Raw genomic sequence first — 69,096 nt, 5'->3', positions numbered from 1 at the left:
GAAGACCCAACGCAGCCAAACATAAATAAATAAATAAATTTATTTATTAAAAAAAAAATGAGGAGAGAGCAAGTTAGCTCTTGGCCAAAGGAGAAGCCCAGCTCCAAGCTGGTGAGGGGAGAAAGCACAACTCCAGGTGGCATCACTGGGCCAATACCACTGTCTTCAAACTTCAAAACCTCCCAGTCATTGTGCTGACTTCCGTGTACCCATTTTGTGCTCAGTTCCAGTCCGGGACAGACTAGAGGGATGGTGACGGGGCCTATCTCTTGTAAAGTTTATAGTCTGGGGTGGGGGTGCGGGGAGAACTAACTTCCCAAGGACAGTGCAAAGCCTCAGGAGCCTACCCTACCCTGCAGCTTGATCAGTGCCCCCAGGGGTTTAGAATCAGGCCATCAAACCAGTAAAAGCCAAAGATGGTAAGCAGCCATCTGCAGAAGGGACCTGGAAGTGGACTGAGGGGCCTGAGGGCTGGCATGTGTGAGTCAAGGAAAGCTTTATTAATTTCTTTGCCCGCTTTGGAAGACAGCCTGCCCAACACCTTGTTGGAAATGAATGCTTCTCAGAGTAAATTCACCATTTGCATTTGGGTTTTCTCAAGCCACGGAGAGACAGGTTACCTCTGGGTACCTGGATCAGGGTCATGCTGCTTCTGCAACTGCAAGACTGAGGATCTCACCTCTGTGATGCTCTGGAGGGCTGCCCTGGGTTAGCGCTGTGCAATCCCCTCCTTCCTTACTTTGCCATGCTCCCTGAGGTATGCACATGAAATTTCTTTTTTTTTGTGCCCAAGTTCAGGCCCTCCTGCTCCACCTTGACACACAATGACCTGGCTACTCCTTCATTCAACAGATAAGCACTGAGATCCACTCTGTGCCAGGCCCTGCTTGCTGGGCTGGGGGAACACAAAGAGGAATAATTTGTTTATCATGCCTTGGAGAAAACCTAATTCCACATAAGGGCAACCTTCCCAAAATCCGTCCCTAGTTTTTGAGTTTATGCTGAGAAGGCTGGTAGCATTTCCTTGTTTCTGGAGAAGATTCAGCTCCTGAAAACCACCTTACAAAGCTCAACTTCTCTTCCTGCTCCTTTTCTAAGGCCTAGTGGGAGCAGGGTGTGGGAGGACGGACTCCTGCGGACTTCCAGGAACACAGACTACCCTCCCTCCCTGCCCCGCGGCCGCATTTCGGTCCTCCCAGCGCAGGGGGCGCTGTGCGACGGTGAGAGCCGAGCCCGGCCTGCCTCCTCCTCCTGCGCCAGGGTCACCGCCCATGGCCGCGCAGGCGAAACCGGGAACGGCGGCCAGCAGGGGCGGGGCAGTGTAGCGGCCGGCTGGTCAGGCTCCGTACCGTGCTGGGGCGCGGGGCCTATCCCCGTTAGGAGTCATGCTCGGCAGGTCTGGGTACCGGGCGCTGCCCCTGGGGGACTTTGACCGTTTCCAGCAGTCGAGCTTCGGCTTCCTGGGCTCGCAGAAGGGTTGCTTGTCCCCGGAGCCGGGCGGCGTGGGGCCGGGGGCCGGTGAGTGGCCGCCCAGCACAGCGGACCCGGGAGAGATCGGCTGGCTCCCCTGGGCCCGAACTCTCTGCCTGTCGGGAGTCAGCCGGTCTTGCGCGCTCACATCCTAAGAGGAGGGACCGAGAGGGTGTCTCCACAATGTGGAGAAGGGCTTGGATCAGGCGCTGGGATGCTACTGCTGATCCAGCCCTCCCGGGGCTACGGGGCTGCAGCACCAGAGCTCTCTCATCTTCCAAGAAGCCTCGCCCCACCTCGTTTCTCCTCGGCTTTTATCAGCCCAGAGGTTTCAGGGTTCCATTTTGCCTAGAAAGAAACTAAGGTCTAGGCATAGGAGGTCACCAGCACGCCAAGGGCACTTGGCTGCAGAGAAATGGCAGAATCTTCACCTCAGGGGCCACCTCTAGACCCCATGAGCTTGAGCATCTCCCTGTTTGCTGGTGGAGATGCGCAGGCCCTCAAGTACCTGTCATGTCTTCCAGGCCCTGTCTTGCTCCAAATCCTTGAGTAATTCCCTTGGCCCCTAGGCCAGATCCCACATGCCACAGCCTAACAACCAAAACCCCAGAGGATGTGGCCCCTCTGTGATCCTCCTCTAATGACAGCTGCCCCTATCCAAGGGTTCCTTTCCTGCAGGGGCCATGTGGGTCAGAACGAGGCAGGAAAGGAGATTTAGCATTCTGGGGCTCAGAGAGCCCACAAGTATAGGGTTCCTGGAAGTGTGGAGCCGAGGCTCCTGCCTGCTTTCTGTTCAGGGTTGGGAGAGGAAAGAGAGCAGAAAATAATCTCTCCCAGATTCTGGGGCTTTCTCAGCTTTCACTCCCATTCTGGGCTTCTGGTTCACGGGGGCAGGGACCTGTGGTTCAGATGAATCTCATTTTCCTAGTTCTCCATCCCCCACCTCTCACCTGAAGCTGCTTCAAGCGAGGCATGGCCCAAAGGGCATTAAAGGGTGGTGAAGAATTGTGAGCTAGGAAAGAACATCTTTGCCCTCATCTCTGGCATCTGTTGAAGAGCAACTGATGCTTTATCCCTTTAAACTAAGGTCCAGTGATGCCACCTGGAGTTGTGCTTACTCCCCTCACCAGATAGCCTTAGGCTGTCTCCAAAAGGACTCCTTGAAAGCACACTTCTGGGGCTGATAGTAGAGGAGGTGTTATGCCAGCATCATTCAGTTCAACCCAGCGTGTGTTTACAGATGCCCAGGTACTCCTGGCTTTGCCAGCTATCGGAGGCAATATAAATCAGACAAAAGGATTGACTCGTGCTCAGCCCAGTGAGGAGAGAATCGAGTGATTGGCTTCTCAACTCCATTGACTGCTGTCTAGCAGAGAATAGGCCTTGTGAGGGTGGGACTTGGGACAGATTAGTTTTGGTGTATGGGAGGAAGGAACAGTCCTTAACTAGCACCTGCCCAAAGATGGGGGAGTAGTATTAGGCAAGGTGAGTATTTGATGGTACTTAGGGCACAGCACTAAAGTGGAGTGAAGAGCTGTGAGCTAGGAAAGAACATCTTAGCCCTGAAAAGGAAGGAGCCACTGAAAGGGGAGGTGGGCAAAAGGTACACTTGACTGAGTTCACTCAGCCAGCAGTTGTCCTGCCAGACCCAGTCGGCATTCCTTGACTACCTTTGCTCTCTTGTCCCCAGATGCACCTCAGAGCTGGCCTTCCTGGCTCTGCCATGGCCTCATCAGTTTCCTGGGGTTCTTGCTGCTTCTGATCACCTTCCCCATTTCTGGTTGGTTTGCCCTGAAGGTAAGGCTGGCTGGGTCAGCCCCCAGAATGGTTGAGCCATGTTGAGAGCTTTGGCATTGGTGGGTGAATTCTCCATCCTCTCCCCCCTTCCCCTAAATATTATCACAGCTCTGTGAAATGGGCTGGATAAGAATTGTTCATTCTCACCTTTCAGATGAGGAAACTGAAGCTCAGACTTGTCCAAAGTCATACTGGGAGCCAATAAGTGGCAGAAACAAGTCTTCCCAAACTCCCAAGTTTGGGGGTCTGAACGCTGGCTTTAAGGTGCACACAAATATCTTCCTCCCTTTGGGTTAGGCTAAATTAGAAATGAAAAATGCTCAAGCTGGCCCAGCAGGTGATGAGTAATAGGAATTCAGGCCTCCTTTTCAACAAGGGATGGTGCAGATGGGAAAGGGTGAGCTAGAGTTGAGGACTGCACCTGAGAGCTGCAGTGAAGGTGGAAGCCTACCCTCGTGCGGCCCCAGGCAACAGCCAGTGTCTCTAGAAAGCTTGGGGTTTGGTGTGGTCTCGAAGGGAGTCCTTAGAAGGTCCTAAATCCTAGTCCCCAAACTGCCACTGAAACAAATATCATGTGACCTTGGGCAAGTCACTGCCTCTCTGAGCCTTCATTTCTCAATTTGGACATATTTCCTTGTTTGAGGGCTCCAGGAACCTGAAGTTGGCAAAGCCCTTTGCTCGGGGCTGCTATTAGAGCAGCCCAGTTTTTCCCTTAACTAAGACAAGGGCAGACAGTTTCCTGGTTTGAGTCATGTCTAGCTTCAGATCACACAGGTGAAAGGTTTCACTGAGGATCAAGTCAATACAGAATGGCAGTTGAGAGCATGGCTTTTGGAGTCATTCAGAACTGCGTTCAGATCTTGCGTGTTTCACTTGGGGGCTTTGTGATTTTTGAGCACGTCAGTTAACCTCTCAGAGCTTTGGTTTTTTCATCGAAAGACAGAGCTCAGGATACCTGACACTGAACAAGGCCAGAGGGAGAGAGGGGAGGGAGGGACCTGGGGAGACATCATTGTCAGCAGCAGCTCAGTGCTTTCAATCCTTTCCCTTGCTGCTGTGGACAGATCGTGCCCACCTATGAGCGCATGATCGTGTTTCGACTGGGCCGGATCCGCACCCCTCAAGGACCCGGTATGGTTCTGCTCCTGCCCTTCATTGACTCCTTTCAGAGGGTGGATCTGAGGACACGAGCCTTCAGTGTCCCTCCTTGCAAGGTGAGGGGCTTCTTGGCTTCCGTGGACAGAGGGAGTGGGGGCTTATGCTGGGTGTATTGGCCTGTGAGTAGCCATTAGGGGTGAGGAATGAGGAAGAGACCAGAAAAAGGGGGAGGGGGCTGGGAGGACATCCTTGATCCATATACCTAAGCCCACGCACTTGGGGATACCATTTTGCTCTTGAGGAGCTAGTGACCAGGCGAGTGGGTCAAGTTGGGTGGTCTCAGTGGGCCTGGCCTCCCTGCGCCCCCAGCCCCTCTTTCATGGCCTCCCCCAACAGTTGGCCTCTAAGGATGGGGCTGTGCTGTCTGTGGGGGCTGACGTCCAGTTCCGCATCTGGGACCCGGTACTGTCGGTGATGACAGTGAAGGACCTGAACACAGCCACACGCATGACGGCCCAGAATGCCATGACCAAGGCTCTGCTCAAGAGGCCTCTGCGGGAGATCCAGATGGAGAAGCTCAAGATCAGCGACCAGCTCCTGGTAGGCAGCTCCACACAGGGCAGAGTTCGGTGGCTGGCACCTCGGCCCATCTCTGCCTGCCAGGGCACTTTAGCAGAGTGCCAGATCACTCTGGGCCTCAGTTTGCCTTATGTCCCAAGAGTGTAACAACTTTTTGAAGAGTCAGGGGTCTGGGTGGGACTGTGAGTTGAGGAACAGAAGACGGCACAGACCATAGCGATCTTGGGCAAATCTATCCCTGAGAGGTGAAGGGGCTGGGACAGGGGAGGAAGGGGCTGTGACAGGGGAGGGAGTGGCCTGACAGAAATTCTTGTCCCAGGCAGAAAACCTGCCCCGACTGCCTGAGGTTTTACTCTTCACTGCTCTGCAGGCATTGCCATGACAACACTGGGCCTCAGGGGCACTTAGCAGCCTCGTGGGGCAGGCAGGTAGGTGAAAGGAGCAGGGGCCTTGCTGGCCCAGTCACCTTCAGGGGAATTCCATGCTCCCCAAGGCAGCATGTGCATTTTTGTGGGTTTGTGTTCTTTGTTCTGAAGAGAACAAAGGGACATGAGGACATTTGGACCTTTTTCCTGCCTCTTCTCTGAGTGTGAGCAATTACACTGGAATTCACCTCAAATCCCTCCTGTGACAAGATGGGGTTGAAATACATATGTGAAGGCATGTCCCCTGCTCCTCACGTTCACCTTGTGCTTTCTCCCACGTCTTGGAAGGGGACCGTGGGTGAAGTTTCCCCTCGTTTCCCCAAGATCTGCTTTCCCCTGGGTTAGAGGACAGGAAGGGGAGTGGGGTAATGCCAGTCCTGGAGGTCACAATCCCTTCAGGAAATAAATCAACTGGGTGAAATTCCCAAGAGAAGCTCTCATATGCATAGCATTTTGCCTGCCTCAGTGTATCTCTGCTTTACATTTTACTGCAAAGGCTGGTATTATTGTTTTATTTTGGAGGAAGGAAACTAAGGCTCAGAAATTATTTGACTTGCCCCTAAGAGCTGTGGTCAAGGCAGAGCTGGCCCAGAGCCAGATCACCTGCCCCCCACCCCCCAATCCGGTGCCCAGTCTTATACAACTCAGATCACAATTTGATAATTTTTTTTCATGAAACCACATTCCGTTTTGATCTACCTTTAGGAAGAGAAAATTGCTCTCGGCCTTGTTGCACATGGCTTTGGTGCAGCAAAGCCAAGAGAGGCCATCTGAGGGAGTGAGTCCCATACCAGGACATTAGAGTCATGTAGGGCCATTGCCCAGATTGAGTTGGCTCCTGGTAAAGTGGGGTCAGTGCCTGGTTAAAATGAAATCTCAGGAAATCCAGCACACCTCCCTAAGGCCTGTTTCAGGCATACGTCTCTCATTCTCACCGCACCCCCACTTCTGCGTACTTTTCCTCTAGAGGGATTGCACGCTCCCCACCTCTCATTTGCTGGGCCCTCCTTAGCTGCTCCAGGCCAGCCGCTTCATCCCTCACTGCCCCAGCCCAGCCTCCCCCATTGCCACCCCACCCATCCCTCTGCCACAGGCCTTGCCTCTTAATCCTCAAGAGAAAACACTCTAGGGTGAGAACTCTTTCAGCTTCCTCCAGCATCACCCCTTCAAACTCATCTACATCTGTGCTGTTTTCCTGTCTCACTGGAAGCATCTGCTTCCTCTGCACAGGGCAGTGCTCTAGGCCCAGGACTCGGCTCCCTCCCTCAATTCAGCCTCTTCTTGCCTTTTTGCAAGGACACATGTTCTCCTTTTGTCCCAGACCCCCTCTAGCTCTTAACCCCTCTCTCCCCTTTCCTTCCTGCCCTCCTGTCCTTAATCTAGGCTCCCCCACACGCTCCTAAGACTGACGTCACTGCTGACCTCATGGTGACCTCCCTCTTGCTAGCACAGGGACAATTCTCAGTCCTTCCCTTACTTCACCTGGAGGCAGACTTTGACTCCATGGACCCATCCTTCTCTTATTCTTGGATCCTCTGCTTCCTCGGGCTTCCATTATTCCACACTCCTGGTTACTCCCTGTTCTCCTGCCCTTCTGTTTCCAGGTTTCCCTCCATGGTCTCTTCTCACCTGTGACCTCCCAGGAGAGCTTACCCACCTGGGGCTTTCTGCTAACTCTAGACACAAATTATTCTCAACACTCAGAACCAGTCCCACTCTGCCCAGCTTCCTGGCCCCACTTATCCAATTGCGGTTGGCCGTCCCGTAGACACCTCAAGCTTAACGTGTTTAAAAAGTCACCATTCCTTCCCTACCCACCCCCAAATCTGTGTCTTCCTCTGTGTATGCTCTCTGGATAAATGCCCGCATTCATGATCCGTGCAGGAAGCCATACTAGAAATGTGACTCCTCCAACTCCTCACCGCCCTCCTTGTTTTCGCACATCCAGGCAGCCGACAAGTCCAGCAGTTCTCTTTCTCTAGTGTCCTTCTGTAGCTTAATAGAGTTTACAGAGTTGTGCCCCTCTCCTGGTGTGTCTCGGCTCACAGCCGCCTCTCTGCCTGACACCGCATCTGCATCACTTCTGCCTGTAGTTTGAAACAACGTCCTACCTGGTCTCCAGGCCTCTACCCTCAGCCCCTCCAATCCAGTGTCCACATAGCAGCCAAGAGAATCTTTGCAACAAGCAAGACTGCTCTGTCACTTGCCTGCTAAACTCATCTCCGGGACTCCTTGTGCCTCAGAATAAATCCAAGTGAGCAGGAGCAGCCTCTCTGAGCCCTCGGCTGTCTCTGGTGTCCCAGGCCACAATTGAGGGTCCAGCTAAGTGGAACTGTGGTTCCTCACAGTTCCCCGAACATTCGAGGTGCTCCTTTCTGCATTTTTGCACCTGCTGTTCCCATTGCCTGGAAAGGTCCTCCTTTGATGCCCCTTCACCTGGATGATTCCTCCTCCTCCTGGCATCACCCCCTCCTCCCTGCCCCACCCCCTCTCCTGATTGCTCACTACCAGCTGCCCACAGCTGGGTTGTAATTGCCCTCTGCCTCCGTCCCAGGCTGGGAACTTCTCAAGGGCAGGCCTGGTGCCTCATGTGCCACCATGGCCATACCAGCCTGCCTAAAGAACGTGCTCTGGAAAGGTTTGTTGAACGAGTGCCATTTCTCCCCACACCATCCTCCAGCTGGAGATCAATGATGTGACCAGGGCCTGGGGGCTGGAGGTGGACCGCGTGGAGCTGGCAGTGGAGGCCGTGCTCCAGCTGCCCCAGGACAGTCCAGCTGGGCCCAGCCTGGACAGCACCCTGCAGCAGCTGGCCCTCTACTTCCTGGGAGGAGGCATGTCTTCAGTGGCAGGAGGTGCCCCACTCCCCGAGCCAGGTAAGGAGCCTCGGGGAAAGAGTGAGGGTGCCCCCCAGGGCGCTCAGCTTGGTGTCCAGCACAGACTGAACTTTGCTACTTGTTCCCTTAACCAAGCAGCTTGTGCAGTGCACACCCCGCCCAGCTGTTGGGGCCACCCTGATTCTAGAGCTGACCAGAGCTAAGGCAGTGAGGAGAGTCCAGGTGTCTGAGTGTGTGGAGGCCTTTGGGAGCCTCCATGGGAGGAAGCAACAGCATCCAGAAAAGAGTTTTGGATTCAAGGCTGGAGTAGCTTAGAAATGGGATTTGGGGTTATGGCTAAAAACTCAAGGGCAGCTTCTTAGGAAACTGAGGAGGAAACTGAACGTGGGCCTGAAGAGGGTGTAAGAGGGAACTGCCGCGAAGGTACGGAGGCCACACGTTGACCTTGGCAGCACACTGACCTCCTTCTCTCTGCCTCGCTCCCAATCCCCTTGGCCGCCCCCAGCAGATACCTTGGATATGGTGAACGAGGTTGAGCCGTCTGCCCCTCATGGTGGTGCCAGGTCCAGCCCCAAGCAGCCAGTGGCCGAGGGGCTGCTGACGGCTCTGAAGCCCTTCCTGTCTGAGGCCCTGGTCAGCCAGGTCGGGGCCTGCTACCAGTTCAATGTCGTCCTGCCCAGTGGCACCCAGAGCATCTACTTCTTGGACCTCACTACAGGTGCAGCTGCCCTCCCTGCTTTCTTCCTTCCCACCTGGGTTGCTCATAGCCCCTACCACCCATGGTCCTTTTTCAGACTGGGCCCTGCTCCTGCCAGCAGTTTAGGGCAAACCCATAGCAGTCAGGGGCTCAGATGCCATTTGCAGACAGTGACTATCCAGGCCTCGGTCTCCCTGCCCTGTCCTCGTCAGCAGGACAACTCAGATGGCCGAGCTTCCTGTACCAAGAGCCCCACACACGTTGCAGTCCTGTTCATGGCAGGCTCAGCACTGAGCATGTTTTGTGCGTTATCTCACCTACTTCTCATCATCAGCGTATGATTTAGGGATTATCATCATCCCCATTTCACCAATTTGGAAACTGAGGCTCTGAGTGGTCACACAGCCAATGAGACTTGAACCCAGGGTATTAGAACTTGAACGCTTAACCACTATTTCCACCCCTCCCAGTGGGACATGCTAATAACCTCTTCTACCCCTTGCAGCATAGTCGTCCCCCTACTAATGCTCAGTTTTCTTTCTCCCCACAGGGCAAGGGAGGGTGGGACACGGGGTGCCTGATGCCATCCCTGATGTGGTGGTGGAGATGGCTGAGGAGGACCTGCAGGCCCTGTTGTGCAGGGAGCTGCGGCCCCTGGGGGCCTACATGAGCGGGCGGCTGAAGGTGAAGGGCGACCTGGCCGTGGCCATGAAGCTGGAGGCTGTCCTCAGGGCCTTGAAGTAGCAGGTTTGGCTGACTGTCCATAGCCCAGCTCCGAACCTGGCACCAAGCCAGGGGGGCATCTTGGAGGAGGAGTCATTGACACTGCACCTTGGATTGTTGAGGCCCTGAGAAGTTTCAGGCCCAGCAAGAGCCAATGAGCAGAGGCTGGGAGACCCTGGAGACTGGGAAAGGCTGAGTCAGGCGGCCCTGCCCTTCTCACCCACAGTGGTTCTCCGGACAAGCCTTTGCTGATCCTGGTCCCCTGCCGAGTACCCGGTCTGAGCTGGGTACACAGCGCAGTGACAGGAGAGCCAGGCCTGCTGTGCTCTGCTGGCTACCTGACTGGAGAGCCAGGGCTGACAGAAACAGCCTGACAGCAGCTGGTTTGGTCCCAGTGTGAGGGAGCAATGCATGCAGCTCAGGCTCCAAGCTCCAGAAGCAGGGTCAGAGAGGCTGGAGGAGGGAGAGGGAAGGCGGCCACCGAGAAGAGGTCCCTGCAGTGGGAGGGATCTGGGGATCGGCTGGGTCCTCCCTGCTGATTGCAGTCCAGGCCCAGGCTGTGGGGATGGGGACAGGAAAGAGTGGGGCTGGCTCCTCCCCGGCCCTGCTCTTGAAGATGTCTTGACTCATCTCGCAGCTCGGTTGCATGCCTGACAGACTGGAGCCCAGGGCAGCATGAAGGAGAGCCCTGCTGTTCCTGTGCTTTTCGGAGGTTTGAAAACCTCAAATAAATGTGATGTTTACAATGTATTTGGAGAGAAATAGGGGTAATGGAGGTGGGTCGGAGGGTCTCTGAGGTGATGCCCCTGCTGCCGGACCAGGGCCCAGGCCCTAAAGGGTGACACAAGCCCTGACAGTGCTCTTCAATCACCCACAGTTCCCCTTCCTGCCCAGGGTCTCAAAGCAGACAGGAGCAGGGCACTCTGTTCCTGTTTATAGTCAGGGTAGAGGTTTGGCAGGAAAGAGGGGGTGTGTGTGTGACAGAGCTGGTCTGGCAAACAGTAACCTAATGAAGGCAGGGCTGGGGGCTCATACCACATTCAAGAGAAGGGTAGGAGCTGCTATCAGCTGCCCCTCCTGTTATACCCCTGGTCACTGTTTCCCTACTGTTCTGGCCCAAACCTCAGGGACCCCAGAGAAGGGGGGCCTTAGACATCTCGGGTTCTAAGAAATGATGAATCTCTCACATCCTGGAGAGACTTGTTAAAAAAAAAAAAAAAAAAAAAAACCACAGAAATTTGACGCTCCTCTTTGAGGAGCAGCCTCTGGCTGTGATCTGGCACCAGGCCTTCCCCCTCAGGGCCCTGTCCAGCTGCCTTGGCACCAGGCTCCATCCAGTTTGCCCTTTTGTTCCTGCCAGTGCCCGCCTTGGCCTCTTGTAGGTCCTCCCAGCGTAGACCAAACCACCATTGGGTTCAGGTTGCAGCCCCAGGGCCCCTTCCTGGAGGGCCAGAGCCCCAGGTTGCTGCCCCTGCTCTGTCCCTCTCTTCACTCCTGGAGGCCGCCCAGCCAGGGCTGCCTGTTCAAAAGCCTTCCCTCCAATCCCCACCGGCCACACTCCCGCTGCCCGTGAGCCCTGGTGGGGCAGGATCTTCTCTGCTTGGCCTGGGCTCCCCCTCTACTTTGGCGCTGTCGTTGTGCCTGTTGCCCACTGTGTCTGTCACTGTTCTTGTGTAAGTGCCTGCCCTCCCTGCTGGACCGTGAGCTTCGTGCCTGAGCCATCCATCGCTACTGCACACAGTGCCCCGGGGGGAAGAGGGGAAAACCCAGGCATCTTCCGCATGAAAGCTTCAGGGAAACCAAAACTCTAATTTTCTTGGTGGCTGTTGGAGGATCAGCATCACAGGGGAAACAAACTTTTCTAGATGTCTGTGTGGTTGGAGAACAAAGCCTGCTGCCAGTAGTTAATACCTTCCTGTCAAGGGGAACTCAGTCCTTGGTGAGGCCAGCACTCCAGGAAAGGGAGCCCACAGGTTCAAGGCCTCTGAGTTTCTGAGGACCCAGCAGACTTTGTAGTCCCCAGTGGGGGACGAGGGGCACCTAATGGGGCCAGGGTGTGGGGAGGGAGGGAGAGGGTGTCCATCAAAGAAGGCTTCCTGAGGAGCTGATGCCTGAGACTCACAGCTACATGGAGATGAGAGAAGAAAGAAAATGGGGGAAAGACACTCCGCAGAGGGGAAAGTCCCTGTGAGAGCACAGGACGAGGCAGTGGGCATCTCCAATTTGGGAAACTGGAACCTAAAGTCTGAAGGGGGATGTATGCAGGGGTTTTTGGGGAAGCGGGTAACAGTAGTAACTGATGCTGTGCCAAGGATGCCCCTGTACTGCACTAGGCACTTCCTATATTTGTTTTCCTCAAGCTAACCTGATGAATAGTGATAGTTATATTATTATGCTATATTGATATATAATGTATTATTCTGATGTTATTTTTAAATAAGTATTTAATTTTGAATAGAGAATTTTAAAAAGGCGTGCTATGAAAATTGTCCCTTGCACTCCTGATTCCATCCACATATTTTCAAACAGGTATCCCATGGTATTTGTTTCTTGGTTTTTCTTCCAGAAGTTGAGGTTTAAAAAAAATACGTTTACAAGAAAATCCAAATATATTATTCTCTGGACGGGGGTTGGTTGTTTTTTGGGTTTTCACAGAAATGGCAGCATAGCAAATACAATGTTGATTTGTTCACTTAACCTTACAGTTGAGGATCTTTCCATATTAGCACACCTAGACTTTCCCTATTCAGTTTTGTAGTTACATAGGATTCCATTGAATGGGTTATCATAGTTTATTTAACCTGGTTTGCATTGATGGGCATTCAGATTTTTTGTGTGTGTTTTGCTATTTCAAACAATCTTGCAGTAATAATCTTTCACATATGCTATTTCACCTGTGGTTGAAGTTCATCTGTGAGATAAAGTCCTAGAAAGGAAATTGCTAGGTCAAAGCGTTTCTAATTTAATATTGCCCAAATGCCTTCTCTGGGGGTTATTCTAATTTACACTCCCATTATCAGTGAGTGAGAGTCTGTTTTTCCTCATAGCCATGGCAACACAATGTGTTTTTAAACTTTTGGATTTTTTTTTTTTTTTTTTTTTTTTTTTTTTTTTTTTTGCGGTACAAGGGCCTCTCTCTGTTGTGGCGTCTCCCGTTGCGGAGTACAGGCTCCGGACGCGCAGGCTCAGCGGCCATGGCTCACGGGCCCAGCCACTCCGCGGCATGTGGGATCTTCCCGGACTGGGGCACGAACCCGTGTCCCCTGCATCGGCAGGCGGACTCTCAACCACCGCGCCACCAGGGAAGCCCCAAAACTTGGATTTTTTGACAGTCTAGTAAGTGAAAAATTGCATCTCAGTGTAATTTTTTAAAGTTGTTCAATTGTTTATTGCTTTTTAAGACTTGGATTTTCAGTCGCAGCAAAAGCACAGGATTTTTGCTGTCTTTCTCCAACATTTACTTTTTAAAGTATGATATGATAAAATGCACCCATTTTAAATGTGCTTGATGTGTTTTGACAAATGTGAACACCGTGTAACCACCAGCCACCGCAATCAAGATATAGAACATTTCCATCAACTCCCGTAGTTCCCTTGTGTCCTTTCCCATTCAAGCCTCACTGTCCCCGCCCCCGCCCCCCCAGGTCCGGGTCACCACTGATCTGCTTTCTGTAACTGTTGATTAAATTACACTTTTCTAGAGTTTCATACAAGTGAAACTATACCGTGTGTACCCTTCTCTAACTTCTTTTCCTTTAGTGTTTTTGAATCATCTGTGTTATTATGTGTATGTGTAGTTTGTTCTTTTTTATTGTTAGTGATATTCTGTTGTATGGATAGATGTACAATGTACATATTCATCTGTTCATGGACATTTGAGTAGTTTTCAGTTTTGATTATCAGAGCTCCTCTGAACATCTGTCTGTGTACAAGTCTTTGTATGGGTATATGTTTTCATTTGGGTAAATACTCAGGAGTAGAATTTCTGGGTCAAGAAACTAACAAACCAATTCCAAGATAGTCATGCCAACACTTGGTGCTGTCAGTCTTTTTCACTGGGTGTGACTGATGACTTGAGCCTCCTTTTGGGTGCTTATTGGGCATATGTCTTCTTTTGTGAAGTGTCTGTCCGATATTTTTTCTCACTTTAAAAAATGGCTTATTTATCTTATCGGTATAGATTCGTATTAGCTTTAAGACTTCTTAGTTAAATCCTGGATACATGTTTTTTAGCACCTATTTGGAATATTTTCTCTCAGTCTGTAGCTTGCCTTTCTAACTTTATCTTGAAAAGCAGTAGATTTTAATTTTGATAAAGTCCAGTCTACAACTTTTTTTTAATCCAGGTTTTTTTTTTCCTAAATTTATTTATTTTTGGCTGCGTTGGGTCTTCATTGGTGCGCGCAGGCTTTCTCTAGTTGCAGTGAGTGGGGGCTTCTCTTGTTGCAGTGCGCGGGCTCTAGAGTGCAGGCTCAGTAGTTGTGGCACATGGGCTTAGTTGCCCTGCAGCATGTGCGATCGTCCCAGACCAGGGCTCGAACCTGTGTCCCCTGCATTGGCAGGCGGATTCTTAACCACTGCACCACCAGGGAAGCCCTGTAACTTTTCAGTGGTTAGAGGTTTTGTGTCATTTCCTGGAAGTCTTTGATCATCTTTGCTCACGGTCTTGAAGATTTTCCCCTATGTTTTCTTCTAAAATCTAAAAGTTTATAGATTCTGCTATTACTTTTAGGCTTGTGATCCATTTTGAGTTACTTTTTGTGTATGGTATGAGATAAAAGGCTGAGGTGTTCCCCCCTGCCCTCCCCTGCATGGGTATCCAATTATTCTAGCACTTCTTGTTGAAAAGATATATTTTCCCCATTGAATTACCTCAAAACTTAATTTTTTTCATTTCTCTTATTTTGTGTGATGTTGAATATTTTGTAATAAGTTTAAGAGCCATTGTGTTTCTTTTTCTGTGAACTGTTATTTCATCTACTTTGTCCATTTTTTTAGTGTTGGTTGTTTCTAGTTTTGTTTTGACACCTGGGAGCTCTTTAAATGCTAGGGAGAGTAGCTGTTTTTTATGAGTTGTAAAATTTTTTTAACCCAATTTGTTGTTTGTATTTTGACTTTGCTTATGATACTTTTCCATGAAATTTGACAAATGTATTTTAAATGATATATATTTTATTTTATGGCTTTTAGGTTTTAAGTCATAAGAAAAACTTCCATTCTGAGATCATAAAGGAATTCCATGTACTCCAATTATTTTATTTTTTACATGTAGCTGTTTGACCCACTCGGGATTTAAATGAGCATAAAATATAAAATATAGAACCACATTTTTTTTTCAATGCCATGTATTTCTGTTTGTCTTGGGGTCCATATCTGGGTTTTCTGTTGTGTTCCACTGGACTAATGTTTGTCCATGCACTGGGGCCACATGGTTTTAATGATTGAGGCTTCATAAAATGTTTAATATCTGTAAGATTAATTCTTTTTAATGCTTCTTAAGAAATTCTTCCTGGGAATTCCCTGGTGGTCCAGTGGTTAGGACTCCGCGCTTTCACTGCAGAGTGTGTGGGTTCAATCCCTGGTAGGGGAAATAAGATCCTGCAAGCCGTGCAGCCCGGCCAAATTAAAAAAGAAAAGAGAAGAAAAAGAAAAAAAAAATTCTTCCTGCCTATTCTTCTTCTTTTGTTTTTTTAAAAATAAACTTTAGAATTACCCAGTCTAGTTAAAACAAATTATTTATATCTTTATTGAGATCATGTTAAATGTGTGAAGTAACTCAGAAAATTGCAATCTTTATGATACTGACTCTTCCTGTCTGTGAACTTGGCATGTTTTTATGTCTTTTTTTAAATGTTCTTCAGAAGTTTTACAGTGTTCATATTGGTCTTGAACATTTCTTATCAAGCTTATTCCCAGGTACTTTACCTTTTCTGATACTATAAATAAGGTCTTTCCTTTTATTATATTATCTGAGCAGAATGCAATTTACTGCTCTGTAGGAATTCTGTACGGTACTAACTTAATTCTTACTATTTTTATTCATAGTACTTCATCTTCAATATACAATCACCTGCAAACATCACCTCATTTCATTGCTTTAAAATACTTTCTCTTGTGTAATTGCATTGGTTAGCATAGAGGTGGGTATTTTTAAGGCGGAAGTGAGAGGGTATTATGCTGAGGGGAAAGATCCAGTAGGGAGAGAGAAAGGGAGACTAGAGGAAGAGAAGGGAATGGTATCCTGAGCCCTGATGGAGGGATTAGCTGTGGATGAAGACTGACACCTCCCTGAACCCTGGAGAAAGAAGGGAGGAAATAAGGATGGGTGCAAACTGCACCCCTCCCCCACGCACAGCCTAGCACATGGGGACGGGGTGGGGTAGGGGTGCGGCTCTGGGATGTTTATTAACTAACAATTTCAAGGGAAAGAAGTGCTAGTGGTAAAATTTTAGTCATTGGGTCATTCACACAGGCCTCACAGGGTTAGCCTTTCGGTGGGGCCTTCAAGCCAAAAACCATGAAATGAGTGTTGAGGGGGTGGGGACTTGGGGAGATTTGTGTGTTGGAGGGGTAGCTGGAAGGAGAAGTTTTCTGGCTCATCCTGGTGAGTGGTTCTTGATTCCCATCCTAGGCCAAGTGGAGTCCAGCTCCCCAGCCAGGACAGCAAGTCGTTTAGTGATGGCCACAGGCCAATGTCTTCAAGACTGACCAAGAGAAGCTGGGAGTGCAAGGTGAGCCTAGAAGGTGGCCAGGTAGGGACAGTCCTGGAGAACTAGGGTGCAGAGCTGGGAGGGAGCAGGAGATGATTGGTCCACAGATGGGAAGACCAAGGCCCAGAGAAAGCCTTCCCAGAGGGATTGTGGCATGGCTGGGCCCAGAACCTATGTCTCATAGCTCCTAGCCCATGACTCTCCCTCTGCATCAGTGGGGGCCATGGGGTGGTGGGAATGGCTTAGCATAAAGGGGGTCTCAAGATCCTGGGGCTTTGTGTTGCTCTGCTAAGCCCGACTCCACTGTATTGGGATGGGTGTGGACTGTGTAGGGGTAGACAGAGAGGGGCACATTCCCCATCTGCTGCCCCAGATTCTCTGCCACTCATCCAGGAGAGAGGCTGGAAAGAGAGAGAGGAAAGGAGAGAAGACGGGAAAAGAACAGAGAGGAAAGGGAGGAGGCTGAGGATAAAAGGGACTTGCCCAGTACAGTCCTCTGCTGGGAGCCTCTTCCCCTGGACTGTGAGTCCAGTGTGCTGTCACTGACTTTCCAGAGCCTGGCACAGTGTCCACCATATAATGGCCACCAGCAACTGGTTTTTATTTTTACTTTTTTATAGTTCTCTCTTTTTCCTTTATTTATTTTTTTGGCTGCATCGGGTCTTAGTTGAGGCACGTGGGATCTTTCGTTGTGGCGCGGGCTCTTCGTTGTGGCACATGGGCTACTCTCTAGTTGTGGCGCGTGGGTTTTCTCTCTCCAGTTGTGGCACGCAGGCTCCAGGGCGCTGTAGATTGCAGCCTGCGGGCTCAGTAGTTGCGGCGCACGGGCTTAGTTGCCCCGCAGCATGTGAGATCTTAGTTCCCCGACCAGGGATTGAACCCACGTCTCCTGCATTGGAAGGCGGGTTCTTAACCACTAGATGACCAGGGAAGTCCTGGCAGCTGGTTTTTAAAATGGACTTGTTGAATAAGATGAAGCAGCATTAGATTTACCGAGGAAGATGGAGGTAGAGAGAGACAGAGGACAGAGGGAGACAGGTGGGGATAGGGAGAGACGAGAGACGGAGGGAGTGACTGAGAGGGAAAGATAGGGAGGCTGGAAGATGAACAAGGAGAGACAAAACAACAGGGAGACAGGGACAGCAAGAGGAAGTAGGAGCCAAACCACTGTGCCTGTCACAGGGCCCAGAACAGGGCCCTGAGAGTCACCCTGGAGGGGCCAGAGTCACCCCTGATGAGCAGAAGATGCTTGTGAGGAGGGCACTCAAGTGGTCCCCCCGGGCAGCTTGTCCTCCTGGTCTGTTTCCTCTCCTTGAAGGGAGCCCACAGAAGCCGAGTTATGAGCTTGTGGCACCATCTTGTGGCAGTTTGGGAGATGGCTGGTTTTCTCTTTCCAGATGTGCTTTCAAGGACTGGGAAGGATCTTGGGGACAGAGGAGTTGCCACTGTGGAGAAAAAGTGCAGAGCAGAACCAGAGCCTGAGGTGCAGGCCTAGGAGATGCTCACCTTGCCTGACTGTTCCCATACACGTTCACACATACACACATCCCTGTGTGCACCCAGGCCCAGGGCAGGCTGAGCGGTGATGGGGTTAGGGAGGGAAGTGAGGGACAGGAAAGTGTGAGAATTTGGCCAGGAGAATTGGGGGAGGTTGACCAGCGTAACCAGGAAACTGCAGATCATGGAGCTAAATCTGCAAAATGGGGCTAATTATATCAAAGGCCATTTTAAGACCTTCCTAGGATAAGGTGCTATTAGTTTTGGAGGTTCCTCCCCCAAATCAATTATTAAAATGCACAGAACTGCTACATTAAATATAATATATTACTGTAAAATAATATGAAGTGATTTTTGTAAGTTTGCCTTGGAAATTATTTGGCTAAGAGTAATTCATTCACAGTATAATTATCTGCAAGTTCTCAGCACTCTGTGGGCATTCGTTTGCATTCTGGAAGTACTTGCAGAGTTTAAAAAAATCTAATCTACAAATTATTTTCAAATAGAATGAAATTCTTATGAACGCTACATTTAATAATTAAAGAAATTGACACAGAATTAATGACATAAATTAACAATTGATGACAGTTTGTAGACATTTGATTAAACATTTATTAATTAATGTGGGTTATTCTGTAGTTTTTGCATTTTGGAGTCAGACTTTTCTCAGGTTTTAATCATTTATGTAGGTTCCTGAGAAGCTCTGGAACTCTGGGCATTGTGTCCCTTGGGACTACCTTACCTGAACAATTAAGTGGCCCTGATAATACCTACCCTATAGGAGAGCTATAAAGAATAAAAATGGGATAATATATGAACGCATTAAGCACAATGCCCAGTAAACTCCAAGAACCCAATGAGAATTAGTTGATGTCATTAAATATATCTGCACATATCTGCATATATCTGCATAATCCCCTATTCTTTTAATCATTCATTCTAAAAAATTGTATTGGGCACTCACTCTGTGCTAGACAAGGCAATGTCATAGGTGTTGGCATAGTAGTGAACGAATAAACCAAGATGCCTATCCTTGTGGAATTTACATTCTAGTTTGGAGAGCCAGACATAAACAACAAGCATTAAGAATAAGAAAGGACATGGGTACCTCATGAGGGCCTGCTCATCCGGAACTGATTTTTACACCCATGCTGATCGGGATACTGGGCTGGGAAGAACTGCAAACAGCCTCGATTATCCAAACTCAGCTTCGGCACCTTAAAAGCCCAGTCTGCGACTCAGGCACAAAGGATGAAGGTTCCAGAGGGCAGCTTATATTGATACCAGCTCCCCTGATCACTGCCCCTTTGCCTAAATATACATTATTTTTTTTAAAAAAAGTCATACAGTATGTTAGAAGGCCACCGGTGCCTTGGGAGAGGGCCTGGCATGTTTTGGAACAGCACGGAGGCCAGTGTGCCTGGAGTGGAGAGCGGGGGAGAGTGGGAGATGAGGCTACAGGTGAAAATGGGGCCAGTTCATGTGGAGCCTTGTAGCCATTGTAAGGACTCTGTGCAGTGGGGTGCTGCTGGAGAATTCTAGGAGAGGAAGGTGGGGGACTGACTGTACAAACAGACAAGGGCCAGACCACATATAAAAACAACTCTGATCCTCAACCTGCAGCAACCTGCCAGGAAACCAACCCCTTATATGCAACAGTCAGCCCAGAAAGCCAGCCTGCCAGAAGTCAGACTTGCAGGAAGCCAGGCTGCTATCTCGAGTGACAATCCAGGAAGCAAAACATAACTTCGGTAGCAATCAGCCTCCAATGGTCAGGACTCGATTAATAACTCACAGCTTCACTAATTTTTGTCCCTGCTTCCAAATTGGGACCAACCAGAGAAAGCCAAATATGCATCCCTAACCAATCACATAGGCTGTCCCCTTCTGGTCAGCCCGCCTCCAGCTCCTGGGGCTCGAAGTCTCCGGTCAGGGCACACCTGAAGCCTTCCCTGTTTTCCACTATAGAGCTTTCCACTCCTCTTCCTGTCTTTGAGTCTCTGCCAAAACAGAGCGATAGTGGCTGACTCCCTTGCAAGCTCCGGAAAAATAGCCTTTGCTTTTCTCATTTGGCTGGTCTTCATTTATTTCCACAAATGACGGAAACTGCCTTACATTATAAAAGCTGCTCTGTTGAGAACAGACTGTATGTAAAATAGGGAGACCCATTAAGAGGCCGTTGTAATAATCCAGGCAAGAGATGATAGTGGCTTGGACCAGGCTGGTAGTAGGGCAGGCGATTAGAAGGGGTTGGATTATAGTTATTATTTTTATTTTGAAATTATAGATTCACTAGCAGTTGCAAAGAAATGCACAGAGAAGTCCCATGTGCCCCTCTCCCAGCCATCCTAGCATCTCATATAACCACAGAACCTCATCAAAACCAAGGAACTGACATTGGCATAATCAATCGCGTTTACTCAGATTTCCCTGGTTATACGTGCGCTTATTTGTGTGTGTGTGTGTGTGTGTGTGTGTGTGTGTGTGTGTAGCTCTACACAATTTTGTCACGTGTGTGTAGCCTGGAATAACCACCACAGCAATCAAGATGCTCGATGGTACCATCACCATGAGATCCCTGGTGTCACCCCTTTATAGCCACACCCCTCCTTCCTGTTCCTAACCCTGACAGCCACTAATCTGCACTTTATCTCTGTGATTATGTTACTCAGGATTGTTGCATAAATGGAATCATGCAGTATGTATTCTTTTGAGGTTGGTTTTTTCACTCAGCATAATTCCCTGGAGATGCTTCCTGGGTGTTGCCTGTGTCAGCAGTTCACCCCTTTATTGCCGAGTGCTATTCTGCAGTGTGGATGCACCACAGTTGGTTTCACCTTTGCCCCTCTGAAGGACATCTGGGTAATTTCCAGGTTTGGGCTATTACAAGTAAAGCTGCTGTGAACAATTGTGTACAAGTTCCTCCATGAAAATAAGTCTTCATTTCTCTGGCATATGGCTGGGCCCTTGTTAAGTCTGTTTTTAGTTTTGAACTGGGTATATTTTAAGGATAGAGCCAAAGGATCACCTGATAGTTTGGATGTGGGCGTGAGAGAAAAAGAGAGGGGTGGTTTGAAATGGGCTAATGCACTTAGTGCTGGAACATAGTAAGGGCTCAGTAAATGTCAGTCAGCTACACAAGTGACAGCAAATGCAACCCAAACCGTGGGGAAATACAAAAACTCGTGAGATATACGCCACAAATGTCGCCTGAGAAAGCGTTAGGAATCACTCAGAGGGCACTTAGTGTACAGAAACCCCTTTGATTATTTGCATCTAGAAGTGAAAGAGAGGAGTTTTGCTTCCTCTTAGGATGTAGAATGCCACAAGAAAATGTTACTCCCATTCTGACAAGAAGAAGAAGCCAGGTAATTTGCAAAACTAATTTTTAAAGCCCATCAGAGAACTGAGGTCATCATAGACAACCAAGAGAACTGAATTCCAAAGAGCCCCAGGGTTTCGCCTTGGGGAGAGCATGTATGGGGGTGGGGAGTTTTCCCCACCTCCCAGCTCTTTCCCAGGAGGAGGATTGGAGGCAGAGAAGTAGTGGGAGAGGGAAGAGACCCCCTTGGTGGCACAGAGGTGACTGGCTGCTGCTGGAGGGCAGCCTCACAACCTCACCTTCTTCCTGAAGGAAGTTCCCTCAAAGCCACTGTGTGAGAGGGGGGCGAGGGCAGGCCACAGCCGACTTGGTCCCAGGGCTGCTGAAAGAGAGGCAGTAACTAAGATCCACTGCTTCCGGGGTAAGGGTAAGTCAACGCACCCACTTGTCCCTGTGGGAGGGGCAGGAAAGGTTCTCCTGTCCAAGACCCACAGACGACGGTCAGGAACACTGCCAAGGCCCACCCTCAGAGCCCCAGGTGCGCAGGCTCAGTGAGGCTGGGCCAGGAGGACCGAGAGAGAGAGAGAGCAACAGCGGTCTACCACCAGGGGGGCGAGCAAGAGCATGTAGCGGGACCCGCTCCGAGGTGGAGGCAGGCAGGGACCTGTGAAGGCAGACAGCGGGGGAAAAACCCTCCAGAACCCAAGGCTGTCTACAAGAAACCCATCTTAAATATAAAGAGCTAGTTAAAAGTAAAAGAATGAAACAAAGACGTGCACTGATCCAAAGCTCAAGTGTCCATATTAACACGAGACAAAGTAGACTACGGAACAGAGAATATTTCCAGGAATAAAGAGGGGCAATACATAATAATAAAGAGGTCAAGTTCATCAAGAAAAACAACTTCAAAGTATATGCACTGGAGAACAGACTATCAGGATACATACAAGTACGACTGACAGAACTGAAAGGAGAAATAGGCAAATCCACTTGTCTCTCAATATTTGATAGAACGAGTGACTAAACAGAAAATCAGCCTGGCTATGGATAACTTGAATAACACTATTAACGAACTGAATCCGAATGACGTTTATAGGATTGACTCCACCCAACAACAGCAGGATACACATTCTTTTCAAGGCATATGGAACTGCACCAAGTTAGACCATATGCTGAGCCATAAAACAAGTCTCAATAAATTAAAAATAATTAAAATCACGCAAGTTCTCTCATCGTAATAAAATTAAACTATAAATCAATAAGCAAAAAATATCTGGAAAACCCCCAAATAGTTGCAAATTAAACAACACATTTTTAAATAACTCATGATTCAAAGAAGAAAAAACCATGAGAGTAATTAGAAACATTTTAATTAAATGAAAGTGAAAACACAACATATCAAAATTTAAAGCAGCACTTAGAGGGAAATTATAGCGTTACATGCTTTATATTAGACAATAGAAGAAAATATGACTGTTTAGATAGAGAGTTCTTAGATAAGATAAACAGTACAATCCATAAAAGAAATAAAAAACATGATTATATTGGCTTTCACCAAAATCAAAAACTTCTGCTCTTCCAAAGGTACTGGTAAGAAAATGAAAATACAAACCACAGATTGGGAAAAAATATTTGCAAAACATATAACTGATAAAGGATTTGTATCCGGAATAGATAAAGAACTCTTCCAACTCTATAATGACAGACAAGTCAATTAAAAATGGGCAAAGGATTTGAACAGAAACTACATCAAGCGTGAGATATGATGGAAAATATGTATGTGAACAGATGCTTAACATGATTAGTTATTAGGGAAATGAAAATTAAAACCACAATGAAATACCACTACATACTTACTAGAATGGTTTAAAAAACACACACACGATAGGAAGTGCTGGCAATAGCCACTTCATGGAGCAATAGCCACTTTGGAAAACAGTTTGGCAGTTTCTTGTACAGTTAAACGTAACACTTACATGACTAAGAACCTAATTCCTAGGTATTTACCCAAGAAAAATGAAAATGTATGTCCACTCAAAGACCTGTAGGTGAATATTGACAGCAGTTTTTTTTTCATAATGGCCCCAAACCGGAAACAACCCAAAGACATATCTTCTGATAAATGGAAAAACAAATTGTGGTCCACACAGTGGAATACTACTTAGCAATAAAAAGGAACAAACTATTGATACATACAACAACATGGAGGAGTTTCAAAAGCATTATGTTAAGAGAAAGAAGACAGATACAAAAGGCCACATACTGAATGATTCCATTTATATGAGATTCTGGAAAAGACAAAACTGTAGGGACAGAGAGCAGATTAATGGTTGCCAGGGGATGGTGGGTGAGGGTAGAAAACTGACTACAAAGAGGCATAAGAAAACTTAAGATGATGGAATATTTTACATCTTGATTGTGGGGGGTTTTCTACGACTGCACATACTTGTCAAAACTCGTCAAAATGTATGCCTAAAATGGGTGAATTTTACTGGATGCGGATTATTCCTTAAAATGCCTGAATTATATTTCAAAAGTGAAAGAGACAATAGCTGTGAATCAGAAATAAGATGGCCTGGGGCTTCCCTGGTGGCACAGTGCTTAAGAATCTGCCTGCCAAAGCAGGGGACGCGGGTTCGATCCCTGGTCCGAGAAGATCCCACATGCTGCGGAGCAACTAAGCCCCTGTGCCACAACTACCGAGACTGTGCTCTAGGGCCCACGAGCCACAACTGCTGAAGCCCGTGCACCTAGAGCCTGTGCTCCACGACAAGAGAAGCCACCGCAATGAGAAGCCCGCACAGCGCAACGAAGAGTAGCCCCCGCTCGTTGCAACTAGAGAAAGCCCGCGTGTAGCAACAAAGACCCAACACAGCCAAAAATAAATGAATAAATAAAGTAATTTAAAAAAATTATCCTAAAGAAATCATATTTCTAAAAAAAAAGAAATAAGATGGCCTTTGATGTCACATATTCTGGAAATAGAGTCCTGCCCTATCTGATGGCCTCCAGGGGCAGTGACAGTCCTATTTGCTGGCTGAGAAACTCCCAGGCTACTGGGACCCCAGACAGAGGCCAAGGACCCACCTCTCTTGTCTGCCAGGGGTGCGCTGCCAGCTGGATCAAGACCCTTGGGCCCAGGGTTCTGTTGCCCAGGTCCCCACAGTCACTGTCCCCAAGTTTTTTGGGGGTATGCATATTGATACAGCAAAGAGGGAATTCCGCCAGGACTTAACTATTTAATCAGACGTTGCCAAGCCCAGCAGGGAGAAAGCAGAGAATGTAACATTTAAAAACAAACAAACACTTAAGAACTTCTCAAAAAGGAAAAGAAATGACAAATTATCAACCTAACGGAGTATTCTAGCTGACAGCAAGTTTCCAACAAGTGGCAATTATTCAAGCTGTAGCCTTTTTGTATTTTTGCAAGCTTTGCACACCTGCTCCATTTTATTTTCTCTGCTTCCTGAGAGGGGCGCTTAGGACCATAAAAAGGGAATGTTGTGTCCAAATTGCCTGGATCCAAATATCGGGTCCAGTTTTGCCCCAGCACAGATGTGGGGCACGGGAAAGCATGCCAAACACTGGGTGCTGGACAATTGTGGGCAACGCTGACTGCATTAGGCAACACCATAATACAGGGTTCCATTCTCTGGCCTTTTATCCAGGGTTTTATATCCATTGCCAAAGTAAAACTGGTCTGTGGTTATCATCATGAAGGTGGGTAGGGTAGTATGCTTATCTTTGTCAGATTTGAGTGTCAGGATTACGTGAGGTTCGTCAAATCAATTCAGAAGCATAAAATCCATCTATCATTTCCTCCATATGCTTGGGAAAAGTTTAAATAGAGAAGTGGAAATGACCTGTTTTTCCAGTTTGAAAGAATTCATGCGAATACTCTCTACATCTCGGATCTATTTTAGAGATGACCTGTAAAATTTCTTCTGTAGTTATAGGTGTTTCACTCATTGAGTCAATTTTGGCAATTTACAAATATATTCCTAGAATATTTTTATTTAATGTTGAAACACTAATTAATAAGCATGGAGAATGTATGTACTATTCTCTTAAATTTCAAAAGTCAGGGACTTCCCTGGTGATCCAGTGGTTAAGAATCCGTCTTCCAATGCAGGGAACACGGGTTCGATCCCTGGTCGGGGAAATAAGATCCCACATGCCGCGGGGCAAGTAAGATCCCGCGTTCCGCAACTAAGACCCGACGCAGCCAAATAAATAAATATTTTTTTTAAAGTACATTAACAAAAGTCATCTGCATAGCTGTGTTAATATTTCCTTTCTAACCGTACCTTTTGTATTATTTTTCTTGATTAGACCAGTTGATGGGTTGTCTATTTTAATTTGCTTCTTCCCATAAAGAACAATCTAAATATGAATTCCACTACTTCTAGGAGGAATTATGCTTCTCCTTGCCCAGCCACTTTTTGAGCTGCTGTTTCCAGGAGTCATGAATCCAGAGAGCTGAGGAGGAAGGAGATGAAAGTTTGAACAGTGACCTGGCTGTGCTTCAAAGCACCGGCATGTGGCTTTTTGTCTGGTTTCAGATGCCTTTGAGGATCCTGTGTAAGCCACACCCCTGTCTCCAGAAATTTGCCTGCGTTTGAACCCTGGCTCTCCTATTTACTAGCTGAGGGAACTGGGGCAAGTTACATGACTCTCTATGCCTCAGCTTCCCCATCTGCAAAATGGGAATAATAACAGTGTCTTCCTCATAGGGTCATTGTGAGGATTAAATAGGATAACCTTTGTATAGCATTTAGGGCAGAGTCTGGCACATGGCTAACTGTTCAAGAAGTTAAACATCATCATCCTCATCATTAGTGGTATTCTCCTGCTGGCTCTTTTTCTCCCTCCACCCCCAGGAGGTACTTGTGCTTCCCCACGCCAAGGGCCAGATCTGAGGTGGCTTTGGTGAGCCAAGGCACACTGTCGGGTGATGGAAGGCTGCCCCAACTAGGAGGAGGAAAGGAGTGAGGAGTTAGGGAGGTTGTGGTGGAAGCAGGCAGAGGAAAGAGGTCGAGACAGCTTCCCCCAGACTTGGGAGATGGGGGCCATGGCTCTGCTAGTAGCAAGGAGGGTGTCCTGCTCCTGGTGGTGCCCTGAGCAGGTATGAACTTTGAGGGACACGCTGCTTGGGTGTCCTTGTGCCCAAGCTTTGCAGGAAGTGGAGACACCCGCCCTCGGGGGTTCAGTCAACGAGCCTGCATGCAGTGACTAGATGGGACTGAAGACCGCAGGGCCCCTCTCTATGTTCTGGGCCTTTTGAGGCCTCCAGGGTGGGAGTAAAATTACTCAGGACATTGAATTTCCCACCTGGTAGCCAGAGGCTCAAAGTGGATTAAATTTTATTTAGAAATTTTTAAAAAATAAGTGATTTCACATAGCCAGGGCATATGGGAACCAAAATTCATACCTGCTTCCCCTGCCTTCCATACCTTGAGTTTCTTTGTTAAAGCTTTTTCAGGACTTTCTCACTCTTAGAAAGTTCTGCTGCTATTTCCAGGGTGATGTGTGTCAGATGCACCCTTGGGTCCCGGGTTCTGGCTGCTCTCCTCACCCAAATCTCTGGACTTCAGTGAGGTTTCCAGGGTGTGGGCACTGCCTCTCATTCTCCTTGGCCAGCTGGTGCCAACCCGGCCCGCAGACACCGCCTGTAAGACTAAATCTGGGGGACGGCAGGGGTTGGTGGGGAGGCGTGCAGGGCTTCCCAACAGATGCTGTGGTTGGGTGTGTACCTGATGCAGCCACAGGGAGGAGCAGCTGGGGAGGCCCCATCCCTGGGCGTGACCAGCAGGGCTCAGAGGCTTTGGAGGACGGCCTTGGTATCTTGACCATGAAGGGGAGATGCCCGGTGGGAGCTGGGGTGTGATCTCCCTGCCCCAAGCTGGAAGGGCAGATGTTGTTAACCTCACTCAGCCTGAATCAGCAGGGCAAGCAGGAACCTTCCTCAGGAGGCTGGCCCAAGGGATGGGCATCAGGTGTGGGGCCGGTGCAGGTGCCGTGGAAGCAGGCTGAGGGACCTCCCGCGCAGAGGGGAGGGGCTGGGCGCACAGGCACTGCTGTGGACCAAGAGAGAGCCTCTTTGGCACCCAGCCCCCCGCCGCCCAGGAAAGCCCCATACTGTTTTCTTGGAAGACGGCTTCCAAGGAACAACCCTTTTTTGGTTCAGGCACGAAGGTGGTTTGCTCCTCCTCCCCTTCTGTTCCTCCTGCTCTGGTCTCGTTCACCCCCACCCTCTAGCCCTTCCAGAGCCAGAGCACCTCCTCCCCAAACCAAGAGCACTGTGCCTCCCCAGGAGACTCCCTTGAGCATCTGCTGAAGCCTGTGGCCTCAGTGGGATAGGCTCCCATTCTCGGCTTCAGCTTTCTGACCTGGGAACTGGGGACTTTTGACTCTACCTCATGGGTAGACAGTCTGGAATTTGGTGACCTTGTCTCAGCCCTCCCCTTCCCTCCTGGGGGCACCTAGAAAGGAGAGAGGTGGGGCTGGAATCAGGACAGCATCTCTGAGGCACACGTGGGTGCAGGGTGCAGCAGAACGGTGACCTCTGGATGACAGGCTTCTGCCCGCACCCCTTCTCAGTCCTGCCACCCGGCCCCCGATGGAGAGTGGCAAAGCCGCAGCACTCACCCCATGCCAGGACGGACTCAGTGAGGGAAGGCTAGAGGGCCTGCAGCCACATTCCACTCCATCCCCTGCCTGGGCTGGTGAGTGGCCCAGGGGCTCCAGTAGGCTGGGGCCAGGTCCTTCTGGAGGCACAGCATGGCTCCAAGAAGCCCTCCCTCTCCACCCTAGCAGAGTACCTACTTGCTGCCAGGGACCCTGAGGCATGAATAGTGTGAGAGCCAAAAGGGGGGCCCCCCTTCTCCTTGGAGGACTCTTGAGTGCTGAGTGCAATAGGCTGGGGAGACCACAGTGATGTGGAGGGGTGGGTCCAACACCCTGCAGCTCACCCAGTACCTGCCTCTGCAGGAGTAGCTTACCGGCTCTCCAGGTCAGCATGTGGGCCAGGCAGGAGAGCATTCCTGTCTTACTGATGGGGAAACTGAGGCCCAGAGGTGTAGTATACCTTGCCCAAAGTCAGACAGCTCACACAGTGAGCAGGGGAACTGGCCCTGGAACCCAGAGCCCTGGTTCTTGGACCAAGTTTCTCTCCCTTTCTCACTAGTGTTACTCCCCTGGGAAGGAAGGGAGCTGGCAGCAGGCAGGTGGGTGCAAAGGTGTCCTGAGGGCTTCTGGGAGGGGAAGGAACAGGGGAGGTGCCTCCCTTCTGCTTCTCCCTGCCCCGATCCAGTGTCCAGGAGCTCGGGGTACCACTGCCAGGACAGGGGCTAGAGGGCCACCACCCCCATCCGCCTCTCCCAAGTAAACTCTTCTCCCTTCCCTTCCTGGGAGACGCTGTCTCCCAGATGAAGGCTCCACGGTTGCCCCCAGAGGCTGTCTCACTAGGTATGGGGTTCACACTGGTGGGCGCATCCGCCCCGCCGTGAGCAGGAAATGTGTCTGATTCTCCTGTGTGTGCTCAGTCCCGCCACAGGCCTGGCATTCAGTAGGTACTCAATAGGAGAGTAAGGGAGCAAGTGGCAGGTGGAGTGGGTGACTGTGAGTGAGCAGGGGGGTGGGAGTGGGAGGCTGCAGGGCGGGTGGTGGTGGAGGGTAAGATACCCAGGGCCCCTCCCCCAGCAGGATGTGGGCTTCCTCCCACGCAGCAGGCTGGGCCCTGAGATAAACCCTGTGGGGTTTCCACAGTGGGTTTGATGCCCTCTTGGTCAAGCTGTGGTCCTCAGACGGTGGTGGCTGCCCTTTCCACATTCTGCTAGGGAAGGACGAAGCCCAAGGATGTCCTCTGAGCCCAACCTAGCTTTGGCCAACCCGGCTGGCGGGCTACGTGCAGAACCACAGAGTAGAAAAACCTTGTTTTATTCAGCCCAGGACTGGGCAATCTTGCTCTGTGGTATGGCCAAAATATAAAAAATAAAAACCAACAACCAACAAAATCACGTTGTAGGGGAGAGTTAAGTACACAATTGGGCCTGGCATCCGGAATCCCTGTGGTTTTGGTCCACGTTCGCTCCCTGAGGCGGGCAGGGAAGGATGCTCCCAGCGTCCAGCTGCCCCTGCCTGTGGGTGGTGGCTGGGCCCCTTGGGCTGGGCTTGTCCTGGCGGGAGGCTGCCTGGGGATTGGAAGGTGGGGAGGTTGGCCATCTGCACACCCTCTCCTAGATCAGGATCTAAGGAAAGAAAGAGAGCAGGTCAAAGGCAGGCTGAGGCGTGGGCCCCTTGCTCAACTGTCAGCAAGGTGCCCACTGCCTCCCCAGCTGAGCGCTTCCCTTCCACAGCCTGGATCCCAAGGGGGAGGGCAGGCACGGGCCTCCATTTCCGTCAGTAATCTGGGCTCAGGAAAAGGGGCTCCAAAAAGAGGGGTTTCATGGACTCCCACGCAGGGCACGGTCTCGGCATCACCCCTCCCCATGCCCTGAGTTCCAGATTCTTTTCTAGGCCATTAGCAGAGCTGCTACTGTCTGGAAATACTTTCTTGTTTTCTCTAACTCAGTACTTTTGAAAAAAAAAAAAAAGGCCTCCTTTTTCCTCTTCAGAAACATGATTGAAACCCACAGGCGTCAGTCCCGTGGCCTTTCTGGAAACGCTCCGTCCGGCTTCCTGTGCGCTGGCCCAGCTGCCCGCCTGTGGTCAGGGTCGAGGAGACGCACTAATGAGACCTGAGCCGCTCCAAGCACTTATGTAAAGGGCTCGGGAGGAAGGGCCTCGGCATGCCCTGCGCCCACAGGCCCCAGGGTAGCTGGAGGGGGGCGCAGGGCAACTTCTCTGTCCGCCCTGCTGAGGGGCCCAGCTCATGGTGCCACCTGGGGAAGTGGGAGGCTATTTGGATGTACCTCTCCCAGCAGCAGGGGGGACAAGAGGGCATGTAGGCTCCCCACCTCCCTTGCACCCCTCAGCCCTTGTATGCCCTGCCTCCCTTCCTCCTGCCCTCCTTCTCCTTCCCTAGAATTGCCTCCCAGAAAACCTCTCCCGTTTAGGTGACTCCTGGATTTTTAATGGCTGAACAAGACAAGCCCTGAGGAGCGAGAAGGTGCTGCAAACCCAGACCTGCCGAAGGGCTAAGTTGCCAGGGATGGGGCGGGAGTCAGTTGTTTCAAACATACTCTGTGACCTGGATAATTCTGATCCAGTGTGGTGGAGGGCTGTGAACATTAGCTTAGTGGTAGCAGCCAAGGGTGCAAGGGCTATCTCTAAACACAACTGAGCCCTCACACACCAAGCTCTGAGCCTGGTCACACACTGAGCCCTGACCCTGGTCACATGCTGAGCTTTAATCCTGGTCACACACTGAGCCCTAATCCTGGTCACACACTGAGCCCTGACCCTGGTGATAGCCTAAACCTCTCATACCTATCGACCATTAACAAGCAGACATGTTTGGGGAAAGATGGTTCTCTGGGCCTTGGAATCCCTGACATTTGTTCCTCAGCTGATGGACTAAAGCTCTAGGAGACTACTCTTTTTTTCTTTATTGTTTAAATGCAAAAGAGTTGCTTTGACCTGATCGAGCATTTAAAATTCACATGGAGTGGGATGGGGTTTTTAATGAGTTCGTAAGCAGGGGGGGTCCCTCTGCAAAGTACTTCATGTGAGGAATCAGGAGAGAGGCTGAGGACAGCCAGTCCGGGCAGCAACAGCTGAGGCGCCACGTGCCAAAGGCCTGGGAGTTTATCAACTCCCTCCACATCTGGGCCCAGGGACTGATGACTGTTAGAAGTGATTCCAACCAGAATCAGTTCTAATCTGAGACTGTTTAATTCAATCCACCTGATAACGGACACTAATGATCACACAGCCGCCATTCATTGAGCACCAGTGTGAGGGGTCCTGGAACACACGCTGATGTCAGGCCTTTAAATCCTCCTCACAAGTCTGCGTGGGAAGTGTTGAAGAGAAAAGTAGTTCAGAGGGCGAGGTGAAGTGCCCGATGTCACAGAGCGAGGGAGTCCCAGAACTAGGAATGCGGAGCCCATGCCCCTCCACCCAACGACGCTGCCTGCTGCTGGTCTCCACTTGAGGAGAGATCAGGAGCCACGGCCCGGACCAATGCCCGCAGCCTGAGCACTCCGCTTGGGGTGGGCACGGACGAGGCTCCTCCTGCTCAGCCTGGGGGCTGGTCCAGCCGCAGCTGTGTGCGGCCATCAGGGTGACCCACAGGGCAGGTATCCTACGTGTTTCATGTGGCCCTGCCTGCTCCTCAGGTAGGTAGGAGAGGGGCTGGGGTACGGAGAGTTGGGGGAAGAGCACTTACTGGACAATTTTGCAGTTTGTTGTAGAAACATAGCGACCTGTATAGTGGATGTTGCATCTCACCACATTGTTGGTGAAGTCAGACTCCAAAACAATGTACTTTGGGTTCACGTGCACCTGAAGAAGGAAAGGAACAGAAGGAAAAGGGATTTGCTCATGAGGCTGTGCTTCACTTGGTCACCAGGGAAGGTGGAGAGGCAGACACAGAGGAGCCAGAGAGAGGGAGACAGGGAGATGGAGAAAGACCATGAGAGACCAAGAGACACAGAGACAGAGACACACGGATGGAGAGACGGGGGAAGATGCAGAGAGACAGAGAGAGGAATGAAGAGAGAGACAGCTCATAGTCAAAGGAAGCATCACTGGATCATCCTTCTTGGAAGATAGGTTTCCCCGGAGTCAGAGCCCAGGCCAGGGGGCCCCGCATGGGGCATTCAGAGCCACTGCCCCAGGGAACCCAGCAGTGAGTGAGGGGCCGAGCAGGGATCCCATGCCTGGTCTCCCTGACTCCAAGGCTCGCACCCTTTCACCTCGCATGGCTGTCTAGGTGACCCGTGGAAGGCCTGTCTGATGCCAGGTAGCATCTCCTGCCCTGGAGCCCAAGGCACCTGACACTCACTGAGATGATGACCCAAGCATAACCTGTCTGAAGAGGAGCTGTCCGGACACAAGGAAATCCTTTAAATGCTGTATTGATAGGGGAGGGCTTCGCTGGGGTGAGCTACACCCAGCCTTATTTGCAGAACATTTAAGAAGAGAGGAAATGATGTTATATTTAAGTTACATTCCTTAGGGGCAGGAACTGTGCATTACTTATGTGTCTTGAATCCTCGGAACCTAGAATTCAGAAAGGCCTTTGTACAAGTTTGTTGAGAGCGGATGAATAAGGGAAGGAAAAGAATACCCTTGACAATCTTGGCCCTTGGGTGAGGCTGAGCAGAGGCCCCACCGAGCCCACTGAGAGGTGCTCAGGATGGGGCGCTACCAACTGCTTCCAGGTTGCCGTGTTCTGAATGCAGCCACCCAGCAGCCCGTCCTCATGCAGGTTAAAGCCACCTCCCAGGCCCACCTTCTCTGCTCTTCCTTTACTCCAGCGTAGAGCAGTGGGCCCAGGGGGCCTCGTAGAGTGAGCCCTACCCTCGCTTTGCACCTGCAAAGAGGAGGCTAAGATTTGTCTTCCTCAGGTGAGGTCATGATGACCCGGCCCCCGCTCAGCCTGCATGGATGTTCCACGTTGGGCTGTGTGTCCTTAACGTGCTCTTCTACTTGTCTCCGCAAGGGACGGGGCACTGGAGTGAGTGTACATGGAGGAGGGGTTCAGGCCAGAAGGAACTATTGGTCACAAGTGCCCTTGGCTTTGCAGGGGTCCTATGAGGAGCTGAGGGTCTCTCTCAGGGAGGGCAGTGTCCTCTCCCAGAAGGCACAGAGCCTGCCCTGCCCACAGATAGGGGAATGGACCCCATGGCTCTCCAAGTCCTCTGCCGCTTAGGGAAGACAGAGTCACCACCTCCTCTAGGATCACCACACTTGGGCCGAAGGTTCCCCGGTGTTTTTATGGGAAGAGGCTGTGTCTGCCTGAGGCTAAAACCTTCAGGTGGGAAGTGCAGACCTCAGGGACATCATCAGCTGATATGCCCAGAAGGTGAAGCTTATGTCAGAGGCGGGGACACCGAGGGTGAGCATCAGGCTGGAGAAGTGCCTCCAACCAGGGGCCCCACCTTGAGGATGTAGTTCCCGGGCTGCACATCGGTTATGTCAATCCACTGGCAGTCGATGTCTGCATTGTATGTGTCATAGCAGCCTGGGCTCAGGCCCTAGGAGAAGGGAAAGGAAGAGAGGTTGGGGTGCTGTGCACTCCTCAAAGCCACCCCATGCCCACTTCAGCAGCCTGGGGCCCTCCTTCCTCTGTGATTCATCCTGACCCTGGCCTGGGGTAGCTGCTCAGAGTGGGTCTGCCCCATCCTAAGCCCACTGGGTGGATGGACCAGAGAGATGACAGATATAATAGTCAGATGGACGGATGAAATGAAGGTGGGGGGATGCCTGGGAGAGATGGATGGAGGAATGGATAGAGAGACAGACAGCCAGGATAGATGGACACTGGATGTTCGGACAGAAAGATGGATTTGGGTGGACAGCTAGGCAAATGGAATATCATGCCGGCCAGAATTCGTTGGAATGTTCCTCTCCTTCCGTGAGCAGACACCCCTGGGAATGGAGGTGGAGGGTAGTCCCCGAGGGGCTCTCTGGTGGCTTCAGGACTGGCAAGAAGACCTGCACTCTCTGAGCTGAGCGGCCAGGAGCCTTGGCATTAGCCCGTCTTTAGCTTGGCTCAGGCTCCCCATCCCTGGCGGGCTTCCCCTCCGTCCTTCAGAGCCCCTGCCCTGCCTCTCCAGCCCAACCTGCGTGTGAGAGGTGCACGCGTAGCGCTTGAGGTTGCCGAAGTCGCAGGTGCTGTCCTCCAGGCAGAAGCTGGCCTTGTGGCCCTCGGCTACCTTCTTGCCTGTGACTGCGTCCAGCAGGTCGTAGTGGCTGAACTCGTCCATGCTGTGGTAGTGCCTGGGGGCAGGAGAAGAGGGAGAAGAGGGCCTAGTCACCGCTGGCTTCCCAGCCTGTTCCCCTCCTGAGACGGGCCCAGGTGACCCTGCTGTGACACCACCTCCTGAGGGCTCCTGGGGCTCCTTGGTCACTGTGTCCCACAGGCAGCATCTCTGGTGTCCTCACCGAGCCAGTCACCCTAGGAGGGCACCTCCTCAGGACCCCTCACTTCCTCTTGGGCTCCCACCTGTACCGGCCTCCCTTGGGTGATGCCCTGTATTCTAGATAATTCCGTCCCCTATCAAGACCGGTCCTTCTGTGTCCCATCTTCCATTGCGGCTTTTGCTAAGGCTCCTCTGAGAAATCCTTGCCCCAGTGATGGATCCTTGGCAGAAAACAACTCACGGGGCCCTCCCACCAGCACTGCCCCTCCGGAGTGTTCCTGGGAAGGGGCACTCAGGCCCAGGGCCCTGGCCCAGAAGAGGAGGCGGGCCAGGCAGCCCACTCACTGGTGGCAGCTGTGCCACTCCCAGGTGTGCCGCGGCCGGTTCGGAAGGAAGTCTGCGGTGCCCTGGTTCTTCACGCGCTGGGGGAAACGCAACAGCACCCGCACGTCGTAGTCGGTGGCCTCAGGGGCATAGGCTGTGCTGTGGGGACAGGCGGGGAGACCAGAGTGGGCTTGGGTACCAGACGCAAACACCCAGCATAGGTCGGCTTGTTCCTGAAGATTCTCACATCTGACCCCTGCCCTGCAGCCAAGGCTCAGGCCTCTGCTCCTCTCTGTGGGCCATCCCCTCCTTTCTGGCCTCTGCCATGTGGCTGGCAGCTGCCAAAGGAGTCTTTCTAAAGCAGCATTTGGCCTGATAATGTCCCTCTGAGGGTCCCTGATGCCTGCAGGTGACTCTCAGCTGGGGACAGCCCCTGAGGGTGGGGGCAAATCAAAATCTTCGGAGGGCTTTTATAAAATAGCCCTATTCAGGAGATTCTGACCTTCTCCCTCCCCCTACACCTGGGTTCCAGCTTCAAACACTGTTTCCCAAACAGACTTAACTCTTTCACTAATCTGTACTTTTGCCTGTGCCGTTTACTTGACCCAGAACTCGCCCAGCCTCCTAGACCCAACTTGGGTCCTCTCCTCCAGGAAGTCTGCCTTGATTGCCCCACTTAGAGGAATCGTGACTGCCTGTGAGATCTAACAGTGCTGCCTACAACACACCCTGATACCATACACATCCTGAGCTGGGTCAGTGTGAGTAGGCCACCTCTCCCTGATTGTGTGGCTTCAGGGCCAGCGACCTGCCCTTTTTTGCTCAGGAAGCACTGGTCTGGTGTAGATTGCCTGTTCATAATTCACTTGCTGACCCCCAACTGCCAACTGAGATGGGCCTTGTGAGGAAAGAAGGGAAAAGAGAGAAAACTGAAGGGCAGCAGTGAGGGGACACACATCACACATCCCATAGGTAGGAAGGAGGGCTAGCTGAAGGCTCCTTCCTCCTCAGTGGACTGTGGACAGCTGTCTTGGCCAGACTCAGGGGCACTTCCCTGGCAATCATTAAGGTCTGGGCCCTAAGGCTAGAGGCAGGAGGTGGCCAGTTATGGGGATTAGCTCTCTTTTAGAGGATGTCTGGACAACAGGCAGTGTAGGCTCCTGTCTGCCAGGATGTAAGGCCCTTGGCCTTGTCTGAGGGAGGCTTGGAATCTGTCTTTGTCTGTGTTGGAACAAAACATCCTCCTTCCCTCTGTTCAGTTAAGTCCTACCCCTCTGTTGGGCTCAGCACACCGTGGGAAACCATTAGGCTCTGGGTTCTAGGCCCAGCTTGGCCACAAACTTGTGGTGAGACTTGGAGCAAGTCCCTTCCCTCATCTGAGTTCTGCCTGCTGTCTGTGAACTGGCACCGGTCTGCAGTCCACACTTTCGATAATCTCCGAGGGCCCTGCTGCTCCAAGGCTTCAGTTCTGCTGCATTTTCTAGGTCTGTATCCCACACCCAACCTCCGCTGATGCCTCAGCCCTTGCCAACCTCTCCCTCCTCTGGCCGCCCACAGTTCCAGCCTGCCAACCGCTCCTTCTAGCTCTCCTTCCACTCCCTGTCACTTGGTTCTGGGTAAGAGGCCACTTTCTCCAGCTAGACCAGGATAGCCCTGGGATGGAACCCCAGTGCCTCCGCCCCAGCCCATCTGGGAGCTCAGGTGTGGGCACACAGGGTATTCCATGAAAATGGAATAACAGTTTGGTTTTGACTCAAACTCCTCAAAACTCGGCCTCAATGGACGGCCATGGAGGCTGAGTTCCTCCCCACTGGAGGAACTGTAGCAGGAGCAGTACATTATGCTCTCTCCCCAGGGACAAGACCTGAGTGAGCAGGCCGACTGAGTGGAACTCACGTGTGGTCCCTGGACTGTTGCCAGTTTGCACACTGTTTGTTGCCAGTCTGTTGTGAGGTAAGGAACTTGCACCAGCATGTAAACCAACTACATCACGAATCACACTGTCTAGTTCAGTTGATACTTCTTTTTTTTGAAGCAAGACTTTCTCGATGAAGGAAGCAGTGAGTTGAGTTACATTCCAGTGCAAGCTCCTTATCTTGTTACAGATGGATAACAATTTGTGGTCAGCTATTCTGAGGGGCAGTGGATGAGGTTTCATTAGTGAGAAAATGTTGAGATTCTAAAGGGCTTCCCAGATACTCAAAAGTGAAAGTAAATAGAGTTCAAATGTTTAAAAAAAGCAAATAATTAAGAAAAATAGGACCTTTCAACATAGACAGATGTCAACAAAAGAAGTAGGTCAATATAATCTTTAACTAGTTCTTTTAGTGCAGGGAGATGTCCCCAAAGCATACATATTTGAACAGAACATTCACTGTCAATAAATTCAGAGGCAAGCTCTGCAAGAGGCAGAATAACCCAGGAATAATGGAGAGTTGGCTGTGCTCACCTCCTGGGTTCAAGTAAACTGGTGTCCTTCCCTTCTCTCTAGTGCAACACATAACTGAGGCCTCATTGTCACCCATGCCCACAGCCCCTGCTGGACAACCCACACCTGTCCTCTGTGGAGATGGCTCCATAATCCTGCCCTCTATCCTGAAGGCGTCTATAAGACTTCCCTGGGCTCCCCACAAGGAACCTTCTCATGAGACACCTCAGATCTGAAGGTTTTAGTTCCTCTCACTGCTCCTCAGTTACTGACAGGGCAACACAGACCTTTGGGGCTGGTGTGAAGATTAAATACCATTAAGTTCCTCATATAGTGATGTATACAGAAATGCTGGATCACTCTCATTCCCTTCCCCACCTGACTGCCTTGGGGCAGGCAAGGCCCACCGATGAAGAGGCCAGGGTCGTGCAGCCTGCAGGCAGCCTGGCCGCCATGAACACAGGTCCTGGGTGACTCCTGGGGACTGTCCATGCTTCATCCTCATCTCCTTACCTGGCCAGACACTTCTCCTCTGCAGCACAGCGCAGGGAGTACAGATGGGCTCTCTGGACGTAAGTGGATGCTTGCACGTAGTTGGGGTCCGGGACCAAGTCAGGGAGACCTGGAGTGGGGAGAGGGAGAGAGCGGGGAGGGAGTAATAGTTGGCATTGAGGAGGGTCAGGCTGGTCACGTTTAAAGCCCAGAGGCATCCCCAACCCCAAATGACCTGTGCTGTTCTCCTTCCTCTACACAGGCTGTCACTTCCTCCTGGAAGCCTCCCAGTGTGAGCAAGGTGGGTGATTTGAACCATTCTCCCTAGGCTCAGGTGTGGGGTCAGCGAGGTCAGGGAGCAGGGGCTCACCTCTGGAATTCCATGCTGTTGGGACGGCTGAGTCTCCTGGGACATGAGCCAGATCTGGGAGACTGGGTGGAATTTGGAGAGCAGGAGAAGACAAAAGGGTATTCTCGGCAGGGGGAGTAGCATGAACAAGGGCCTGGAGGGAGGTCTGAGTGAACCAAGTAATTTCCTGACAGAGACACTCCCCCTGGTGTCCTTATTTCCCAGGCCTCTGCTCACCAGACCCCAGACACCCTCTGCTCCTCTCACCCCTGCAGCTGGCATTCTTTGTGAACTGCCAAGAGAGAACCCTGGGCTTCTGACCCCAGGTGGGTCCCAGAAGGCTCCTGGGCAGAGCCAGGTGAACGGTGGTTGGCAGAAGTGGGGGTGATGAGGAAGGGAGGGGCTCACAGGAAAACATGTCCCCAGAGCAGGCTGCTGACCGGGCAGGATTCTCAGCCTAGGCACCCAGCCCGCCCTTCTCAGGATTCCTTTCATCCTGTCATTGGCCCCCAGACCTGACCACACCTTCCCCTGTCTGCAGTCTCAGGCCTCCAATCTGAGGAGGGCCTGGCTCCCTGCCCTGCAGGGCCCAGGGCCCAGTGCCCAGGGGAAGTCTGGAGTCTGCTCCAGCCCCTGGATCACTTGTTCCCCAGGTTAAGCTAGAGCCAGGGGTCTGTCCATTCTTCCTCCCACCCCGACCCCATCCCCGTACATAACTTAGTCCCAGTGAGAATGATTAGGAATAAGCAGAAACCGAACTCAGGTGTCCAGACCCTATCCACATGGAATAAAGAAGGAAAGATCTTGATGTTGGGTGTGTGGAAGGGGTGGGGCACGTGGTGCGGTGGGAGGCGGGCAGGACTCCAGAGCCCTGGGCTCCATCTCAGCTCAGCTACCAGCTTAAACGGGAATGGGCCTGGACCTCCATGTACCCTCCCCTCTCAGGCTGCAGGGATTCTGGCAGATAAATGATAAAATGAAGCTGTAAGTTCCTCTTGGCTTCTTTCAAGCCCTCTGTTCTTGGGGGGCAGGCACAGTGAAGGGGCTTGAGTCATGCAGACAGGCTTCTAGCCCCTTCTTGCTGCCAAAACCCTCTTGTCAGCTTATAGGTCCAGAAGATGAGGCAGAGGAGGGGAACTCTGGCTTCTAAGCCTTTCCCAGAGGTGTCTGCTACACGCCACCCCTCACAAACACATGCCTGGGGTTCCCAGACCCTACCCCTGCTCGCCCTGGGGCCCTGGCCTCATGCAGGAGCAGCCGGTGTGATCTCACCTACTCGGAATGAAGAGGAAGCTTGGAACACAAGGGTGGGTGAGGATGAGGTGGCTCCTGGCTGATGGGGGCTGTCCTGGCCAGCCTAGGCCCCATTACTCAAGCCCCCAGGAATGCCTGCAGTCATTTCCCAAGGGATCCTCAGGCCTTGAAAGCAAGGGCCACCTCTGTATCAAGCTGTTTCTCACCCTCTGGTCCCTAGAAGCTTGTGTTGGGGGGAGGGGGGAGGTGAAGAAGACAGGAATGGTCCCCTTTCCCATTACCAGAGAGCCTTTCCCTCAGCAACATGTGGTGGTGGGTCAGCTGGGCCTGAAGCTTCATGACACCCAGCATTTGGCACCAGATGGCCTACCACCCCCCACCCCAGGCCTGGTTTCAATAAACACTGCACAGATGGCTCTACAAAGCTTTTCTGGCCCGACCCTTCCTCTCTAGGCCATTTCATGAGCTGGCTATGCAGTCCAGGGAAGCTGGAAGAGCCAGCTAAGAGGCCAGGGGTATTCAGGGCCAGCAAGGGCTGGTACCACTCCTGGCCTCTGACTGCACCCCGGCTATGATCACATACTGAGTCCTGATCCTGGCCCTATACTGAGCCAAAGATGACCATCTTCCTTTTACTGTGGAGGAATCTCAGGTTCAGGCAGGTGCCTCCTGCTCCAGGAAGTCTTCCCTGATTGGCAGTGACATACCAAGCTGCACACACTTCTGTCTCACTACTAGATCTGTGTTGATCTATAATTAGATTCTATCATATTTACCTGTGTCTACTCCCCTCCAGACTATGCACTCCCTGAGGGCAGGGCCTGGGCCCCACTCACCCCCTCAGTGGGGCAACCCACCGTGCTTCAGGGCTGACTGACCGTTAGGCAGTCAGTCTCTGTCAGGCAGGCTTCTTTAATGATTAGTGGCTTCATACTTTACTGTTCCAATCATCCACGAGCGTGCTCCTCACCCTGTCTCCCTCAGGACACCAGGGCACACAGAGATGCTGGAGGGAACGGAGGCTCAGAGAGGGCAATGAATTTGCCCACAGTCACACAGCAAGTCAGGGAAGCCCCAGGAGGAGCTCTTAGGTCCCAACCTCCTTCCAGGACTCTACTTGTTATTCTTCTTTTTATAAAAATGATTTCTTTTAGTTATAATTTACATACAGTCAAATGCAAAGATTTTAGGCATACAGTTTGATAAGTTTTGACAAATGTATACATGGTGTAGCTACCACCACAATCAAGCTATGGATTGTTTCCATCATCCTTGAAAGTTCCCTCCAGCCCCTTCCCAGTAAATCCCCCCTCCCTCCTCCCCAGGTAACCACTGATCTTTTTTTTAATCACTTTAGATGTTATGCCTTTTCCAGAACTTAAATGGAATCACCCTGATCATTATTTTATGTTCTTTGTTCTGCATCTCTGACCATCATAGGAATCCTGTGACTCCCCTAACCAGCTCCCCCTGGCCCGCCCTCCACCCCTGTCACACCCTCACTGCCCTGGGGTAAGCTGCTGGAAAAGAGAGCAGCCTTGGGAGTTCAGGCTGGGTCCCCCCCACCCCCTTCAGGATCCCTGCAGAGGTCCCTGGGAACAGCAGACCCCCTCCCTCGGCTGGTATGTTTTCCCAGGAAGGAACAATGCCTCCTTCTCCACTGCTATCCCAGGAGGCATTCCATCAGCAGCCAGGCCTGCAGGCTTGGGCTTTCAGCCCCTCCATAGGGGCTTGGGTGTGTGGGTGGGTTGTGTGATGTTGGAAGGAGGATGAGGGAAGGCTTGAGTGGGGGCTTGTGGATGTAGGGTACCAGTTTGCTGTCTCTGGCTTGTGGAGTACAACCAGGCCCTCCGGGCAGGGTGGCCAATGTTGGGTGAAGTCCGGTTACAACCAGACCTGTGCTCCCCTCCCCTCCCCACCATCCCAAGGAGTGTGCATTTTAAAGGAAGATCCTGGAGAGAGGATAAAGCTTACTCAAAGGCAGGGAGAACCATCAGTCATGGGATATAATTTTGTGTGTTGGGGGGCTGGGATCTCTTATCCAGAATATACGGGGTCATCCAGCCCTTGGACCTGGCACTGGAGACATTATAACGTAGGTTCCAGTGGGAAGTTTTCCCAGAGACTCCTGTTTTCGTAAATGCAGAGAACTGAATTGATCATAATTCTCATTTCAGAGCAAACTAACAAACTAACCTGGTCTATGCAAGGCCCCTCTTGTAATTAATTTTTTTTAACCTTTATCCTTACCCTGACCCTCAGACATATCTTTGAACATCTGTGCCTCTGTGTAAAATCTGCAGTGTGTTGGAAGTGGGTACGTATCCTTGGAGTATATAAATGACGTTGTCTTATAGTCTCATTCTGTTTCTTGATTTCCAATGTAAACTTTAAAGATATGTCAAGTTCATTGCTTGTCATTGCTAGTAGGATTCCACAGTATGCAACCACCATGGCCCATCTAGCCAGTCTCCCAGGGATGGACCCCTGCGGATGGGGCCGACCACTCAAAGTCTGGGTGGATGGTCTTGCTCAGGCTACCCAGGGAGGCCTGGTCACCATCAGCATCCTGCCTTCCATGCCCAGGAGGTAGGCAGGAGCCAGACTTCTTACCCTGCTGTCACAGACCTTCTGCGTGGACCTGGGTGGGCCTGGCCCCTCTCTAGGCCTCACTGCTTCCATTTATGCAGCCTGATTGTCCTCCACCTCACTCATGCCCTAGAGCCTGGGGCCGGCCCGCTGTGAGAACTCTTCCCCAGAAGCAACGTGCTGACCACGGGGGTTCAGGCTGCACAGAGCCTGGACCAGGAATGGGGGGACACTGAGTCAGAGGGTAGCAAAGACCCCTGGGATGACCAAAGCCAGGCTATTTGGCTGGGGAGGGGCTGGATGTGAGTGAATCGGGTCCCAAGGCCATTCTGCAGGCAGCCTCTGGTCTGGAGGAAGCCCTTCAGCCTTGGGGGGCCCCATCAGACCCTCCAGGGCACTGAAGACATAGAGCTGAGGGACAAGCACCCGCACTCTGCATTCCTGCTCTGCCCCTGGAGCTTCCTCTGTGGGGGATCCAGGGCCCCTTCACAAGGCCTCTTGCGGGGCCGATGTCCTCCCACCTCACCCAGGCTGGGCCTGGAGCTGCCAGCTGGCCCACATGCCAGCCCGTGGGAAGCCGAGGACTGTCCTCCCCTTCCCTGGCAGGACTCAGCCGGGGCCTTCTTGTGGGAAAGACTCCAGCAGGCAATTCTGCCATCTCGCCCAACGCCCTACTGTCCAGGTCCCTTCCCTTTCTTAGGCTCAGTCTCCCATGTAGACGATGGGGAGATTAGACTAACTGCCCCTTGAGTGCAGTTTTGATGGCTCCATAAACACTTCGAGATTAAAATATTTTCAGGAGCTATTCAGTCCATTCCCCAGCCTTGGGCAAGAGCCCAAGACCTCTCACAACCTCTGCAGACGATACTTTAGCTGCCAGGAAATTCTCCCACCGTCTGACCTAAATCCTTCCTGCTTTAGGAGGAATCTGTTCCCTTCTGCTCAGCAGTTCCTGGCGGCTGCCCGGAGTGGAGGGTCTGAGGTTACATTCCTGCTTCTTGCCCACACCTCACCTGTTTTCCTTTTGGCTTCCCTTTTTCTGTGGGTTCCTTAAACCTCGTCTCCTTTGAAATCTTTCCTCCCCAGGCCTCCTGCTCACAAGAAGCAGATGAAGGAAAATAGAATTCAAAAGAGCCCTAATCTCTTGAGCCTGGGGCTGGAGGATAAACAATGTCCAGCAGGAACCGGTCAGTGGGTTATGAAATATGCGCAGAGCGGGATATTTTGGCTCCAGCGGCCAGACTCCAGAGGAGCCCCTAGGTGGGGAAAGCGGAAAGCTCACAGAACATGGCCTGAATAAAGATGAGCTGGGAGGGCCTCCAGGGCGGGAGCCAGCGCTCTGGGTCCTGAGAAATTATTAACTAATAATCAGGACATTAAATTGTCAGCATCAGCCTGGCAGTGCCACATCTGAGTGATGAGCAGGCAGGCAAGGTGGCTGCAGGATCTGCTGCGGTCCACCATGAAGGGCAATACAGCCCAGACAAAGGAGCTAGGATGGTCATAAAGCCCGGCCCAGAACCTTCATTGGCTCCCCATCACCTACGGAATCAAGCCCAGACTTCTCAGAGTGGCAGCTAAAGCCTTCTGTGGTTTGGCCTTCCAGATCTCTTAACCCTAAGGATCAGTAGGCAGCTCCTAACACAACTGACATTTTCTGCCACTGGCCTCTGACCCCTAGCGCCCTTGTCCCGGAATTCCTTGCTACACACACACACACACACACACACACACACACACACACACACACACACACACACACACACACACGCACACACGCACACACACACATGCACATACACCCTTATCGGGTACAGTCTTTAGGCCCCAAAGCCTAGCTTGTAGGCCCTCCTCTGCCACCACCCGGTGCTCCTCCCTCTTTCCTCTTCCAGCACGGGCCTGCTGCCCCCACCAGGCTGGGAGAGGCAGTTCACGGGCAGCAATGGCCTTGCTCCTCTGAGTGGCAGGACCGGACTCAGAGGAGGGGATGTGTGTTTGTTCAACTGAGCAAACTGCCCAGGAAGTAGCTGGGGCTGAGCTGGGAGGAGGCTGCCGCTCACCTTTGGGGAGGTAAGCTGCCTTCCTCTCTGTTCAAGCCTTCTGCCACCTCCTTGCTCACCTCACTCACTCACACTCTTCCCAGTGTGAAGACAGCCCCTACCTTCCTGCCAGCCCACCCTTGCAGGCCCTGCTTAGCACCCCTCTCTCCACCTCCAGAAGCCCCTGAGGATCGTACGGTCTCCTGGGTTCCCTCCCTGCCCCTCAGACCCTTCACAGTGACCTGAACTTTTTATCTTTCTTACAAAACCCACTCGGCCCATGGCCTTCCCATCTCAGCTTATGGCAACTTCACCCTTTCGGCTGCACAGGACATAACCCTTTCTGTTATGCCTGACCCCTCTCTTTCCCTTCCACCCCACATCCAATCCATCAGGAAACCCCATCAGCTCTACCTCCAAAATATATCCCGAAACTGACTGCCCACCACCTCCGTTGTTACCCCTGGCCCGGCCACCGATATCTCCGCCTGGATCTCTGTACCGGCCTCCTCTCAGACTTCCCCTGCCTGCCCCCGCACTGTCCATTCCCAGCACAGCAGTCAGAGACCCTGTTTAAATGTCACTGCAGGAGCTCCCCAATGCATGAACAGTAAAAGCCAAAGTCCTCACAGTGGCCTAAAGGCTCTCCATGGTCTGGACCCAGTTGCCTCTCTGACGTGTCTCCCGTAATGCACCCACACCCATGCCACGCTGCTCTAACCACACTGGAACACACTTGAAAGCCCCAGGGAATTCCTGCCTTGGGGCCTTTGCACTGGCTGTTTCTTCTGTCTGGAATGCTCCACCTGCAGATAGCTGCATGGATCACTCATTTGCCTCCTTCAAGTCTTTGCTCAAATGTCACCTTCATGAGGCCCACCCTGACTACCTTTGCAACCTCTCCCAACACTCCAGATCTCCCTGACTTATCTCTATTTTTTCCACAGTACTTACCCCCTTCTATTATTTACTTATTATGTTTACCCATGAAAATACAAGATCCACAAGGACAAGGATTTTGTCTCTTTTCTAAAACTAATAAATACCCAGCTCTAGACCAGCATCAGCACAAAGTAAGGCACTCCATGAATATTTGTTGAATGGCTGAATTTCCTCATGAGATGATATCTGCTCTCCTCAGCCAGGCGAGAGCCCCTGGGGGAAGGGGACGGTGGGATTGTCCTTTGCTTGCCGCCCAGCTGCTGGCCCAGGTCTCTGGTGCACAGCGTGTTCTGAGAGCTGGCGAGCTGGGTGAGATGGAAGTGGGTCTGGGCCGCGGCATCCTGCCTGCCTGGTCTCTTGCTGCTGGGCTGAGACCTCAGTGAGAACAGGGATGGGTCCAGGGCGCCCCTGAATTCCCTGTACCCAGCTCAGGGCCTGGCACCTGTACGCCCTCAGCAAGCACAAGCACAAATACTGGCACCCCACAAAGGGTCTGCTGGCACTGCCTGTGTGAGCACAGCCTTCATTATCAGGCAGAGGCTGGGACAGATCCAAAAGCCCTTTCTTTTGAAAAAGGATTAGCTTTGGGGTTGGAAAACCCATGGTTCCAGCTGGCCCACAAAGGGGAGGAAGGGTGGGTTGTCTCCTGAGACTTTGGTGGCAAAGGCCCCTCAGGCCTCGACTTCCGCATTTGTGTACCTTCCTGCTCTGGTGTTCTGACACCCTCTTCCCATTTTCAGGTGATACCTAAATGCCCAGTTTCTGGGTGTCCATCAGTAATGGGGAGAGGGACCCAGGTGCAGCCCCGGCCCTGTAATCCTGAATCCAGACAAAAAGGCCCTCTGGGTCTAGCCGCCTGTGATGAGGAGGCTGTTAGGGCAGGGCAGCGGACGCACGAGACCTAGCCTCTCCTTCCAGCCTCCTCCCAAGCGGATTGCTACTCCGCAGGAATGCCAGGCACAGAATTGGAAGCAGGTGTGGGCTGCCTGGGCGGACCACCCGCTCCTCCCCCCCCCCCCCCCCCCCCCCCCGCCCTTCCTGTCCTGCCATTCCAGCCACTGCCCTGGGGAGTTTTCCATGTGCTCTTGGCTTGGACAGGAGTGGGGTGGACTTGGGCTGGGACTACTAGGGAGAAGTGCCCCTTTGGAGGTGAGAGGAGATTGAGATGGGGGTCCCTGGGGTGGGGAGAGAGGAAGGAGAGACGAAAGACCAGAATTCCCGGGCCAGGTGCGGCAGTAGCCTGGTGCCTGTAAGTCCCGAAGGACTCCCCACCCTGCTCAGCCACCATCCCAAAAGGCTCTGTGGGGCCTATGAACTCAAGGCAAAAAAAATCGAACTTTTTGTGTCCTAGGGGGTTTAGACCTGAGAGAAACAATGAACGCGGAGACATGCCCTTCCCTGAGGTGCAGAAGCAGAGGGAAGGCTGGGATGGTTCAGTGGGGGAGAGAGTCAGCCTGGGTCTGAGCTTGGCTGCTGATGAATTCTGAGACCTTGGATGAGTTACTGAATTTCTCTAGCCTCAGTTGCCTCCTCTGTAAAATGGGGATATAACATCATCTACCTCACAAGCTTGCTAAACGAGGAGATAAACGAGGCCCTCCCCCTTGTGGGTACTAAACGAGGAAATAAAAATAAAATGCTTGGCATAGTGTCTGGTGCATATTAAGCGTTCAATAATATCAGTTGCTATTATGATTATTTAAAATGGGAGCTGTCTCTTCTTGCAGGGATGGTCCAGTTTGAGAACAGGGGAGAGAGGATGTGGCCTTGCAACTAAATGATACGAGAGGAGACAGGAAATCTGCCTGCGATGAGGCTGCCCCGGACACGACTTGTTTGTTCCGACACTAGTGACCTTCCATTGCCAAACAGGGGAGTAACAAGAGGACCCAGGTCCCTCTCTCTCCATAGCTGTCTGACCCTTTACCCCAACTTCCTAGGCCTGAAGACTCCATTTCTTTCTTTCTGAAGGAGCAACTTGAGACAACTTCTGGGAAGGAAGGAGGGATGCTGAGCTGTGATTCTGCCTCCACCAGTCACCAGTTATGCAACCTTGGGCTTAACCTCCGAGGGCCTCAGTTTCCTCATCTGCAAAATGGGGGTAATAACAATACCGAGCGTTGTTATGAGGATTAAGCGACTAATTGTAAAGCTCCAAGAACAGTGTCAGGTGCTGTAGATGTGCTTGTTAAACAAATGTTCTGGAGTCCATAGAGTGGGAATGACAAGGCTTCACGCTAACACCTCACTGGGGAGGTGCTCAAAGCTGTGCACTCTCTGTTTCATCTCACTCTGTCGCAACCAGTGCCCAGAACATGGAAGGAGTCAAGTATCTGCTGAATGACCAAATGGATGTGCAAGGTAAGCCTTAATACATGAAAATTTAGAAAAAAAAAATAATGCATGGGGGTTAAGAACTCAGGATGGGGAGTCATGCGGACTTAAATTCTGGGTTCACTACTAAGAGGTCATGTGACAATCAGCAAGTGAGCCTGTCACCTTATCTATGAAACGGGATGGATAACTGCATCTGGCTGGTGGGGTTGCTGTGGAAATTAAGAGATGATGTATAAAATGTCCAACGTATGCTAACAGAATTATCCCTCTGGAGGTGGCTCGGGGAACTGAGGTCCAGGCCCAAGTCCTGCCCCAACTGGCTTGCAGGTGGTGTGAGGGTCCTCCTGGGTCAACTCAGTGCAATGCAGAGATGACAGGCTCAGTTTGAATTCTGGCTCGGCTGCATCCAGCTGTGAGACCTCCCCAGGTCTCAGTTTTCTCATCTGTACCAGAGGACCATAATCCCCACCTCTCTAGGAGGCTGTGCGGGTGAATGAAATTGCACATTCAAGCCACAAAGCTCAGCAAGTGCCCCTCTGCAATGGCTGAGGTTGTCATCATCCACCTCGCCTGGGGGCTCTAACTCTGGAAGCTCTGGGTGGCCAGGCCTGCTCTGTCCTTCCCTGCATCTACTCCAAGCCTTGTGGAGGTGGGTGGGCATCCTGAGTCAGGGGGGCAGGAAGTAGGGGGTGCAGCAGGGAGCCAGGGCTGCTCTCAGGGACTAAGGGGCCCCATCTGGCCTCTTGGGTACAGGAGGCTGGATGGAGAGGGACATACCCTAGAAACACCCCTGTGTGAGTGCAGGGACATGAAACACCTAGGCCTAGGAGCAGCATGATCCTCATGGGGGCTGTGGAGGCCCGAGAGAGGGAGAAGGAGGAGAGGAGAGGAAGGAGGTGCCTCAGGTTCTGGTGCAAAAGGCTAAGGCACTGAGATTTTGTCCTGAAGGCCTTGGGAGCCACAGAGCCTTCTTGAGCAGGAGAGTAATATGGTCAGCAATGCAAGGGTGTATCTGCCCCATGCGTAGGATGGACTGGAAGGGACCAGGGAGGAGGCAGTCCCAGCTCCGATTGGTTGTGTGAGGACAGGGAAGGAGGACCCACACCAGGCGAGGTGGGCATAGCCATCAGAGATGCCCTGGGAGGACAGCCAGGGTGGCTGCTCCACGTTTCTTTCATAGGGTGGCCAGAGGTAGTGAATCAGGCTGAGGGTGTAAGGGGGAGGCCCTGAGAGAAAAGCCATGGTCTTCTAGGGCCAGAAGTCATCTTAGTCTGCACCAATACCACCAGCTCAGAGAAGCTGAGGCTGTGAGGAGGCAGGAACAGGGACAAGGAGGCTAGGAGAAGAGGGCCCAGCTTGGGAGAGGGAGGGGCACAGCGCAGGGGGCTGGGAAGCAGGCAGCCACCCTCCAGGCCTCTGCACGGATTTGCTGTGACAGGCAGACCAGGTATGTGACCTGGGCCTCTGTTTCCTTGCCTTCCCTCCTGTTACACGTTTCAGAGACAACGGTACTGCAGGAGGCCTTGGGCAGCCCCCCTCCCCAGGGTGGGAGGGAAGGGGGTGCAGGCACCCAAGGAAGAAACCAGGCTCTGGACAGGCACTTGGAAACTGCCCAAACGTGGAGGACGTGGGTGGTGCGCACATGTGTTTGGTGTTGTGAGGACATGTCCACGTCCACGCCTACACGCACGCGGGCTGCCAGCGCCCAGCCTCAGACCCCTGGGTGTGCGGCCAGGAGGAATGAGGTCAGTCTCGGAGAATCCGCTCTGGACTCCCACACCAGGCCTGGGGGTCTGATCTCAAGCACAAGGCTTGGCCTTCCCCAAACCGGGATTTTCCATGGTCCCAGCCTAGCAGGGTGGGAAGGGGAACAAGTGATGGGGGAGAAGGTACTGCTCCCTCTCTGGCCTCTCTGTGAGCCCCGATTTAGCCTGCACCGCCCCCCCCACACCTTCCCCCCATGACGAGGGAAGGGGCACTTGGAGGGTGCTGACAGCTTGTGGCAAATCTTGGGCACCTCCTCCTCTCGGAAGTCCTCCCTGAGTTCCTAGCGCCCCCCACTGGGAAGGCCCCTCCCCTGGGTCCCCTAACCCATCCCCCTAGTGCCTGCCCAATCACAGCACTGAGGTGCCCCCTTTTCTATTCCTTCCTCAGGGCAGGGCCTGGATTCAGCTTGGCATCTAGTATACTGCGTTCTGAGGAGAAATGTCTTTAATCCCAATTGAACACTGGGGCTCAGGGACAATGGCCAGAGGCCCTGCTAAGCACCAAGCACCCCCGGCTCCAAACATAGCCTTGCTCTGGCCAGTCTCTCTCTGAACCTTAAGAACTGAGAGGCTAAAGAAGGACCTCAGAAAACCCACTGGCTTGGGGTGTAGATGTCAAGTAAAAGGCCTGGCTCTACCAGCAGTGCTATTTGAGGCCTCGGTTTTCTCCTCTGCCCAGAGGTGGAGCGCTTCTGGCTGAGCCCCACTCTGCGGTCTTGCATTCTAAGAAAAGCCAACACAAAACTTTAGCCTATAGGTAAAACATGCTCTCCTCCACGAAGCTCTGGGAGCAGTTGATACAGAGCTGTAACACACCCTGCAGCAGGGATGCTGCAAGCCCTGAGGATCAGATGCGGGTGAGGCCACGGTGGCAGGAGGATGCATCCTTCATCACATCACAGAAGGGCCTTCCATCTAGCTCCTGTCCTGAGCTCCTGCAGGTTCTCAAAGTGGGATTCAGCACCCAACTTGAGTGCTACGCCTTGAATGTGAGGGAGTGAGTACTGCCAGTGTGGACACTCCTCTCCCCTAGCCTTGGGCTCCAGCAGCCCCTAGAGAGACGGGAGTCCCCACCCCTGCACCCCAGCGGCAGCCTCTCTCACCCAAGGTCAGTATGGCTGGAGACAAGGAAGCAACCCCGTGCGGACAGAGGCAGAGGAGCAAAGGCTGGGGGTGCACTACCTGTGCCCCTGAGCCCTGCAGTGCTCAGCCCTCACCTGGTGCACCTGGCACAGAAACATTGTTGTGGACCAGAGAGTCAGGAGTAAAGAATCAGGGTATTAATTGCAGCCTGAAAGAGGCAAGGCTGGGGTGGAACGCATATGCACTGGGGACTGAATGGAAAACCTTGACCAAAGCTGACTTTGGACTTGCAGAGACAGAAGCAGGAAGGGGAATTCTAGGACAGCAGGACCAATGGCCGTTCAGCCCTGGCCAGATCACTAGTGAGCCCTTGCCAAGGTAGCCCGCCTGCTATCAGCATATGTGGAGTTGCTCATCTGAAGAAGAAAGGCTGCCCCTTCCACTGAGTCCTCGTGTGTAGATGGCTTGGGCTTTCCCAAGACTAGGTCATATCTTCAACACCCCCTGCACCCCTGTCCACAGCTGCCTCCTGGGACTCTCCCCCAGGGCCAGGACTAGGGTGAACTGAGTGAAGTGACTGAGGCCCTGGCCTGGGGTGCAAAATTTAAGAGGGCGTCTAAAAACTCAGTAGCTAAGAGAAGTAACATTTCAGGCAATATTTTTAAAAAGCAAAATTAATGCAAAAAAAAATCTGTGATGAACAAAACATCAAAATTTCAAATAAAGACGATCAGTATTGCTGATTTTTCAGTTTGCCTCAGGCTTGAATACAGTTTGGCATGGCACCATAACTGATTCTATTTAAAATTTTGATATCTTGTTCATTTTTTTGCACTATTTTTGGTTTAAAAATGCATTAAAATATTACTTGTCTCGATTAGTAAGTTTTTCGGTGCCCAGGCTGGTGCCCCACTCGCCTCTCTAGTCTGGGCCTTGCAGTGTGCCCCTGAAGGAACTCTGGGTTGTCTAGTCTGCACTCCTGTCAGCCCAGAATCTCTCTTCTAACCTCCTGTTCATTCAGGCCAAGCTCACAGATGCCCAGTGACCGGGAACTTGCCACACCTCCAGAGGCGTCCCCTAAGGCCTTTCTCACCCTGATGCTCCCTGCTTCACCCTGTGAGGCTGGCAGAGGGGCACCTCCAAGAGTGGAGGACATGCCCTGATGGGTATGAGGGAGAGGACGGGAGAGGGGCTCCTTTACTTTGTCCTCAGATGACCCAAGCCAGGTCTGGAAGGTGTCTCTTTCCAAAGCCTGTCGAGTCCCTCCACCCCCTACCCCCCAAGTCAAAGCCCCGGCCTGCCTGGCCGAATCCTGGCACCGATGATGATGCGTGGAGAGGGCGAAGGCCGGGAGGTGGGAAGCACTGGGGCTGCCGATGGGGAGGAGGGTGGGGGTCCTTACTTAGCAGCTGGGAGAGCCTTCGGTAAAGGATGGAGGAGGGCCTGGGCGCCGGGACGTACTCACCTCTACCGTTTTGGCTGGGCCGGTACACGCTGCCCACACTCAGGCGGCCCTGCTGCGCGCCATTGCGCTCCGAACCCGGCGGGGGCGCGTCGGAGCTGCGCACCGGCAGGTAGGGAGGCTCCAGCACGCGGAAGGGGGGCTGCGGCTCCACGGCCCGCGGCGGGCTGTAGGCCTCGGGTGGCATGTTGCCGTAGGGCGGGTACCAGCCGAGGCGGGGGTCGCCGCCGTAGGCGCCGCCGTTGGACTGCGCGGCGTCGGGGCCCGGGTCGGGGTAGGCCTGCTCGAGGCCCGCGGTGCCCTCGTTGTACAGGCTGTGCGAGTAGCGGCGGTCCAGGCCGTCGGCTGGCTGCGGCTGCGGCGCGTACGGCCTCTCCGGGGCCGGATAGAAGCCCTGCGGCGGGTACTCAGGCTGCTCCTCGCCGCCGCCGTACTCCTCGTAGCGCGCCCGGGGTTGGAAGGGGTAGATGACCCCCGTCGAGGCCACGGCCGCCGTCCCTGCGCCCAGACCGCCGCCCGCGCTGCGGTAGTACACGTAGCCCTGGTCGTAGGTCCGCGACGCGGGGTCGTATGTCTCGTACTGGCTGACGAAGGGCGCCTGCGGATAGGAGAACTGCTGCGGAAAGGAGGACGGCTGGCGGTAGGTGGTAGCGAAGGCCGAGGCCGAGGCCGAGGCCGAGGAGGCGGAGCCCCCGTGCCGTTGCTGGGAGACGGAGGTGCGGGCCCGGGCCATGGCCGTGCTGTCCCCGACGGCCACCTCGCGCCAGTTGTCGGGCACCTGGCCGAAGCCGAATGGGTGCCGCGCTTGGCCGCGCACGGTGTCCGAGCCGATGCGCCCGGGCAGGGGCAGCGACGGGGCCTGCCGACGCCGGAGGCCCCCCTGGCTGCGCCGATGCGGGGCCTGGGGGACGCCCGCCAGCAGCACCCGGGAGTTACCCTCGGAGCGCTGAGTCCCCGCGGGCACGTACTCTGAGCCCGAGTTGAGCAGGCTGTACACCTGCCCGTTGTTCTCCCACTGGATCAGCTGCCGCCAGCGTCCCTGGTCCGAGCCCTGACCTGGCTGCGCCTGCTGCCCGTGCACCAGGACGCAGACGCAGGCGCCCCACACCAGGGCCCCCAGCTGCCAACCGGCTGGGGCCAGAGCCATGGTGGCCCCTCTGCAGAGGCCTGGTGGACTGAGAGGCTCTCAGGAGTGGCCCCCTGTGCGTGCTTCTCTTCCCACGGCCTCGAGGACAGGACGGCTCCTTGCCTGCCCCAGCTCTAGCTTTGTCCATCCTGGCCTTGTCCCGAGCGGGACGGCTCCTCCGATGACAGCATTTCGAGGCCAAGGGGTCAGGGCAGGGCAGGGGTGGTGCCCAGGGCTGCACGAGGGTCTCTGCAGGGCACCGGGCAGGCAGGACCGCCTGGGGGCCTTACATGGCCAGCCCGGCACTGGCTGGCCGCGGGGCTGGCGCTTTCCCACTCTGAATGAATAAGCAACAGGCTGGGAGCGTAGGGAGGTTTCGGGCAGCCTGGTCCGCCTGCTGGGGCCTCCTCCGCGGGGCCCTATGGCCCGCCGGGTTTTAGCTATGTGGCCTGTCCCACAGCTGCTGTGCTCCCTCAGTCCCTGGAGCTCCCAGCCAAGCCCCAGACCTGCCTCTGAGGAAGGGAATGAAGAAGGGAGTAGGAGGGGGCCTCTGGGGACTCAGGCCCGGTGAGTGGGGCCCTGGCAGGCATAACGGGGCTGAGGTGTCAGCACCACTCTGACCATTTCTCTCTGCTTTGGACCCAGCATCCTTGGTCTCACCTTACTGGCTTCTTGTTTGGGCTTGAATAAGCCCCTGACTCGTGTCCACTCCAGCCTCTCCCCAGGATTCCTGGGCTCCCATTCTCCAAAGCCAGTGATCAGACACCCTCCCTGTTGGTGGGCCTTCTTGGGCAAGATGCTGAATCCCAGCTGAGCCACTCTCTAATTCTGGACCTCAGGTGTACCTTAGTTCATTGGGCCCGAGCACAAAGCAGATGGAGCTTCAGCTTTTTCCCTCTTGGCACATCCTGGGCTTTACTCTCCCAGTCTGTAGAACGGAAGTATGCCCCTGTGCTCAACAGAACTTGTGAAATCATGGGAGAGATCAACTTCCTGCCCATCCTGTGTGGTTTCTGTCCTGTATAACCTAGAAATAACCTGAGTGTGCCCATGGATAAAGTGAAACTCAGGGGCTGTCTTTGATATGGGATAGGCATCATTGGGAGGCACTATGTGCTGTAAGCACATAGCAGAAAGGGGGATTCAGGAGAATGGGACTAGTCCAGTTGCTGTGATTAGGTTGCTGGTGATCTTGGGCAAGTCCTTTCCCCATTCTGATCCAGTCACATCTGATCAGTGGAGGATTAGACCAGATGGTCCCCAAGAGTGCTTTGGCAGGTTCTCTATTCTCTCAGCAGAAATAAGAGGGGCCTCAGAAGTTTGAATGCTTTGGCATCCAAGAAATCACTCTGAATGCCTCCCCTGGACTGCCTTCTCCAACCTCGGTCATGGGAACTGGAGGACAGAAATCTCCCTCTTGTGCTTATACACTAAGGAGGAAGAACCTGCCCTTAACTTGGTCTCTCCAGATTCCCCTTCTACTTTGGAAATGCCTGGAGACCACCTTGGGAGGAGACAGCCAGAGTGGACATTCCTCAGACACCCTGGACCCCTGCCTCCTCATCCTTGCCAGCCGGCATTTGTTCCCCCATCCCACTGTGCTTCAGGATGAGGCTTGGTTCAGGTGACTCCGTGCATCTGTCTGCCCTCATAGTCCAGCCAGCAGCCGTTCAACACAAGCCCCTCAGCTCCCCGGTATGGGGTTTGATCTCAGACTCCAGACAGGAATCCTGCAAAGAGCAACTGGTTTGGTTCAGGACATTGAACCAGATGCTGAGGGCCGGGACCAGGAGGGTTAAGCTTTCCCTCCCTCCCGCCTGCCCCCTGCAGTGCTGGCCTCAGCTGCTTGGAATCCCTGGGGTCCTGTAGGGCCCTCCCCGGCAGCCAGATGGGCAGCAGCGCCAGGAGAGGAGGAGGAGGAACAGTGGAAACAGGCCTCAGGGTACCCCCAGGCAGGGAGGGGAAGGGAAGAGGAGGAACAGAGGAAGGATACAGGATGGCTGTGAGGTAGGGGAGCCCCACTGGCAGAGTGGAGAAGGCAGAACCCTTCTTCTTGAGCCAGGCAGGGGACAGGGGCTGCCTCAGGGCTTTGGAGCTGTGGGGAGATCAGGGCACAGGCTGTTGTGCTCAGCCGGCCTCTGCCTGGGAGCCAGCTCTTGGCGTGAAACCCTACCCAATGCTGGCTCTTGCTGCTCTTTCTTGTTTCTTAATAAGGTCGAATCAGAGTGAGTCAGAGGAGCCAAGTTTCCTGTTAGGCTCTGTTTGAATAAACTGCTGTGAACGTAGCTTGGGCCTCTGCGCAGGCTCCTGAGGCCAGGGCTGCGGCCCTGCCAGCCATCTCTGCTGAGGCTGGAGACCTGGGGTCTTGGCCTGGCCTCCAGATGCTCCCCGGGGAAGCCCGTTAGGTTCTCGGAGCTACAGTCTTCATCTATAACTTGGGGGTAATAATACCTTTCTTGTGGTGTATTTGGGAGGATGAAATAAGAGGTTTATGAAAAGTACCCAGCACAGTACCAGGCATGTGGCCACTATTTTTTCTTTCCTCTGGACTGGTGAGAGAAGGGAGGGGTTCATCCCCAAAGGTGTTCCCCCCCTTCCCCATTTTCTCTGTCCCTTTCATATGTTTTATCTGTCTTCGGCATCCTTCATTGTGCCCAGCTCAGGGTGAACCCCTGGGGCCTGTCCTCTTCCCTCCTCTCCACTCCCTCCCTCGTCCTCCTTCTCTCTTCCAGTCTGGGTCTCCCAAAGTTGCTGGCAACAACCCCTCAGATCTCTGAGCCCAGGGGAGCCTGCCTGGTTCCACCTCTCCACACACAGGGCAAGGCCTTGCCCAAGTAGCTGGAGGTGTCCTGGCATCCTTTGATTGGAAGCTTCAGAGTGGGGGTCTGAGAGAGACCTGGGCAGGCTGCAAAGGATGCAGAGCTAAGGTCAAATGAGGGCTTCCAGTCACCAGGCTAGGCTGGGCCTGAGCTGTCTGGAGGTGATGGGGTGGTGGGCAGCTCCTTACTAGGCCCAGTCCCTACAGGCTGTGTTCACACCCACAGTTTTAAGACCTAGCCATGTGGTTGAGGCTTGTTGCCAGTCCCTGGCACTAGAAACCAGGCTCAAGGGTTCTTGGAGGGCTGGGGTATAGGGCTGAAAGAGCTTGTTGGTAGTGTGTGACTTTATTAAGAATCTAATATGTTCTGGACCGGGCTGCTCTGCTGCTGGGCTTCCCATGGGATAGCCAGTGTCCTTTGACCCTGTGCTAGAACTCTAGGCTCTGGAAAATCTGTGGGGGAATGAGGAGGCCTTAGACCCAATCATTAGAGGGTTTGGGAAGCCGAGAAAGGACAGGAGCAGTGGGACGCCTTACTGCTTTGCAGAGGAAAGGACCAGGAGGCCCACTGTGGGTCAGAATGTTTCTATGGTTGGGGGAAAATGATGAGGCAAGCTCTAGGGAGCCCCTGCCCTCTGTCTCCCACATGGGACAGGCCTGGGTCTCCCCCACCCACCCTGATCCCTGGCTGCTGAGCCCAGTACCTGGCACCTGGGTGGGCAGCTCAGGAAAGGCCATTGATGGGATTTGTGCTGAACTGGGGATGGAAGCCCCAGCCCAGCCAGCACTGGACTGTGCAGGCCCCAGCCGCTGCCTCTAGGAATTGGGCTGGAGGAAGTGCTGAGTGAGGAGGCCTGGCGAGCTGGCACAGAACACGCTGACTCTGCAGGGAGAGGACCACCAAGTGACCACTGCCAGCTGGGCCCTGTGCCCACCCCTCCCCCAAAGCCACATCTGGTGCAATGGTCCGGGAGGCAGGGGGGCTTTGGTCCCCAGAACCAAGGAAGGCAGCCATGGAAGGGCCCTCGGAGGGGGCTGGGGGCCTTTGGTTTGGAAGCGCCTCTCTTCAGGGCTGGAACTCTGGAGAAGCCCGGAAATGGGGGAGGTGAGGTCAGAGTCTTTTGAGGGACAAATGGGGTGGGGGGAGGGGGGGAGGGAAGGAACCCACCCTTCTCTAGGACCCAGGGGAATTCGGTGGCTCTGGCCACCTCCTACTCGGTTTTTCCTTGGAGCTTCCAAGGTTCCCTGGGCAATTGGAAATACCAGAGTTGATAAAATAGTCTGGGCATCAAGGCAAAGCTCTGTGAGGCAGGAAGCCTCCTCGATCCCCTGATCCCCTCTGCCACCAGCCCAGCCAGCTTCTCCCCTTCCTGACTTTCTCCCGCTCGGGAGAGGCAGGCAGGGCTCTGGGGCCTGCTGAATGGTAACATTCCCTGTCCACCCCACTCCACCCCACCCCCGGCCCCCCATCCCTCCATCCCAGGGTCCAGAGCTGGCAGAGGCAGGGAAGATCATTATTACAGGAACAGGAGAGGGGATATCATCCCAGGGACCTTCCTTGCGGGGAGGGATTTTGCCGAAGATGTTGGGTGTGGCCTGCTGGGTAGGAGAGCCCCTTATGTCAAGGTTGGGGGGTGGGTAGCACTCAGCCAGCATGCGGTAGGGAGAAGGAGCTAACAGAGCCCCCTGCCCGAAGGAGAGAGCTGGTGAGACCAAGCAGGATGCCAGTCCCTTGGGCTGCAGTGTGGCAAACTCTGGAGAACTGGCAGAGAAACTGAGGCAGGAACCCAGTGGTTCTAATAGCAGCCTGGCAAGGTTAAGGGAGGCTCTTTTCTCTCTCTGTCTCTCTGCTTTTGTTTTCCTGCCTCTATATCTTTCACTTCCATCTGGGTCTTTCTGGGTTACTCTACCTTTTTTTGTTTCTTTTTTCAATACTCCCCATTTTCTCATTCATTCTTTCATTCATTCATTTTCTCTGTCTCCCTCTGTTTCAGTGGCTTGCAGTCTCTACTATTCGTTTCTGTTCTTTCACATCTCTCTTACTCCGCCTCATCTGTTTCTCCCAGTTATCCCTTCATTTGTCCACTCATTCAGTCAGCATGTTCCCTGGGTGCCTGCCTGATCCCCAAAGAGCTCACAGTCTAGTGAGAGTGATACACGTCAACAGACAAGAACAGAGTGACTGTCCTGAATAGAGGTGAATCATTGTGCTGACTCTGTGACCTTTGAGTCACTCAATAAATATGTGTTGAATAAATGAATAAATGGTGAATTTCCTGTTCATATTCTTTGACTATTTTCTGTTGTAACGTTCATCTGCTTAGTATTGATTTATAAAATGTAGTATATTTAGCATCCTTTTGTATATAACTTTGTCACATATTGTGCAAGTAATTTTTGAAGTTTGTCATTTGCATCAGTATTTTTAATACTTCCCTGATATACTGAAGTGCTTCATTTTTAAGCTGTCAAATTATTGATTTTTCCTTTATGATCTCAGACTTTATCATTGTATGACCTTTGCCTTCATCAAGAATGTATCCATTTTCAATTAAATTTCAAGATTTTATCATTTCATTTCACTTTTTTATTTAATTCTTTAATCTATTTTATCTTCATATGTGGTGACAGGTAAGAACACAGCTTTAAAACAAATTAAGCCACTGTCCCAACATGAATCATAAATTAATCCATAAATGAATTCCTAGTGATCTGAAAGTCCATTTTATCACATATTGAATATTCTTCTGTTTGACTGGGCTTTCTATCCCATTCCATTGGCTTATCAGATCATTTTTACACTGATATGCCCTATATTAGTAATTGTGACTTTTAAACAAGGGTTATTAACTGAGAGTACAAGTCCTATTTATTTATTTATTTATTGGCCGCACCGTGCGGCATGTGGGATCTTAGTTTCCAGACCAGGGATTGAACCTGTGCCCCCTGCAATGGAAGCACAGTATCTTAACCACTGGACCACCAAAAATTACTTTTTGTCCTTGTCATTTAGATGAATTCTAGATTTTTTTGTTGTTGCCAAGTTAAACAAAAACAAAACAAAATATCCCTCTGGGAATTGGAATTGGATTAAATTTACAGATTAATGTAGTGATAATTAACTTCTTCGCAACACTGAGTGTTTCCATTCAGGAACATGGTGTATCTTTCTATTATTAAGGTCTTTTTAATTGTTGTTCTTCAGTCAAGTTTTATAGATGAATATATGTGTTTGGTGCTATTTTTCATGAAACATGGCAATGACATCTGTTGTAGGCAGCTTCTGAAATGGTTCCCAGTGATCCCTGGTAGTCACTCCCTTGTATAATCCCCTCCCTTTATGTGTGGATTGGACCTAATGACTCGCTTCTAGTGAATAGAATGTGGAAAAAAGTGATGGGATGTTAATTCTGAGATTAGGTTATGAAAGACTGTGACTTCTGTCCTGCTGGAGCTCTCTTTCTCTCTCGGGCTCTCTCACTTGCCTGCTCTAATAAAACCAGCTGCCATGTTGTGAGCTGCCTTATGGGAAGCCCGTGCAACAAGGAACTGAGGCCCTCAGCCCAACAGCCACGTGAGTGAGCTCACCCATTTGAACCTTCAGATGAGACCACAGCCTTGGCTAACTACTTGATCATAGCTTTGTGACAGACCCTGAGACAGAGAACTCAGCTCAGATGTACCCGGATTCCCGACCCACAGAAACTGTGAGCTAATAAATGCTGTTGTTTTAAACCACTAAGCTTTGGGGGTAATTTGTTATGCATCAATGGATAACTAATACGGCATCTTTATTTAATTTTTGCATAATGTTTTCTAACAAGTTATCAGGAAGTAGAAAAGATATTAACTTTCTGTGGTTATTTTATAACTGGCCACTTTACTAAACTCTTCTATTCTGATAATTTTGTGTTTCTTTTCCTAGTTTTTCTAAGAGAGTCATATTTGCAAATAATTATAATTTGTTCTCTTGTTATATTTTTTCTAATTGCGTTAGCTAGAATTTTTAGAATAATGTTGAATAATAAAATAGTAGAAATCTTTGTCTTGTTCCCATATTTTATGAGAATGCTTCTTGTATTTCACTGTTTTGGTGTTGGCTGTGGATTTGAGAGCTAATATTTTTTACCATGTGAAATAAGTACACTTCAATCTCCAGTTCACTAGAGCTTTTTAAAAGAAAATCAGGAATGGATGTTGAAATTTACCAAACACCTACTCAGCACGTAAAATGATCTTTTTTCTCCTTTGACCTATTGCTGTGGTTAATCAGTTTCCTGCAGTTTTGATATAGCATCATTTGTGCATTCCAGGAATGTTTGCTCACGGTGTATTCTTTTCATGGTTCTGTACTTTCACTGTAAGCATCTTTGCCAAGACATCTTTGCCACAAACGTTTATATCACATAACTAACTGGCTGTAAGGCAATTTTGCCATAAAAGATAAAGAGAGACATTAAGAAGGACAGAAGCATGAAAAATGAACAATGAAATTTAAAAGACTTTATTACAAAATACAAAATATTTGAATACATTTAAAATGTGCATAGATTCATGGCAATACTATACAAATAACTGATTATATTTTGTGGATTGTCCCTATCTGCACTTGTTTCTCCAGGTCTTTCATTCATAGTATTTTATACTTTCACTTGTTGACTTCTCATTTGGCATCGCTCTTTTTCCTTCTGGCTAAAATTTCTTCCTTCACTAGGAGAGGTATCCGTTTCCAAGTCGTGGGATGCGTATTTGTACCTGAGCCCTGTATTGAGCCGTGAAAGCCTCTACACTGTCGTTAGTTCTTGCCATAATGTCCTCTGTCTGTTGATCATTCTTCCAGGTTTGTGTGGGAAAAGTGGGCTCAACTCTGCACCTTCAAGACCCTCGAGGCCTCTTTCTCCTCCAGTGTAGTGTGTTTCAGAATAAGAAACCAACTCTTGGGGCAAATCATCGTCATCTGTCAGCTCCATAAAACCGTCAATAACGTCGCTAACTGGAAGAAATGCTAACACATTTCAACCAGTGGAAAGCAAACTGTCAAACCAAAAACTGTCAACCAGTTATTTGATATTTCTCAGCAAAATCGCCTTACGGCCCATTAGTTACACAGCAAAAATGCTTTCGGCAAAGACTTCTGTGGCAAAGATGCTTATGGTGAAAGCATTGGACGCACTCTTTTGATACATTCTTGGACTGCTTTGGACTTTGATTAAATTTTTATTAGGACTTTATATCTATATAAAAGAGACTAGTGTATGACTCGTTCGTTCGTTCTGTTTTTCTTTTGTGCCATTTGTCAGGTTTTAGTATTAAGGTTATTCCAGGTTTACAAAAGAGTTGAGAAGTGTGTGAGTCAGGGTCCTGGCAAGAAACATTCCCCCCAAATGGTTTAAATAGAGAGACTTTAATGAAGGGACTCCCTATAGAAGTGTGGATAAGGTGAAGGGAACAAACAAGGGACAGTGAGGCACCCAGAAATTAACACTAGTGGGGAGACACCACCATCCCCAGGGCTGCGGGGACGATGGAGGAACCCAGAGAGAGCTGGCACCTTGGAGAATAGGTCCAGGCAAGAGCTGAGGTTGGGGACACTGCTACTGCCAGAGAGAGGGCACTAAAGTGGGGGAGGGAGCAGGAAGAATATAGCAATGCTTCCCGCCTTCTGCCCTCCAGGCTCCTGCCCTGCTCCCTGTTGTCAGAATCCAACCAGAAGCTGGAGGATCAGGAAGCCTGGGGGATGAATGTGGTTTGTGGGGTCAGCCCCCTGGGGCCTGGGACTAGACAGGGAAGGATGTGGTTTCTGCTGTGGTTTTTGTCTCGTGACTGGACTCTGACGGATACATACATAATCATATGTCTGACAAGTTTTTAATATTCACTTCCACATCTTTATACAACAGTTTCCCCATACTGATTTTTTGTTTGTTTACTATGATTTTGCTTATTTTGATTCTTTCCTGCTTGCTAAGAGTGCATCCCTGAGGATTCTCCCCCATGAAAGGTAGAACAACACGTGGCATGTATCCTAAGCTCTGGAGTGCAGGAAAGTCTTTTTCTGTTGTCTTCATGCATGAGTGCACCTGGCAGATTGTTGGGATTTTAGGTTACAAAATTGTGATCTCTCAAAATTCTGTAGAAGCGTGGTTCCCAAAGTGTGTCCCATAGAGCACCTACCTGTCTTTCCACAGGGTCAATGGAAATGGATTTTATCGTTAAATAAGCTTGGAAAACTGTGCTTGCTAATATCACTAATTTCACAAATGCTTTAAAAGCCCTGAGAAAGCTTCAGTATAGGATCTCTTCTTGTTTTGCTTTCACTCTGCACCTCCCAAATTTGTTTTATGACAGAAGCTTTTTTCTCCAACATAAGTACTTCCCAACATTCCATGGAATGGAAACTCTCTTCCAATTAAACATTACTCAGGAATGTTGTAGATGTTTCTCCCATTTTCCCCTCTGCATGGGTGCTTATAGGATTATTTCTTTACCCTTAAAATGGACGAAATCCTGCATGGTATCTCTAAGTTGTTTTTTTTTTTAAATTAATTTGACTTAGATAAAAAGGAACCATTTAAATGTATAGGCTCAGGCTTCCCATCAGCTCTGGAGTATCCTCTTCTTTTTTGATTCTTGATTTTGTTTCATTTGTTTGGTTTCTTCTTTTGGTCTCAATGTCTATTTGGTCTCTCCCTTTGTTTTTATCCCTTTGGGCTTTTCCTCTGCCTTCTCAGAGGACTTATATCTGTCTCCACGTTTACAGATTCAATCTTCTGTACTTTCAGTTCTGTTCTTTACCATCGTAATGCAATTTTCAATCCTGCTGCTGCCTTTGTAGTCTCTTTACAGCCTTTCTTTCTTTCTCCTGTATGGTTTGCTTCTGATTTCCACCTACCTCTCAGCCAGCAGCCTTCTCATTTCATTCTTCCTGTCTTGTTTTTCCACTCTCCTTTCTTAGAGTTCACATTTTAATTAAATGAAGCGCACACAAAGCAGATGTGGTCTGAAAGTTATTTATGTGTCTGTGATAAATCTTTTTCAAAGGAATTATTTTTCTCTGCCCTTTGAGGGACTCGTTCTTCTCCCTTCATGATACAGAATCTTTTCAAAGACTCTGTGTGTTTGCAAGCGTATGTGTGCGCGTGTGGGTGGGTGTTTGCTTTTACTCCTCCTTAAAAAATGAATGTTTTGTAAAAATCTTATTATTTTCCCCAAAACAAGAGGGAAAGAAATGTATTCTCTTTAGCTCACTCACCATCCACCTGGATGTTTTTCCAACTGTCGGGTCATCTTTTAGGCTGAAGCACTGGTAAATGCAAACTCATGTCACCAACTGGCTGTGAACACAAATTACCCATGTCATATGTCCCCCCCACTCATCTCCAGAGTTGACCTGTGGGTCTTGCTGGCTGTAGTGTGTGTGTGTGTGTGTGTGTGTGTGTGTGTGTGTGTGTGTGTATGTCCTGTTCTTTCTCCACTCAAGTAGAGCCTTCCAAGGGCCATTACCAGCTCAGGGATCTAGTTGGGGGGAAGAATGGGAGTTGGCTGGGGGCAGACCCAGTGGGGAATCTTTCTTCTGCACCAGGGGCCAGCTATACACTAGGCTACTCCTCTAGGTAATTGATGTAGCCATGATAAGACTTGCGCCCACCCCGTCAGGGAAGGAGAAACGTGGTATCAGGGAGACACTGATTCAGAGCTTCCCCCCAGTTATCCACTTGGCCTAGCAACCACATGTACCCCAAGGCCTCCCAGTCAGCTCCTCCCAAGCACTGTTGATCCGCAGCACTGAAAGGGCTTCCGAATGACATATTCTCTGCAAGCCCCACGTCCCACCCCCTGCCCTCCAAATTCAGAGGCAGTTGGCAAATGCTGCCAGGATCTCATCTACTTATTTCTCATGAAGGAAGTTCAGCTTTCTCTGAAACTGGAGTTGTGAAGCAGCCCTTGGGGTCTCCCTTCAATCCGGATCATGCATATTTTCCACAGATCCTCAGCGTTCCTGCCATGGGAATGTGCTTCCCCTGGCTTCCAAGCCCACTCAGCCTTGCCCTTCTTTTTTGAAATTCAATTTAAAATAATGTATTTATATATTTATTTATTGGGGCTTTCCCTTCTTTTATATTCTTTTGATCAATTCAGCTGGGCTCTGGGAGGGAGGAGAGCCCTGCAACAGCATGACCTGCTGCTGTGTGGGACTTGTCTTATTCCGGATGCAGCTAAGACCCCAAACTGAGAACAAAAGAACAAGGGACCCTGTGTCCCTACATTCAGAGAGTTACCAGTGAGTTCCGGGAGCTCACACCATCTCTCTTCCGCAGGGCTCGCAAGGGGGCTGGACTGGCTCTTCTCCCCTTGGCACCATGACTGCCCACGGTGACTGGAAGAGGAGCCAGGTGGGAGAGAGTCATTTGCCACGTGGGGAGTGCAGTGCATGTGGCCGAGGCTACTCTCTCCCCTCTTGGGGGGTGATGGCGGGGTGCTTTTCCTCCCTGAAGCCACAGGGAATTTCTTGTAAGGCGAGACAAGCTTGTCATCCCCAGGTGGGTGTCTGCTTCATCTGTGGACTCTGTGATATACCTCCGGGCTGCCTGGGGAGGGGAAAGAGAAATAGGAGACAGATGGCAGCGCGGGGAGAAAGAGCTCTGTGGGAGGTAGCTGGGCTCAAGCTGACATGCTGGTGCCTCACCCAGGAGGGCCTTGCTCTAAGGCTTCAAGAAATGCACAGGCCCTCCTAGAGAGTCAGCTTTTGAACAGAGGATGGGTCGGAGTAGCCAGAGAAGCAGTGGCAATGCAGCCAGGAGAGGACAGCCTTGTGAGATTTGCTTCCACACCCCTCTCCTGGCCCCCCAGTCCCAGAGATCCCTAGAAGAGAGAGGAGGAAGATGGCTCTAGAGCCGGATTCCCCCTCACCCTGGGGTCTCAGCTCTGCCGGGGGAGATGAACAGGACTGAGTGTTGATTGCTGAAATGAGACTGTTCCAATAGACGAAAATGGTAGGGGAGCTGTGCAATGCAACCAAGATGTCATTAAGAGCCCTGCCACCCAGCGGGAAAGGGGCTTTCAGCAGGACACAGCTGGGTCAGGGGGGGTTAGTTGTTAGAAAACAATTTCATGTTCATGCCCCAACAAATTGAGACTCTGCAATGAACGTGTTATACTTGAAAAAGTCTTTCTTAAAAGCAAAAGGGGAAAAAAACAGCTTTGGAACATTTTGGGGGTAAGGAATATATAAAAGTGGATGGGAGCTTCTGTGAGTGAAGACAGAGAGGGGAGGCCATCGGCCGGGGACCGAGGGGGTCAAGGAGCATGTCTTGTCCTTTTGCTTGCAAGGAACAGGAGCCCAACTCATGTTAGCTTATGTAGAAATGGGGACTTATTGGAGGGATCCCGGAGCATCTCACAGAATCTAAGTAAGAGTTCAGTAGTTGAGTCAGGGGAGTGGTGGTGACGCAGGTGGGCACGAGTGACATCTGGAACCAGCCCTCTCCCAGCCCTCGTTTTCCTTCCTGCTGCAGGTCAGCCTCGGTCTTTCCTCTCACTGTACACAGGTTTTGTCCAGAAGACAGAAAATATGGCCACTGACGGCTTCCAGGTGTTGTAACGTGGAGGTCCTGTCCCAAGAGAGAACTGACTCTCAGTGGTCCCAAGTCTAAAAATCCCAGAGGACGGCTTCACTGGTCGGGTCAGGCCAGATGCACACCCTGGACAGTCAGCCTGGTTGGGGAGGGCAGCTCCGCAGAGGAGCAAGGAAGGCCCATCCCAGGAAAAAGAGGATTGGTGCCATCAGGCATTCACAACTGGTGTTCCCAGCAGGCGTCTGACCTTTTGACCCTGTGGTCTTGTGGAAGGATGGGGCTCTGACGACCCCACCATCCCTCCACCTGCCAGGGTGCCACACAAGCTGCAGAAGTTCTGACGACACTGTGGCCTTCACCCCTCATGAAGCCCATGGCAAGGGAAACAATCACAGAAATCATAATAGCTGGCATTTATTGCCCACTTACTATGTGCCAGGCCGTGGGCTGTGCTCTATATGAGTTTTCATTGAATCATCACAGCAACTGTTTTATTTCCATCTATTTCGAGGATGAGGATGCAGAGGTCAAGTTGGAAAGATTAGGAACTCAAGGGCACGTGGCTAGTGAGGGCCAGTATTGGCCCTCTGCCCAGGTCTCTCTGGCTCCCAAGTCCACAAGTTTTTATCATTCAGCTCTCCTGCCTCTAAGACTGAAGGTCTGGACCTTGGCATTTCCAGAGAAAGTAGAAAAGTCTTCCTGGCCCGTTATGGACTTTCGGGCATCACAGACAGAGCCTGAGAAACTCCCTGGGGACTTGTTGTGTCACCATGAGGTCTCCAGAAGGTCGTGATGAGCATCTGAAGAGGTGACTCTGCTATGAGCAACTGCTGTGGTTGATGGAGGGGCCGCATAGCTTGATCCTCCATCCTGATGGCTCTGGGGACAGAAGGGGCCCAGGCTCCACTCTTCCTTTCTCCTTTTGTCCCGCATCGCCTTTCTTTCTCCTCCCTTCTGGTTTTCCCTCTTCCTGCACTAGAGGGAGGGGAGTTCCCCCAGGCACCCAGGGCCTGTTAAACAGGCTCTAGCTAGGTCAGATGTGGGCTGTAGGTAGCACCATCGTCAGCAGAGGGCGCCAAAGCTTCTTCACACATCCAGGGCCCAGGCCCGGCCCTGGAGGGGAGAGCAGAGAGGCAGGTTGGCAGGGTGGTGGGTACCGAATGCTCCCTGACCATTCGTCTTGCCTCAGTCAGCCCGTCCTCTGTGCGCCTGTACTCGGAGCCGATAAACGTGCACATGCCTTCGTGTGTGTATAGGTGTGTGTGTGTGTGTGTGTGTGTGTGTGTGTGTGTGTGTGTGTGTGTCTGTCTGTCTGTCTGTCTGTCTGGTTCTCCCAGTGTCAAAGAGGAAGTCCCGGGTCAGGGCGAGATACTCTGTCCATAACAAAGCCACTGATTTTACAGACCTCAGTAACACCATTTTCTGGGCAGGCATTATAATTCTAGTTTCTGTCCTACTGTGGGACAGGCCAAGAATGACTGCATGAAGGGAGGGGAATGAACAGTGATCCAGCTCTCTGTCTGTGCCAGGTCTTGACTAGAAGCTTGACACCTATTATCCTGGTTGGCCAATCCCAACAGTCATGTGGGCCAGGCAGTACTAGTCCCATTATACAGATGAGGATGAGGCAGCTCAGGGAGGTTAAGTAACTTGCCTGAGGTCACACAGCTAGGAGGTGGTGAAGGTAAGATTCGAAAGCTTGTCTCTCTGATTCCAAAGTCCATGCCGGTTTCACGCCTTCTAAAGCTGCCCTCTCAAACTTGTGTTTTCGTTACATGCGGACACCCCACCCCACCCCCCAGCCCCCCCAAAAATGGGCTTGAGAGCAGCAAGTGAGGTTACAGGAGCAGCAGCTGGCTCGTGGCTGGAATGACTGAGAAATGAATGTTGATGGACAGTGGCGGTTTCTGGGATTCAAGGAATAAGGGACTATATTTAGCTGTTTGCTGTGGGCTAGTTAGCTGATGGAGACTGAGGACCCAGATTGGCTGGGAGGAGGGAGAGAGAGAGAGAGAGAATATGAATGAATGGGAATGAGGTGCCCAGCTGACTGGCCTGGCTTCTCACCCTCAGAGTTGGGTCTCTGTGGCCAGCTTTGCATGGAACCATGGCTGGTTGGGGGTCTCTTTATGAAGGGGAGTCCCTACTATATCACAGCTGGTGGGACAGAGAACAGGGCTTGCAGAAGAGAGTCTTCCAGGCCTTTCCGATTGTCTTCTCCACATACATGATATTGGCCTATGAGCCATTCCAGCTTGGGGGTGAGGGGGGATCTGTAAACCAAAGTTTGGCAAAGCTCAGATCCAAAGCACTGCAACCACCTCCTGGATGGTTGGGGTTAGGCCCCTTTGAGTTACGTGACCTCAGTTGCCCCTCCTCATGGGCCCGGACATCCCTCTTCTTTCTCACAAGGGAAGATTGAGGCACTTGCTCTGGATGTGCCTTGGGCTTGGTTTTCCCAAACAATCTGCTTCCCAGAGGAATAGAGAGAGAAGTTCCTGCCTTCTCCTCACATGTCTGTGGTTCTGTCCCCGTCTGCCCTCCTCCTCAACCACTTTGTCCCCTCCTTGTGTAACCGATGAGGCTGGTCCCTCATCCTTCTCTTCAAACTGCCCCTCCCCTTCAGATTTCACTCACTCAAGGAACAAGTTGGAGTTTACTGACAATTTGGGTGGAAAGACCTAGAAGAGGGAGGGTCTCTCACCCCAGTGCAACACTTGAGATGCTTTTCTGACATTTCTCTCCACCCTTCTCCCCACTTAGGTCCCCCCCCGTTCGCCTACCCACCACATCCTTCAAGGTGGGTAGCACAGAGGGCCACCAGGCACCAGGGCACACCTTCCTGATATAAATAACAATTCTTTTCTATGTAGAAGTAGCACCACACACCTTCTGGGACTCTGAGTCTGAGCAGCTGAGGCTGCAAGAGAGGCCCCGAAGCTCGAGCACAGGAGCCCTGCCTGTGCCCCACCCACACCCAGCCACATTGCAGGCAACACGTGGCCAGTTACTTCCCTTGCTGGGCCTGGATTTCCTTGTCTGAGTTGTCCTCCCTCTAGACCGCACTGCCTCGAGGGGAGGCTCAGGGACGGGCCTGCCCTGGGACAGGCCCCAGCAGGTCCACAGAGACACCAAGCTGCCCGCTTGACCACCTCCAGAGGGATTCTGCTCTGCCCCCGAGGGAGGCTCACAGCCAGGACCTGGGGCAAATGCTGTAAATCCACAGGAGTGCTCGCAGTTCAGCACACCTGGGAGCCATAGATTGCTGGGCGTGGAGCAGGTGGGTGAAGGCAATGGTGGCTTTCTGAGGAGAAAAGGAAGCCCTGGTCTGTAGCAGCTGCCAACTTCCATGGTACAACCGCCCCCCCGGCCCCATGACCAATTTCAGCCTCCCAACATGCTGCACAGAATGCAGAATTGGGAAGAGGTGTGCAGATTTGTTTTTTTGAGCCAGCACCAGCTGACTTCACACCACCCAGCAAGGGGAAGGTCATGAATCCCGGGACCTTAACCTCAAGGATGTGCTGGCTTCAGCTGGGAAGAGCCAGCAAGCAGACTCCTAAATCTGCACGTCCCTTCCACAGGTCAATTTAACAAGGGAGAATAAAAAACTCAAGGGTCCATTTATGAGGGAATTTCTTTCAGCAACAGTCAGATCACTTAGCATTTTAATTGCCTAAATATTTTTTTACCTAATTTAAAAATTGCTCGTCCCGTCCTGTGAGTAATTGGGCAATGTATTATTGAATTACTGAGGGATTTAGTGCCTAAATTGAAGAAGCAATCAAACATGTGCGTCTTTGAATCGAGGAGCTGATTGACACCTGAGGAGGTATATTCATACCTGGCTGGGGTGGGCGGCATGGGAACCCGGTTCTCCGGGCCTCTGTAGCAAGCTGCCCCCCGTGCACCAGGAGCCCAACACGGTGGGAGCAGTTTTCACCGTCAGCTAGGCCGGGGCCTGCTTGCACTCCTGGGTCCTCTAGTGCTGCTGTCTTTGCTCATCACTTCCCAATTTTCACCTCTGTCCCTAGATTCTTCCATTTTGGCCCTTGGCTTTCTCCATTTTGGTTTCTCTTCCTTGCCTTTCTGCCTCTGTCTCCATTTGCCTTGTCCCACTCTGTCTTCTTCCCTTCTTTTGTGTTTTTTGTTTGCTTTGTCTGTGTTTGCTTTATCTCTCCATGTCTCTCCCCTCCTTGTCTCTTCTTTGCTGTCTCTCTGTTTCTCTTGGAGACACACACACACACACACACACACACACACACACACACACACAGAGAACGGCATGTGAAGATGGAGGCAGAGATTGTGGTGACGCTTCTATAG

General features: G+C 51.6%; 2 protein-coding genes across 10 annotated transcripts; one reads left to right on the top strand and one right to left on the bottom strand.

Annotated features, from left to right (window-relative positions):
- Nucleotides 1–1,381: 1,381 nt before the first annotated feature.
- STOML1 (stomatin like 1) lies at nucleotides 1,382–13,423 on the top strand. 9 transcript variants are annotated; one of them, XM_024128668.2, is made up of 8 exons: nucleotides 1,382–1,603; nucleotides 3,161–3,267; nucleotides 3,422–3,531; nucleotides 4,332–4,481; nucleotides 4,762–4,965; nucleotides 8,050–8,245; nucleotides 8,712–8,924; nucleotides 9,454–12,683. In XM_024128668.2, exons 1-8 carry the CDS (start codon nucleotides 1,386–1,388, stop codon nucleotides 9,645–9,647), a joined length of 1,392 nt encoding a protein of 463 aa, XP_023984436.1. In that variant the 5' UTR covers nucleotides 1,382–1,385; the 3' UTR covers nucleotides 9,648–12,683. The 9 variants fall into 9 exon arrangements, with proteins under 9 accessions (XP_023984436.1, XP_054944077.1, XP_028351757.1 ...); XM_055088105.1 differs by having other exon boundaries at nucleotides 1,435–1,518; XM_055088102.1 differs by lacking the exons at nucleotides 3,422–3,531; nucleotides 9,454–12,683 and adding an exon at nucleotides 12,755–13,423 and having other exon boundaries at nucleotides 1,382–1,518.
- A 15,654-nt stretch (nucleotides 13,424–29,077) lies between these two features.
- On the bottom strand, nucleotides 29,078–52,731 carry LOXL1 (lysyl oxidase like 1). The gene is made up of 7 exons (XM_007110823.3): nucleotides 51,255–52,731; nucleotides 37,452–37,560; nucleotides 34,532–34,669; nucleotides 33,887–34,043; nucleotides 33,203–33,298; nucleotides 31,486–31,601; nucleotides 29,078–29,404 (listed from the first exon to the last, which is right to left on the bottom strand). The coding sequence occupies exons 1-7, from the start codon at nucleotides 52,396–52,398 to the stop codon at nucleotides 29,398–29,400; spliced, it is 1,767 nt and encodes a 588-aa protein (XP_007110885.2). The 5' UTR covers nucleotides 52,399–52,731; the 3' UTR covers nucleotides 29,078–29,397.
- Between the last annotated feature and the right edge of the window lie 16,365 nt (nucleotides 52,732–69,096).

The sequence above is a fragment of the Physeter macrocephalus genome, chromosome 11 (assembly GCF_002837175.3).
Source record: "Physeter macrocephalus isolate SW-GA chromosome 11, ASM283717v5, whole genome shotgun sequence".
Taxonomy (NCBI): Eukaryota; Metazoa; Chordata; class Mammalia; order Artiodactyla; family Physeteridae; genus Physeter; species Physeter macrocephalus.
The sequence above is the reverse complement of the archived record's forward strand: the minus strand, read 5'-3'. Positions and strand labels throughout refer to the sequence as shown.

What these genes read in the sequence shown, in the direction of transcription:
- LOXL1 (XM_007110823.3), bottom strand. Translation starts at nt 52,398, where the DNA reads ATGGCTCTGGCCCCAGCCGGTTGGCAGCTGGGGGCCCTGGTGTGGGGC. An exon ending in GCCCAGCCAAAACGGTAGAG is followed by an intron (nt 37,561 to 51,254) that starts GTGAGTACGTCC and finishes TCCCCACTCCAG; the next exon opens with GTCTCCCTGACTTGGTCCCG. An exon ending in CCGGGAACTACATCCTCAAG is followed by an intron (nt 31,602 to 33,202) that starts GTGGGGCCCCTG and finishes TTCCTTCTTCAG; the next exon opens with GTGCACGTGAACCCAAAGTA.
- STOML1 (XM_024128668.2), top strand. Translation starts at nt 1,386, where the DNA reads ATGCTCGGCAGGTCTGGGTACCGGGCGCTGCCCCTGGGGGACTTTGAC. An exon ending in TGCCTGTCGGGAGTCAGCCG is followed by an intron (nt 1,604 to 3,160) that starts GTCTTGCGCGCT and finishes TCTTGTCCCCAG; the next exon opens with ATGCACCTCAGAGCTGGCCT. An exon ending in CTGGTTGGTTTGCCCTGAAG is followed by an intron (nt 3,268 to 3,421) that starts GTAAGGCTGGCT and finishes CTCACCTTTCAG; the next exon opens with ATGAGGAAACTGAAGCTCAG.